We start from the raw sequence: 71,578 nt of genomic DNA on the forward strand, positions 1-71,578 counted from the left end.
GGTTTTAATTTGATTAGTGATTGGGCTAAAAGCAGCTAAATAAAAATTATAATGCCCAAGAGCCACTTAGACTTGTTCAGACACTTTAAATACCAAATCCCTTCAGCAATATAACATTATCTTTATAGACAAAACTGAGTTTAAAAGTACAAATCTAATTGATCTCAAGTGCATTGGAATTACTATATTTAGGCATTGGATTATGTACTACAGAAAGCCTCATGCTATGCAGGCAACAAAACTAATTGTGGGAAGACAAAGGTATGTGTCTAACGTGCTTATGGACTTCTAAAAATTCATATTTCCATTGAAGCTGGCAAAGTTACAGCTGCTCACACCAGCAGTGAATTTGGCACTGCGCCCTATATGTTGAGCAGACATAAGCCAGCTATTTCTGGTCTCCTTCAGAAGACCTGGACTTCAAGCTCTGCCTCAAAATTACTATTTAAGGCTCTCACTGTTGCAGGAAGAAAAAAAGTAAATTAAAAAGCAGAAAGTTGACTGTCAATAGCTAAGCAAGACTTTCTTTTCTTTAGTCTCGACTGGGGGCTCAGTTCATACAGACATTTATGGCAGATGCTCTGACACTGAAGAAAGACGTCTTTCCACAGTTAAAGAAGCTTTTCAAATGTAAGATGCTATTTCAGAATAAAGGAGTTGCCTAGACAAGAGGAAGGAGCACTCCATCCCCACAGCCACTTCTGAAATTAATATATATCAGCATATATACCAAAAAAACCCCATATATACAAAAAAAAGGGTACACAAATGGAGAGATTCTTTAGCCCAGTTGAACTTGTGTCTGGCTGGTCAGAAACATTCTTTTAAAGTCTTCAGATGGATGCAGGGATTCTGGCTGCTTTGAACTGCTGCTGCTCACAATTTAGTTGCCTCCCTGCAGACAGATTTCCCCAGGAGGAAAAAAGCAGCAAAATCCATTTTTTTTTCCCCAAATACAACCCCAGATCTGCATGTCAGAACAAAACAATTGTCAAGAAATACTGGCAGACAACATGATCCAACATTACAGAACTATTTTAGTCGGAAGGGACTTTAAAGCCTCTCTCATTCCACTCCCTGCCACGGGCAGGGACACTTTCCACTGTCCCAGGTTGCTCCAAGCCCTGTCCAACCTGGCCTCGGGCACTGCCAGGGATCCAGGGGCAGCCACAGCTTCTCTGGGCACCCTGTGCCAGGGCCTCCCCACCCTCACAGTGAAGAATTTCTTCCTAGTATTGAACCTAACTCTGCCCTCTGACAGTTTAAGATATTCCTCTAAAATTTAGTGGCTCATCCTGTGTAGCATTTCCTGCTTATCCCAGAATGTCTCCTCTTGATCCTTCTTTATAAAAGGAGATACATTCACTGGTTAAACAGACTGACTTTACCCACAGGGGCTTCAAAAATGCATTAAGAAGGGAAAACAACACAAACATAGCAGAAGACAAAATAGGTCTTAAAAATAGAAAAAACCCAAAACACCTGAACTCAGTATAATTCAGGAAAATCCACAGGAGGAATCCACCTATTACAAGAGACTGGGCTGGGTCTTGGAGATCTTATTTCAAGCTTTTCCCTAACAGGCTGGAGGGAGAAGGAAAGGACTTGGATAAGAAATTCCATGGAAGAGAAAGGACCTTCCTAGGTTGAAAGGTGTAATTTTTTTTTCTTAATGAGAAATTAAAAACACACATGCTGGGGAACAAAGTTAAGTTAAATCTAGCCCAGCTTTACACATTTTAACAATTCACTCTGCTGTCTGTAGAACACAGCAATATAAATATTGCTATCTCTGTTAAAATGAATTATTGACAATTTTAATACATGTTGCACAGTACATATTAATATAGAAAAATACATGTTATCAGCAGCGCAATGTTGACCATGTACTAATCCATTCCACCTGCTCAAATATTAGTGCAAATAATTATATATTTGTAATGCATCATTGCTGTCTAGTTTGAATCTCTGCCTCCAGAATAAATGTCTCTTCTCTGAAGTTGTTTGCTATTATGAGTAAAATGTTATATATTCATACTCAAATTGACTTTGGGTGGATAAGTAAAATGAGCAACCTTCAAAAATCCACTTGCCTAAGACTCAGCAAGTCATTTTAATGAATTGTTTACAGTAAAATGGATGTTATAAAAATGTTTCAAATGCAAGCTGGTGTTCACTGGCTTCTCCACAATGCTCAAACATCAGTGAAGGCAGTGGAGGGTTCACAACAACCATCTGCAACCCAGGTGAAGCTGAACCGTGCCTCCCAGCAGGAGCTGTTTATCCTGACACCTGGAGCTTGGAATTGGTTCTGGACACATCTTCTCCCCACAGTCTCTTTCTTTTGAAGCAAAGAGAGGCCCTTGATGAGGCTGAACTCCTGACAGCACAACAGCTCCTGTCCCCAAGAGATTGATGGCCACCATGGAAAAGCAGCTGTACATCCAAGACACTGCCAGGGCTCCTTTGTGCCAGGATATACCCTTGGGATGGGGCTGAGAAGGGCAAGGGCAGCCCTGAGAACAGATCAGGTGGGATTAAGGTGAAAACATTTCAAGGGAAGAGTGTGGTGCAAACAGCCTCCTTTGGGGAGGAGAAACAGCCCCAAAACTTACAGAGCACCACTGTGCACACAAAGGGGACAAACAAAAAGGGCCAACACCTCTTAATCTGGTCTCTCCTCTATCCTTGCTAAATCCAGGTCTGAGAACAACAAAACACAGCGTGAGGAGCTTTCACTGCTGCTGCAATGCTGGCATCCCAAACCAGCACTTCTTCCTTCACTCTCCAGGTTCTGCAGCCTTGCAGATGATTTTGGGTTTCAGAGAAAGGAGAGGAGGTTTAACAGTTCAAGAAGAAAAATTTTAAAATATCAACTTTCAATGAATGGTGCACATTGGAAGATCCGCTGAACAAGCCAGCACTGACAGCTGTGGCTCTCTTGAGATGGTCACACATGCTCTAAAATTATGTTACTGGGGTGGAACAACTCTGACCCCACTAGGAGACTGGATATTAGGAACAGGTTTTCCACTGAAAGGGTGGTTGGTCAGGGCACGCAGAGAGTATGGGTGCTGGTCCCTCACAGCAGGGATGAGTTGCTCAGCTGCGACCAGGACAGGCTTTAGCATGGCAAGGGTGGGAATTGCTGCAGCCTGTGGCTCAGCCCTGTTCCAGCCTCAGCTCCAAGGCCTTCTCACTTCACAGAGGAAGAACAGCAGTGCAGATGAGCAGGATTTGGGACTGCTACAAGCAAGCCTGAGATTTCGTTTCATCCCGTATCAGGATGAAGTGAAGTTACAAATAAATAAGTTACTAAGAAAACTTCAATCAAGTATCAAAACAAGTGATTTTGATTTAAGCTGATCTCAAAGATACCCTTTAAAAATGGCTCAACTTTGCATTACATGCTATTTTCCTGACACATTAACTAAAGGTGGAAGCTATCTGACACTTTTCCCCCCATGGCTGGCCCCTTATATGAAGTTTCAATATAATGTACAGGTCAGGAGAGAGGAGATGGAAACAGAGACCTGCAGAGAAGAGAGAATTTGGGGAAGGGAGAGAGATAAAGGGGAAGGGAGCTACACTTCTCCTGCCAGGCTTCACATGGATGAAGAACCACCAGATAATATGCAAAGGTCTCCCAGAAGCCACACTGCAGAGTTAAAGATTTTTCCCTCTCCGGCAGAGCGGTAACAGAGGGGAAGGGATAGTGCAGCCCTGAGATCTGAAAGGAAAATGGCACATAAAGATAATAGAATGAAAGTAGAAACCAAGGTTTCTACATACACTGAGGGCTGTATTGACACAGAGCAAGCAGTGCCCCACACAAGAGAAAAGACGACAGGCAAACACAGCTGCTTCCCCACTCCAAGATAAGCAGAAGATGTGGTATGGAAATCTCCTACCACCAAAAGAAATTAGAATGGAGGGGGAAAAAGACAAGCAAAGCAGTGAATGTAACTGGGAAGGAGATCTGCCTCCCTCCCCTCCTTAAAACAGGTGTAGAAACATCAGGAAAGAAAAAAAAAGTCTACAACGTGCCAGCCTTGATGCAGAAGCAAACCAGAAATCTGTCTCCATTTACAGCTACCACAGAGGAGGTGGTGGGGAGGAAATAATGCCCAGAAGCCAGTATCCAGCAGAACATGAGGACAGGAAGGGTGCTCCTATCTTTCTGTTGTCCTCTAGTAGAGAGCTGGTGGCTGGCTTGTCCTCCCTGCTGCTCCTGGGACAAGAAGGGCAAAGGATAAGGGCTGCTACCTGCATTTAAAGTTAGACAAGTAATTGTTTGGATATCTGCAAATCATTGCCTCAAACTGGTTTCCCTGCCCATGAGGGGTTCAACTCAAGTGCTAATCTGAATTAAGACAGTTATTGCCATGAAAACTAAATCCAAAGAGCCACCTCCTGCTCTGGAATTTGTCATGACATCCAGAACTGAGAATGGTACGGTTTACTGCCATTGGACTGAGAAACCTGGAAGTATGTGCTTTGAAGGACAGGACAAGGTGAACCCAACCCAGGAAGGGACTCAAGGGGCCTCACCCTCACCAAGACACTTTGCAAGACACAGAATCTCCTACAGCAATGGAGCACTGAATTCAGGCAATGCTCCATCACACCACCATGATTTAAAATGACTTTGTGAAGAGGAAAATAGAACCAAACCCCAAATCCAGGGCAAGCCTTACCAATCCCGAGACAGCCTGACTTGCTCTCTGCCAACACCACACCACCCTCAAATCCAGCAGTCACTTACCATCCTCCAGCTCACTGTGGTCTTCAAAGAGAACCATAAGCTCAGCTCTGGCAAATTCTCCTTCCCTCCACTGAGGCTGCATCTTGCTGATGCATTTCCACTCCTTGCAGACTCACACATCACTACCTGTCCTTCACAGCAGACACACGCTGGGGTTTGGAGCCTCCTCCTGTTGAATCCAAGTCTCAAGATGAATGAACAGCTCCACAGAGAAGTATTTTAGCCAGCCCCCCTCCTCTGGAGGCTGATTTCATTTCAGGGTGGGACGTAGCTGTGGAGATTTAATGCCAATCCTGCTTATTTCCCAAGTTGATGTGGATGTCAGATTTCAATCACTCCTATTTTAACCTCCTCCTTCATGTGCTTCTTCATTTAAAACCGCTTCTTCTCCATATCCTTTTAGTTCACGTCTTCTTCACTTCTTACCCTCAATTTCTATAAATTTCCAAGCACTTGTTTCCCAATTTTTCTGCATTACTTGTGAAGCATTCTTACAGAACTCCTTCCTGCCCCCTGTGCACACGCCAACAGAACAAAATAGCAAATGACCTTAATAAATTACAGGACTTGGAAAAAACACAGCTTCTTTTCCAGACTACAACAGGTTACTGCAAAGCCATTTTCACCAACTGTAGACAACATAATTACACACACACACACACACACTCTCCCCCTCCCAGGTTTGGCTGCCAGCCTGATAAATAAATGCCTGTGTTGTAGGAGGGAACATTAGACAGGCAATACTTTAACTCATTATATGAACGTTCAAAGGCATATTTGTATTTTAGATACTATTTTATTGCATTCAGAAGCCACTGGAAATATTTTTCTAAATTACATGCTGTAAGAGCTCTAAACTTAAAAATGTGTGAAAATTATAGTTCCCCCACCCTATCCCAATCCAACTTGTATTATAAAATAAACTTACTGACAATGCAGCCTTCTCCAGAAATAGAAACTTTCAGTGTGTGCATAGGGAGATTTTTTAAAGGAAGGGGAAAGCTCACACCAGTGATAAATTTGGTCAGTAAAATCACTTTTATTCTTTTACTTTTTTTTTTTCTTTCTTTTTTTTTTTTATAGAAGGGCTTATACAATTGAGTATAAATATCTTTGAGGAACATGGAAATGAAATGAAAAAAGTATCTGGAAGGAATTATTTTTATTGAGGAAGAGTTTACATATCTAAGTATTCACCTACTTTTTGCTGCCTCCTGTTAACAGGCATAATGGAAATATTGCACTGAGCATATGCATGGAAAACACAGCTAATAAAGCAAGAAATATGGTAAATACATTTCATACAACCTTAAAAAAATTCAAACAGTCATACAACAAATTCTGAAGCACTTCTGTGATCTGCAATCCCAAGATGATGTTCACTGTTCTGAAGTGTTAGCAAATTGACACTTTTTTTTTTGTAGAAAGATTTTGTATTGGTTCATAAAACCACAGCCTTAAAATTGTTGGCTTTCAGTTACAGAGGTAACAGAGAGGTATCATCTGAATTCACATCAGAGCTTTTGAGACAAAAATGGCAGCACTACAAGCAGGTGCCTCCTCCAGTGTCCAAGCCCCTTTGTGGCTTTGCCATGGCCAAGGAATAGAGCAGAGCAGCCCAGCAGAGCAGCCAGACTCCCTGGATACTGTGAGCCAGGCTGGCGTCCATTCCCTTGCTTACTGACAGAATGCTCCCCTAAATCCAAAATGAAGCAGGAGAACCCCAGCTAAGCAAGAGAAGTTCCAACAAGTCTTGTCAATATTGACTACACCTGGGAATTCATTAACAGAAGAGGAAAATAAAATTATTTGACCAACCCATAAAGTGAATGGATAGAAATGCTGCTCTGGAGGTGGGAGACAAAGAAGTTTCCGTAATGTGCTGAGCCCACAGTAAAAGGAACATGTTAGAAAGGATTTGTTCCACTGCAGCTCCAATCTGGTTTCCACAAGAACCCACTCTGAAAAAGGTCTATTTACAACAATTTCCAGCTGCTTGTGGAAAAGCCACCCCAGATGTTTCAAACACCAGTGTTGCTTCAGTTCACTGTATGCACCCTATGGGTCCATGTCAGGAACATCTGCATAAACCCTGGAGCACAACACACACAGAGTAGCCTCTGTCCAATATTAAAATTATGATCAGTGGAAGAGCAGCTTTCACACACTTCAACATTTTATATTGCTCAGGCACTGAGGATCAATTCTCTTCAGCACAAGGTTTTTGCTGGAGCCATTCCTGCCACATAGGAAAAACTGGGCTACATTTTATCCTTTCACTTCATTAGAATTTGAATTCATTTACACACAAAATGAGACAGGAGAAAAAGTTCTTTTACAGTAACCCAACAATGGGCACCTTCACTTGTAATAAGGATGCCTTAGGCAAGGCAGCTGCATTTACTTCAGGAGCATATATAAAATTCAGTGTGCTGGTATCAAACAGAAACAATAATGTCAGATCATACAATGCCAGTACATTCCAGTGGCCCCTCGACTATTAGGTTACAAAATAAACAAAGCCAAAGAACCAAAAATAAAATTAAAAAATCCAAAACTTTCCACCACTTTAGTTCTGTTTAGAATGCTACACAATGAATAAATTATGTCTTTCTGGGATGGTGTTTTACTCCTACATCTCAAAGAAATTCCAAGCTAATTAATTAGAGCAAGAAATTACATTGAGCAGGATAATGTTTTAAATGAAAGAAATGACTTAGAAACACCAATCAAAGATAATTTGATTATGATTAGCTGTGCTGAAGTCTAAGTCATTAAAATTGATGAAGAATGTTTTTACACTGGTCTATTCTATGTAATCCATTACCTATGCTATGCTCTGCAGTTCAAGTCTGACAAATGGTATCTGATAATTCAATATTGAAGACTAAGATACTTTCAATGCACCATTTGCTCTCCTACACTGACATGTTTCCAATTAAAAAAAAAAAATATCAGTAGCAAGTAGATTTGTGAAATTCTTCACTGGGAGAACTTAAGCTAACATGAAACATCATCCAGATTTTTACCTGCTCGCCTTCTACATGGTCAGGTTTAAATATGGCTGCTGCTTTACCCTGAACAGTCATTGTCCCACAAAAGTTACACCCATGGTTGGTAAGAAGTAATTCCCTGTGCTTTCTAACAACTGAGGCTGCCCAAAGGTGTGAGGTTTCCTGCCAGGCTCTCAGCTGAAGTGGCGAGCGAGACGAGCAGACCTGTAGTCGACACGCAGCTGGACAAAGGAGTGAAGGATGTTCTTGTCCAGGTTAGCAAGCTGTTCTCCTGAGCAAACCTGCTTCAGATTATCTGGGGCTACAACCAGAAGGTTGCAAAGTGCATGCAGGGTATCAAAGAGCTGTAAGACCAGCACAATCTGTGGGCAAGAGAAAACAAAGAAAAAAAAACCAGAAATAATTAGAGTTGCTTGAAGTCTTGTAACAGAATGTCCATCTACATCTTGAAAATGCTTCCTCCTGAGAGAGGATTTACAACCATAATTCTCTCCTCATGGACAGGCTCACCTTGAAGTCTTTGGCACACTTCCTGTACTCAGCCACGTCACAAATGGCCAGCATTCCTCCCATGCAGCTGTAGGAATATTGCTGTAGGTGTTCATAGATGAGGCGGTGGAAACGAACCCCAAGCTCCATCAAAACTGTGTCCACATTCTTACCATCCATGGAATTCCTGATCTTTTCCACTTGTTTTCTAACATAGCCACAGACTTTAACACAAGCCTAGATTCAAAAATACAAAGAAGTAAATAAGAATTTGGTAATCTACTTTCTAGAACTCTGCTCTTCTCAAAGTGGCTTCCACATCGTAAGCCGAACATCAGTCACTCACTTTAAACTTTCAAAACACATCACTGAACTTAGTCATTCTCCAATTAAGAACTTTCCAAATTTCTTTTTATTTGCCACACAAAGATGCAAAAATGTGAGTAGAAAGATGGCTGCAAGACAAGATTCTATTAAGTTATGGTTCGTATCAGTTCAGAATAGAACATTTTAACTTGGACTTTTAATTCAATGATCCAATGGGTGTGTGATCAAAAACCTCTTGTGAGTCACAATACAAATCCAAATTAATAGCTATACAGGGACTTTCACCCTTCCCACAGAGTACCAGACTCTACATCCTACTGCTGCACTTCTCCCATTCCCACCTGGCTGCAAGCACTCAGGGAATGCTCTCACTTCTTCCCATTGAGTTTGTTCCCTACTAATCCCTGCCTTGTTCCCAAAAAAGAGCCTGATGTGAGCCACCCCAGCACCCCTAGGCTGGAATTCAGACACACTCAATGGGAAGGACAACACTGTGCAGCAAAATGTTCGTGCCGTACCTGTGATGCTCTGCCATGTTCCTGCCATTCAGAGAGGAAAAAGAATCCAGCAACTAGAGAGTACCTGATAATTGATTTTCTGAAACTGATAGCTTAAAGCTAATTATCAGCTGAAAGCATTGTTCCAAATCTGGGCCTCTTGGGAGGGGAAAGAATGTGCCAGTTCCTCCAGCACCCACTGATTTGTGTCTGACACTAGATAAAAACTACTCATGTTCCTTTTCAGCTTGAGAAAATAGTCCACAACAGGGTTTAGAGGTGCTTGGTGCTAAATGGAAGTAAATTAAGCAAATGCACATGTTGTCTAATGGGAGTGTGGTAAGGAACATCTTGTACCTGACAACACGCATGAGCTGGGACTTTGTTACTTACATTTGTGTATTGAATCAAAACATTGTTTTCATCTTCTGGTTTGAAATCCGTCTTCTTTTGCTCTGCAGCCAAGATGTGCTTCATCTGTCCAATCATACAATTCAGTGTCCTTTAAAGTTACAAATACAGACCGGGTTTTCAAGGGAACTTTTTCATTTCCTTGATTTTCATATTTACATATACTGACATGATTCTGTATAAAACTAAGCAGCATAAGGCAATGAGGGAAAACCCCAGCACCCAGCATTTTTCTATAGAGAAGATATACTTGATTTTATGTAAGCAGTTAGGAAAAGGAACATCAGCCAAAAAAATCTCCCAAAAACTCTTTCCTCCAAGTTAGCGTCTTGGAGCACAGCACACAGCCTGCTGGCCTGCTACTTTTAAAGGGGACACACTAATTGTGAGGTAATCCATTCAAATCCAGCTCTTCAAAGAGACTGGATAGCATCCTTCAATGCAGAGAGAATCCGACAGAAGCATTCCAAGGAGGTCAGCAGAGTCAGATCACATTGCACATCAGTCAGAAGCAAGCATCAGAAAAAATACTTGGAAAATGAAGGAAGGGTGAGGGGGAAGAAAAAAGCTCTTCCTTTGCCAGAGCTTGGTACTTCTCTTGTTCCCAGAAATCTAATGGAGTTTTACAGCATCAATTATTTCTCCTTTATAGGATTTATCTGTTCAGCACATTATATAAGGTCAAGGCCCTGCTTTCTTTCGAGTCCAAAGCAAAGGTCAAACAGAAAAGCAGGCGACAGAGGCTGCAAACCTCTCCCAGTACCCACCTTGGCCAGGAACATCCCCCTGGCTCTCTTCTTTTCTACTCCCCTTCCTTCACCCCCCTCACCCCTCCATCCTTCCCAAAGAAAACTGTTAAGGACATTACAGGCGTTGAAGGATTCAAGCTGGAGTGGGGTGGAAAAAAATACAGGTATCCAGAGAGGGGAAAAACTTCTTTTTTCCTATGCCCAGAGCTCAGGCTTGCACTTCAGGTGTACTTCATTCCACAATACATATAATTTAAAGAAAGTATATTTTGCATTCTCCTCAATTTCCATTTGGAATAAATACTCCCAGAAGACTGTTTACACAAAATATATATTGAGAGACAGCCAGGTGAACTAATTCTGTTTGGCTAATAAATCACTTTTACTGAGGTAGATAATTGCTGGGAATGGTTTACAAGAAGCTGCATTTGGACTTTTCCAGATTGGATAAAGCTGAATCCATCAACATTTCAAAAATTTACTTTACGTTTTAAACTCATTCCTTTAAGCAAGACAATCAATTCTCAACAGCATCAGCAGCACCACAAAGCAGCATAGAACAGCCCCACAAACACATTTTATATGTGATGCTCATCTCAAAACAAATCTCTCTTTTTAATGTGCTGAAAACACAAATTTTTTTGAATTCTTCATCCACAAACCTCTGAATGTACTGTCTTCTGACAAGAACTTGTTCTCCTAAGTCTTTAAGAGATTAATTATTTAACTCAAACAGATACAAACCATTGTAATATGGACGCCTGACCTGTATGCATCTAGATCTAAGCTTATGGCCTCGGTGCTTCAAGTATTTCCAACTTTGTGTTTAAACTTCTAAGGTCACTTAGCAGGAGCAGCTAAAATCTCAATTGCCACTTACATCGCCTCTTTCCACCTTTCTCTTTGCACTTGCATAAAAATAATACACCAAATCAAAAGTAGGGCATCACACAACAGCTCCATTTCCTAATATTAAGCTCGTTAGTTTACTTTTTTCCTCTGCTGCAAAACAGCTGTGATTTTAATTTGCAATTTTTATAGCTATCCCCTCATTTTTATTCTGAGAAATAGAAAAAAGATTAAATGAGTCACAACCTCAAAGCAAGTCAATGTCAGAATCAAAATTATTCCAGGTCTCCAGACTTCCACGACTCGGTCTAATCCATAGCACTGCACAGATCCCAGCAAATCATTTAACCTATTTTTGTCAAACCTTGCTCCTAATGGAAATCCTGCAAGTGTTTAACCTATTTCAATCAATGATTTCTCCCTCTTTCAAAGTAGAAAAAAACCAGTTTGAGACAATAAGGTAATACTGAATTATTGCACTCTTTCAACATAACCAAAATCCTTTAACATCCTTCCAGAAGCATTTATGGGTCAGAAATCTGCCATGGAAAACATGACCCTCTACTCACACAGAATCTAAATTTCCTATGCACAGTAATGTATGTTTATCTGTTTAAAAAAAAATTTAAATATCCATTTTGAGTTCAGGAATAATTCATGTTTAAAAGGACAGTTAACATGTATCACAAAGGTGTGGTTTAAAAGATTAAGAGAAAGTACAAATTTCTACTTGCCTATCAATGCCCATATCCAGCTTCACTTCCATTTGTTCTATGATGTCCTTTTTCTTCTGAAGGCATTCAGATAATTTAGGAGAGGAACTGTAACAGTATAGAAGATGTGTGACAGTGTTAAAATATCAAAACAAATTTGTCTGCTGGGTTTGCTGCTTCCAACAGGATCTAGCAAAGATTTCCCACCCCATCAGGAAAAGGGCACAGCCACAAATCCCCTTTAGTCCCACCTGGAATACAGCAGCAAAGTCTCCAAGGAGCAACATGTCTCTCCTTCCTAGCAATACTCCTGGAGCTTGCCCTCTGCCATTTGTTTCCAAAGGAACCAATTTGTTTAAACTTCCCTTCTTCCCCCTCCCATGACAGTATTTTATCTTCCACAATATCAAGCTGAACAACTCCAAGCACAAACTCCTCTTAATAGAGATGAGAAATGAAAAAGAATTGCTTCCTTCACCAAAAAAAATGACTAGAAGAAATGTTAATCAAAACAAAGGTACCTGATCAATGGCATCAGATGATCATTGAACTGCTTGTCAAATAAATGGAAAATAGTATTGGCCTGGTGGACAACATCCAAGAAATAAAGATTTGCATTCTTTGAATCAGAACAGGGAATGCCTAAAGCAAAGAAAGTTTCATTAGAATTGCAACGATATGCAGTTCTTATAATTAGCATGATGACTTTTTAAATATGCAGAATTTTTCCATGAATGCTTCAATCACAGGCTTAGAGTTTCAAAAATTTACCACGGTGCCATATATAGAACTCTTCTCGTAGCTATATTAGTAACAAGCATAAGCACAGAAATACCTTACTGGTAACATTTCTGAAAGCAAAACAGAGCAGTCAATTTAAAAACTCCTTCAGAACATGAGTTTGATGCTGTCTTGTAAGAAAGACGGGTTCTAACTGTGAGATTTTAACTTCTTTAAACAAGAAGTTTTCTTATTTACTGTCACGCCAAACACATGAATATACAAACAAGCACAGAATTCCCATAAACAAACACTATTAATATTTTTATATTAATATATTTATATATTATATATATTATTTATATATAATATTATATATTAATATTATATTAATATTATATATTATATATTATATATTATATTAATATATTTATATTAATATAAAAATATTCTCCTATTACGACACAGAATACAGAGATAGGGAATGCTGATGTCCCAATTTCTGTGATAAAAAAGTTTTTGAAGACAGAAGCACGTTTCCATCCGTGCATCAATTCTCCAAATGAAAGTTACACTTTAGAAGCCATTAAATGTCGACCCCCAAACACACTAAACAAATTTCATTTAACCAACACATCCTGAATAAGGCCAATCAATAAGGCACAGCAAAGATCACCTGCACAGAAAGGCCAAGGAGATGAAATGCTCAGGAAATACTGTACTCACCAGCAAGGCCTGTTTCTAATGCATAATCGATGTGTTCAGTACATAAGAACTCTACAAGCATAGAAAAAATTCTGAAAGCATTCTTGGGTAAGTCAGAGGGATCAGAGAGCTTTAAAGAAAAAGAAAAAAAATATCCTAAAGGTCAGTTCTACATAGATTTGAAAGTTTACTGGATATTGCATAGGGGATAAGCTTAAAATGTAACAAGTATTCCAGATTAATTGGAATTTTATTCTAAATGAAAAATATCCATACAGAGAATTATTCACAACAGCCTATAATATCAATAAACCCTTCAGCATTTACAGGTAAACTGAAGCTGCTACAGGATGCTACAATAAGCAAAAGCATAAACAGTTTCTAATAATAAGAGTAATAATAAAAGAGGATATAAATTAATAGTCCTTACAGCAGTTTTCCAGATGCAGTCGCAGGAATTACCTAACCTGTATGCCACTAGATGCTGGGAAAATGCATACAGAAGAGATTACTCTATCCATACCTTGCATTTTTATTCTTTTAATACTCTCCTGGCACTGGCCACAGTGAGAAGCAGGACCCTGGGTTAGCTGGACCTCCAGTTTGTGTTCTTTTATCACTGGAGCAAAAATAATGCAGCTGAACCTCGGCTACGTTTAGCACAGTTCAGCTGGAGTCAATGGAGCATGAACACTTTTATTAAGTGCAGCAATGCCCACATTTACACTCAGCATCTGGACTTTGATGAGCTGTAAGCAACGTGGGATTTCGGACAGCAACCTATCAGTAAATCCTTTTTCTAAAGAAAAACGTGACAGGGCTTTTGTACCTAGGAAATACAGCTTTGGTTCTTAAGGAATTAGGTGAAGACTTTTATGAAGCTTCAAGGAAGAAAGATTACTACTGCAACTCGAGGTAATTTACACAACACTCACAAATATTTCTACTGTATTTCCCCCAAAAAAACTCAAAAACCCAACACCAGAGACTCCCAAATGGTGAAACATTTAAATATATGGCTACAGCAGAATTACTGACTTACTCTTCCTAAAGCAATCCCAGCTGGCAGAGCCAGGGTATCTGCACACATCTGCTATGTGACATAAATACCACGATTAGTTAGCCAGGGACTAACTCATCTTTTGCACAGTGAGTTGCCTTGACTACACACCCCTAAATTCTAAAACCTTAATTCTGGAAATCTCCTTATATGCCAAGATCCACTGGGGTTTCCACCCCATGACAATTATTTTAAAATAATTTATATTAAATCTGATCCCAACAGGAAGGCAGAAAAAAAAAAAGGGGGGCTATGCATATTTGGAAAAGGTTAGTTTATATCATGAATTTAACAATTGCTTCTAGCAACTATGATATTGAGAAAAATAATGATGTACCTGCTTGCCTTACAGTCACTGATTCTCACCCTGAGGAAGGTGGTGATCCCAAGGGTGTGCAGGTAACAGTCCCGTGCCTGTACTCTGTTCTATCTTTGGCCCCACTAAGTTTATAAAATATTAAAACATCTAAATATGTGATGCGAAGTTTTTCTGTGCTAAGCTCTTTGAGAATGTTAAAGGAATGAAAATTTCCTAGCAATCAGTGTGTTCAGCTAATAAACAAATCACTAACACTTAAGCCTGCAATTAAATTTCAAGGGTTTTCATTTACACCAAGTACCAGACAAATATGATTGACAGGCAGTAAAACCAGCAATTTAATCAGAAGTAAAATACCTTTTTCATGTTAGTCTAAAGCATTTAAGGAACTGCAGAGGGTTACCAATGTAAACAATGTTTAAGACTACTCCTCTCAGCATTTTATTGGTGATCATTCACTAGTGTAATAAGAAATTACACTTGAGACAGGAAAACAACTGTTGAACTATTCAGTGTATTTTTAAAGCAGGAAAAGAAAACCACACTAAAGGTTTCTCAGATGTGGGGTCTAATTTAGTAAGAAAAGCAATGTAGCCAGTAGGTTTAACCATCCCCACTTCTTCCAAAAATAGGCAGCATTAATACTCACAAAATACAACTAGATCCACATGGAAATGCAAACCCTCAGCCTCCACTGTGGCTCCATTTCCATAAAAAACACAAAGGAGAATTTGACAGTGTCCTTTCTTCTTCCTATCACACCTCAACCACAAATTTAAGCCCAAAGCTTGACTTCACACACAAAACTATACCACTAAGGGAGATCACAGGAAGCAAACTTACCCTGTGACATCTTTCAAAAGCTTGTTTGGTTTCTTGCAAAAGGTTAACCACCACTTCTTGTGACAGGAAAGTTTCCCCATGTGTGTCAATGCTTGGCCCCAGGGGTAAGTTTGTTCGTTGCCTTAGTCTCTCTTTGAGGTCTTGAATACTGGAACAAAGATTGACCCCAAGAACATTTCACTGGGTAGAAATTTTGGTCCTCAAACTCAACAACAATTTAGGCTCTTTTAGTTGTTAACTCAAAAAACAGGACCCAAGACACAGTTTAGGATGTGCAAGCATTAAGACAAATCTTGCAAGCTTTAAAAACAAAAATTGCCAGTAAATGCAAAACTACCACCTCTGATTCCATGGTCAACTGTGTTCTAGCATGGCATGTTCACACATGGGAGCAGCTACTCCCCTTTGTGGGATAAGAGTGATTTCACTGCAATCCTACAGCACTTACGCTCTGTGGACAAATTTAGCCTCCATCCACTCTGTCACACTGCACTTTCCAAACACTAATGAGAGCTTCCTATCTCATCCACACCCACAAATCCTCTCATCCTCATCCATTATCTCAGCAGTCCTTGATTTAGTCAAGCATGCTCCGACACATTTCCATGCATAAAACAACCCATACAGTTACACACTACAATAAATTTAATTTTCCCCAAGAAAATTAAATTGTCATCTTTGCTTTTTTTTTTTCATTACTTCACTGCTGCTTTTTCCATATCATTCCTCATTCCTGACACACTGAACCCAGCAGCTCTTTGAAAGGTGCAGTAGCCTTAGCACCTCTGCTTCATACAGGTTTTAATATGTCCTATCCCACTTCTCACTACTCCTTCATTAGTTTTTCTACCCTGAGGATAATGAAGTCTTGTTTTACCTTTCTCTAAGTCCATTGCATCTTCTGGGCTCACTAAGAGCTTTCTCACTGACATTGCTATGGTCTTTTCCCCTTCCTAGGTCTTGGGAGGGGACCACAAGACCTGGGCAGGTGAAAAAAAATGTATGCTTTTAGATAAACACATATACATGCTTTAGGTACCTTAGTTTTGCTTCAGTCCTTTTGTGGATCTGGATCCTAAGTTGAAACATAGGTTTAACTGGTATTTTTCATTTCCAGCATGTACAAATACCATACACTGAGTACATTTCACATGTACTGAGAGCAACACACTTTTGAGCAGAATATAAAGTAAAAGCAAATTATAAAAAGCTGTAGGTCTTTGGCAGGTCATCACTGTGCATCTGACATGGCAAATACAGCTTTTCACCCCTCACCACCTCCCTTCCACTTTAAAATTATGAAACTTCCCAGAAGGAACTTACCCTCCAGTGCCAATGGACCTCTTCTGGTGGTTTTTGGAATCATAATAGCGTTGCAGAATCATAGCACTCCTACTTTTCAAATAGCCAATTTCCACCTCAATGTAATTCTCCAAGTAGGAAATGAAAATGGCCTTGATAAGCTTAGACAAGAAAGTCTGCTTATCAGTACCCAAGTTAAATTCCATCAATTTGCTTGACAGATTAGTGGTTCTTTATGCAAAAGAAACAAAGAAGGGAAGGGGAGGAAAAGGTTGATTGTGGATGAATTACAGCATTACATGCTTGTAAAGTACACAGCACAGTGTACTTTACACAGTGATTAAGACTTGGAGCAGTTTTACATTTAAGTAAAGGATTTCACATAATTCATGTTTAATTACACACAGCACCACTGCAATCAAGTTGCCAGTGAGATGGGGAGGACTGGCTTTTGCACAGTTTTAAAATTACTCTTGAAGAATCACAATAATTCCCATTGAAAATAAGAATGGCCATTTTAAACTTTCCTTAGGAAACCCTTCACTGTAAAGGTCAATAGACATAACAATTTTTCAGCTTTTATGAGTAGTTTTTTGCTTCTTTTTCTTGACAATAAATCCACTTATTTTCCAGTAATTTCAATCCAATAATTTCATCATTGATATATAAATACCTTGTATATAGATCATAGAGATTCTTAAGATACTGTTCTGCATCTGATTTCCTGTGTTCTTCCAGCTGGTCCTTCACATAACTCTGTAAAATTTGGTACACCGGTTAGAAGATCAACTGGAAACCACAGGTCATGCTCACTACTTCCTAGATTACATGGAATTTCCTGCAAAGTATAGATCTTACTAAATGCAATTCACCTCTCCTTTGTTTTTTAAATCTCTAATTCACACTTCCTGCATTATCCACAGAGAGAGTTAAACACACCTGTAGAAGAAAATGATTTAATACTACAAAACAGTAATGTGTGAAGCAAAGACAAAAGAAAGATGGCTTTGAAAATATGTCTGACCAACTAACACAAAATCCCCTCCCTCATTTTAAGAATCAAAAGCACCAGAGGCCTCAGGGCATTTCTGCAGTTGAGAGTGGGGAAAGGAGATGGTTACATATTTGCTTATCATAATACATACATAAAGCAAATGAAAGCTTAGAGCCCTCTTATCGTCAAATATTTGGACAAAAATATTATTTATCATAAAATACTAGTTCAAAACTGATACACAAAATTGGGGTTGTAACACAAGCTCAATCTCTATACTGTAAGAGCAGCATCTCCAGGGAAATTGCTTTTTGCAAGGAAAGTCATGCTGCTAACTTTAAGCACTTAAGTGAGTGTATTTGCAGGATGAAAAATTTAGTATTTTCAATTATTCTAGATTTTCATATAAATATTACATTAGCTGCAAGACAGTATTCACAACATAAACTATTTTCATTTATTCAATGCTAACCTCACACATGACACCCAAATCCAAGAAGGAGCAAATTAAAGATGTGAAATGTGGAAGTTCTTTTCCTGACATATTCTTGGTAGGGGGCATAGAGAAGAAATCAAACTCGTGTATGACATCTCATGAATTACCCAATGAACACAGTAATTCCCTAATAATTTTACATATTGAGTTTGAGTATTTGCAGTCACCCTGTATGCAGAGCACAAGCAGATTTATTTGATATGGGCTTGATTATCTGTCTGAATTGTTACAGAGCAATGAGTTACGATTCTACACCCTTATACAAAGATTACAAATACTGTAAATTCTCATTAATTGCTATTACTGGATATATTTTTGTTATTAAGAGGTTCCTAAATGAACTTCAACATGTTAAAATTTGAAATACCTGAAGTTTAACTTCAAAGATATTTTGAATGAGTTTGGCTAGCACAGTCTCTGGATTGCTAAAGATTTCTCCAACTTGCTTGTTCACTCTCTGGCAGAGAACAGCTGCATCTTCAAAGACATCATTCCTCAGGAATGCACCCTAGGGGTTGAGAAGCACATCTTAGAATATATTTACAACAATCTATAGGACTAAATAAATCAACAATGTAATGTAAATAAAGGAATGATGTAAAACAAACTGCATTACCTCTTGACACTGTTTTATGTACACATCAACACAGTGGGAATATCCCTGTGGAAAGAGCAAAACAACTCAGTGTTAGAGCAGGTTGTTCATGCTTTCAGTAGAAAATGAAATCAAGGAAATACAACGCTTGTGAAAAAGTTACTGTAAAAAAATACAGACTCATTCAGTGTGTAGACTTTTCCAAACCCATTTTTGTTACAGATCTAACATAACTCCATTTGCCACCACTCTACATGGATCTACACCTCAAGTTTCAACATTCTTGCTCAAGCATAAAAGTCAGTAAAAAGAGATTATCTTAGAAAGTTCTCCACTGATGCTGCCCCCAACCCTCTTCATCTGCCTCCTTTATTCCCCTGCATTTGATTTCAGATTGAACAGCCCAGTCCTTCTGAAGTTACACATTATCTGACATGGAGGTTGTGCCCACGCAAATACATTCACTCAAAACAGGCACTTATTGTATCGTGGGTTGGTTTTATCCACATATTTAAATTAAACCCCTCAGTTTTTACCTTAAAGTGAAGTAGAACTGCTGCTACTTCTCTCATTCTGGAGATTTCTCCTCTCCGCTGAGCACTGGTAAACTCTTGAATTAACTGGCACTCTAAATCGTGGTACTTACCTGGGGAGGAAAGGGGATAACAACAAAAACCCATCAGGCTACGTAATACAGGCAAAAACTGTAATACTGACAGTATTGCTTACTTCTTTAATCATCTTTAACAATTCAAATACAGCATTATGGATTGAACTGGATAGATAACTTACTTGCTATCTTTGATTTTACTTCAGAAAACCTGTTAACAACAACAAAAAACCAGCATGATTAAATTCAAATCCACATCACATGAGAAATCACAGGCATCCCGGATCATGAATAGCAGGCACTCTGCTTAAAAATGAAAACATGTAGCACAAAGACGACAGAAAAGTTACCCGCTTTATATCCCTAAAAACCTACAAGCATCTAATTCAAATCTAGCATTAAGTCAGCAAAGCAAAATTATCCCATTAAAACTCTGTTAAGCAGTTTAGGATGTGTATGTAAAGATGATCCTACAACATGAGTGCGTGAACATAAATTTGAGAATAGAGAGAAATAAGCACACAATCCAGCTCAAAAGCTCCATGAATCATTAAGCACAGCACCAAAAAGGGAGACAAGAGAAGCATCAGAAAATCACAGCTATGCGAAGATTTACTTTCTTAAAAAGATGTTCAGATAGGTTTTTACCTGTCAAAAGGCAGTTCCTGTGCAATCAAATGCAGTTTCTGAATAATATCAGCTGCCTCTTTAATCTGGTGAGAGGAAAACATGACAGAATCATTACAAAAGGCCTGATTTTGGGCTGTTCCTTTCCTCCCCCTGCGCTGTCCAATTTTCATACACAAAGTTCCTATTTCTAAAGCTGCTTGACATACCCATGGAAGAGATCAACCCCTTCAAGTTCCCATATGTACTTCTAAGATGCTTAAGGTATTTTTATTTAACATAAAGTTATATAGGTCAAAATATGATGAAAAGTCTTGTTACATGTTCCCATCGGGGATGTTGGTGGAGGTGTGTGAGCTGCCTGGACAAACAGCTCAAAAAAAACCCATGACCATGCTTGACATGGAGAGGGGAGAAAGGGGCAAAAGGGGATCAAAGCAAAGAATTCTCCCAAAGAAGGAGAAATGGAAGATGTATTAGAAATTATAAACTCTGAGGTCCAAAGCAAAAATCAAGATGGAAGTCAGGTAATTACAAAGCTACAAAATAAGAATAGATGTATGAATACAAAAGTTAATAAATAGATAACACAGCATGCAAATCTGTGCTCTGTTCTGGGCAGCAAAACCTTTTATCAATTATTCTTCTTCCATCAATCAGCACAGGAAGGGGATCTAAGTGGTGCTTAGTGACTGCTTCGACGGAAAACACAAATTTCAAAGTGTGGGGAAGGCAGCTGGTTGCAACTGAACTTCAGTGGATTTAAGCAGTGCTGACTGGGCCAAACCTGACACAGCTGGAGCACACATCTGATGAGGAGCAGCTGAGGGAGCTGGGGGGCTCAGCCTGGAGAAAAGGAGGCTCAGGGGAACCCTCTCACTCTCCACAACTCCCTGACAGGAGCGTGCAGCCAGGTGGGGGTCAGGCTCTGCTCCCAGGGAACGAGGAACAGGACAAGAGGAAACAGCCTCAAGTTGTCCCTCCACGGGAGGTTTAGATTCATGTTAGGAAAAAATTCTTCACGGAAAGGGTTGTCACTGGCACAGGCTGCCCAGGGCAGTGGTGGAGTCCCCATCCCTGGAGGAATTTAAAAGCCATGTGGGTGTGGCACTTGGGGACATGGGTTAGTGGTGGCCTTGGCAGTGCTGAGGGAATGGCTGGACTTGAAGGTCTCAGAAACCTCTTGCAACCGAATTATTTGATGATTAAAAGCTTTATAAGCTGACACAATGGAAAACATGGAGAATATGCAGTTTATCTTGTTCTTCCAATTAGTGATGATCCAGGGAACTGAAGTGAGAGGGAATGAAGTAATGAAATCTTATTCTCCCACCACTTAGAGCAGGCTGGATTAAAACTTCTCAAAAATAGAAGCAGACACACAGGTAAGAATAGAGAGCACAGGCACCACACCAGGCTGGTTGTTCAGCAAAAATAGGGGCACTCAAAGTGCATCCATTCTGACTATTAAGAGCAGCTTATGTTTCGAACTGTCAAGTTACAATAGCCTCTTAAGGCAGAAGCTGCTACACTCCTCAAATAAATCCAATGAAAGAGCAGTTATTTCTATTAGCTTGTAGCATCTTTAATACCTAACAACTGTGATCAACAGAATTGTCTATATATTAGCAGTTATTCACCAATGCTACAAAATCAAAACAAACAAACAAAAAAAACCCCAACAAAAAATACCACAAACACAACATTTTCTTTGTTTCCTCTTCACACAATAGCTGTTAACTAACCTAGATTTTATTGAATTCAGGACCTTTTCTTATGCACAAGAGAAGCCATGACAAATCAATTCTCCACCGTTTCTGCTTAAACCTGGACATATTTAATTTTTAATTAAATGAGGCTTCTGTAAACCACTAAAATCAAAATAAATATTGATTTTGTAAAATACAACTTAAAGGCTATAATGTATCTGGGAAAAAACAACTGCAAAATCATGGGGGAATAATGGCAAGAGAGAATTTTAACAGACAACACGCACAAGTGAAAAGGCATAATGAAATGATATTAAGTACAGAACACAGAGAAAAGGACATAAGAATAATAGTAAACATATTAAGCAGGACAATGTTATTGCATGATAAACAAGTGAGCTGCTGGTCATTTTGATAGTTTAATTGTGTTAACTGGAGTGATTTGCTCACATCAAGAATCTTCAGTACAGGAGAAAGATTGGTTAGCTGGCAGCACAAGGGAAATTATAAGGATTCAGAGGATGAAGACACAATACACAGAAAGGGACAAGACAGCAAGAAAAACCTTCACAGAGATAAGTCAGAAATTGCTCAGTATGGCTGGGAGAAAGTAAAGTGAGAAGCAACAAATGGAGTGTAGGGAAAGAAAGGAATCCATCAGATTTTAAGAACAGACACTATTGAGAAAGTATCAATTGGAACATAACTGTATTATATTCTTTTTTGTGCCTCTCCTTTCACAGTATCCCCTCAATGTCTCAAAGAAAAGTCCACACTTGTGAGGGCTGGCAGAGCACAAAAAAAAAAAAAAAAAATCATAACATCGTCCATAACATTATCTAAAACCCCCATCAGTTTGAAGATCAGAAGACACTGACAAAGCACTAAGGTTTCACATTTAAGAATATTTGTTACTATCTCATACCTCAGAGGTATTTTTAGTTCAAAGATGCATTAAGATGTAACAGCTCCTGTCTGGGCAGGCTCTTTTACAAACACTTCTTCAAGTTAATGTTTAAACTAGGAGGAAAAACTTAAAGAATTCACCTGGCTGAAATTGGCCTCCGTAAGATAACTTGTATCCAGAAATTCTTGTTTGTGTTCTCACACCCTTCCCCTGGCACAAGACTTAAGGCCTTTACATTTGCCTTCCTCCAGATTTGATGAGGATCTTATTATTCTTTGGGGTGTACAGAAATTCATTTGTTTACTGATTTCCAGGTTTACCTTATTTATCTACCAAGTTTTTCTGGTCCTCCAACAGGATGTATCATGAAAGTTTAATTTACAAATAAAGTGAAAGTTGAATTCTATGAGCCTCTTGAGCAGACAACACATCATTCTCTAACTTATGTTTTGCTATTCACCATGCTGCCATTAAATATTTGTAAAATGCATGTTTTATTACTCCTTAGGAAAAAAGAAAAGAAAAAAATTATGCAGCTCTGGAAAAGGCTGTCCATAGAAGAACTTCCAGTATGCTGAAACCTTTGTTTCCCTTGGAAATCACGGAAGTTTTTCTCTGCTCCCTTTTGAATTAGGACAAACTATCAACTGCTAATTACCATATATGCACAGACCATGAGTCAAAAGTCACTGTGCACTGACTTCTTGGGAATACAACTATATAAAATGGTTAGCTTTTCATTTCCCTGAGAGATACCTCCAGCTCAGAGGGGAGGGGGTGACTATTAACCTGCTCTCAGGTCTTCTGTGAGCTGCATTTCAAGAACATCTTTTTTTGCCGAATGTGCAAATCAAGGTTTTGCTGTTTCCACATATTATAATTTTTTTCCTGACTACAACCATACCACTGCCGAGAATTTAAGGAGAGGGGGAAGATTCTTCAGAATATACCACACAAAAAAACCACCAACAAACCCAAATCAACAACTTTACTTAAAGTGCAGTGGGAAATCCAATGTGCCCTTTTGCTTAGAGCTGGACTCTTTTTCTTCAGTTTATTTCTGTTTGTCACACCACTCAGATTGTACTTGCTTCATGAACATACTATTGAAGCACAAGAAAAACAAAATGCTTGAACATTTCTTTGAAGTTTTCCTGCCTGGTTCCTCTAAATTCCAAGGGTGGAGACATAACCACAGGACTATACAAAGCCCAAAGGCATGCTGTGACAAAAAGGTATCCAAGGCCAGTGGACTGACCCAACAGAGCAAAGTTTCACAAAGAAGTTGCATTCAGAAACAGTCTGCTTTACAGGATGGATCTGAGGCAAGCGGTTCAAAGGAAAGAGGCAGATATTGTATTGCACTCCAAAGTTGCCCTCCCAGCGCTTCCCAAATCTCTGATAATTTCATAAAATGAAAAATGCCAACATTGCCACATTAAGCATCACTGAATACAAATGCTTTATCAGCAATCTGCAGCCCAGTGTTGTTAATTTACATTTCAGAACAATGAAACTTTAACAAGTCAGTCACTCAGTGGTTTGAAGTCTGACCATGGTAAGTCATGGTAGCAGCTTGTAATTAGGGCAGTCCCGCTTATTGCTTTGAACTGCTTTCATCCCGCTGACAGCTCTTACCTTTTCAGAGTTTGTAAAAACATCAGACTTCAGCTCTCCATCCAGAAACTCATTAAAGTATTTCATCAGCTTCTGAGCCTCCACAGCCCGTTGCCGTGGCGTGTTTACCCCCTCCAGCTGGTCACCAAGGTGACAGACCTTAGTTGCTACATAGCTGATGTGCTCATCCAGTTCTTGGAAATGTTGGAAGGCAACCTGGGAGAACACGGAGAGGGACACTAAACTCACGATTTCCATTTCATGTACTTCAGGAAACACAAGATTTCCTTCAGGAAGAAGCACCGTGAATGCAGATGCTGCATCTCAGAACCACAGAGCTACTCAGAACTGCTAATTAATTACAAACAACCCATTAAAGTTTAGTGTCTTCCTTTAAATTATTATGAAGACTCCCCACTTCCAGCATTGCTAACACTCATTAATGAAACATGCAGATAATCCCCCTTTGACAGGAGAAACTGTCACCAAACCCTCTTTATTCTTATCTGAAACAGCAACACCCTGTATCAAGAAATGTTAGAGGAGCACAGGATGCTTTGAAAACTTGCACAGCTTCCCACTGACTCTACCCTTTGGATTTACCTGGTTGCTTTTCTGCAGCTCTTGTACTTTCTTGGCAAATTCCTTTGCTTCCTTCTGGCACTGTTGTTCAAGTTTCTCCACCTTCCTCTGAATCCTTTCATCCATTACCTGTAATTCTTGGATATGATTTACAAATTCTTCCAATAATCTGATTTAGAATAAAATACGGGAAAACAGGCTTTAGTTTGAAAGACACTGTCTTCTGCAGAGCTTAAAACCCCTCAGAAAAAGCAATTTGCCTACAAGGCTGATCTAACCATGTCCAACTTAGAAATGTTTCTAAATTGTAAATTTAAATAAATAAATTTTTTAAAAATAAATTTTGAATTTATTTAAAGTTTAGAAATTTTCTGTTTCTAAAATCTTGTTTTAAACTACATCTCCCTGGTTGTGTAGCTCTCTATGCCAACATAAAAACTCTGTGTATGGTGGGCCAAAGGAGAGAGGAACACCAAAATATCAATCACTCAACAATGCAGCTCTGCCACAGATAAAAAACCCCTACATCCCCATCTTCCCTAAGTAAGTCTCATATGGAAAAAGAAAGCTTAGACCACTACATGCCTTCAGTGTAAGGGATACAACAGAAAAATATTTTCTACTGTACTTGTTACCGTAAAGTTATTAATAATTACTTACTGTAATGCTGATTTACAAGTAACTAATACAGTCATAATTTCACGTTGTTCTGACTGACTTCACTTCTTCCTATATCCATTTTAGAGGGCTTTTCTGCCCTTTCCCATCATTGACTTTTCTTTCAGACTCACATTTTACTCCTCCCAATCAAAGTACATCTGAATGCATTCTTGAATTTCCTCTGCTGTCTTCATTCTAGTCTCAACATCTCTCTCTTTCTCGCTCCTGTTTTTGTCCATTCTGTCCCATTTCAGTCATATTTTCAGCTCTCACTTTTCTAAATATCCCAGTCACTGGACAAGAAATGGATTATTCCCAGATCCTCCACAACCATAAAACTCATGCTAATAACTGAAAACATCTGAAACATTTCAGAACTCCGCTGTCCAGGTTTAATGTCAGAAGAGGCTTTTAGCCCAGTCAGTTGCATGAAGACACAACTTCTTAGAGAAAACTGGATTGAGGCAGATGTTGGTGACTCCTCTCCTTCACTCCCTGCTTGCCAGAAGCCCAAGAGCAAGCACATTGCAGTAGATTCCACAGAAAACCACAAGGAACACATCTAAGTTTACAGAAGTATATTGAAAATCAAATTTAATCAACAGTGACACAAAGCATTCTTTCAAACAAAAGCCTAGAGAAATGCAGGCAGTCTCTATTAATTTTAACAAACTGATTCAGGCTGGGGTTTGTTTTTTAAACAGGTCTTGTGTCAACTCAGCACTTATTCAACAACAGTGCTGAATATGTTGAGAAAGGAAAAAAAGCAGAAGAGGCAGCTGCTGGTCAGGTTTTCAGAAAAGAAATAAAAGACTCCAATACTCTTTCTAGCAAACAAAAGCAGCATCTTCTAAAAATGAAAAAAAGAGACACCAAAAGATCTGTTTGTTTTTTAATATTAATTTTGGCTCCCAGCTCAATACTAGAAGATGCCACAAGAAAAATATTTACTGTTGCAGGTTTCTCCTGATTGTCCTGAAAAATATGAAAGTGCCTCACAGAAGTTCACACAAGCAAACCAGCAGAAATGCAGAAGATCTGTTAAACTGAATTGGTACTGGTGCAAATCATGAACTACCCTAAAGTATATACTGGGCACAAGCACAGAGAAAGAGCTCCAGGGAACAATGTTGTGTATTTCCAGGCTTCTTCCCACTTAAACCACATGCAAAGCTCTGCATAGGATACAGGCCCCAGACTGAATGTCAAGGGTCCAGCATCTTGCTAGAAATTCAACAATATCCTTTCTCTTCTCACACGCCTCCAAAGAGCCAGAGTGCTTCAAAAGAAATGTCCTTTGACTGTGTCAGGTTAATTTTCTGATATTTTAGTAAATCAGATTAGCTTATCATGAGATCTCATCCCCAGAGCTGCCTCTCTTGCCATTCCACTTTTCTGTGCCTTTTATTTGCAAACTATTGTGTCTTAAAACAAGGCAGCTCAGGAAACTAAAGTAAGAAACTCATTAAATTGGCTTAACTCTCATAGCAGTGAAGCCTCGTATTATGCTTGAATCCAACAACTCCAGTACTTAGGAACATTCATGTCTGACAAGCACAAACAACATCAATTCTCCTTCATTCAAAAGGTCTCAATCAGAAAGTGACTTTCCCAGCTCTTGTTACTGAGTAATTAGTTCTGAATAATTGGCTCATGGTCACAAATTTTAGCAATTCTCCCAAATGAAAACCTCCTTGGACACACAGCACCACTGCACACAGGCTTGTTGTTATATGTGGAATAAAACAGTACAATTAGAGATACATTCCCTGTGACTATTGTGCAATTTGATTTTTACCTTTTCGGATCGAAAGCTTCTCCACCTCTGGAACCTCCCCCAGGTGTTCTCCATGCCAGGCGTTCAATGTATTCATCTGCCACAAAAGGCTCCTGGCCACAGAAGAAAAACTCTTTACAATGTGTCACAGCAGGTTGTTGATTCAGCAGGTGCTCACACATCATTTTGGAAGTGTTTAGAAGCTTTACTATAATCAAAAGTACAGTGTTGACAATTATTCCATCACCTCTTGGGTTTACGTATTTATTGTTGAGAACAATGCTTTTAATATGGTGAGTTGGAACATCAAGTCTAGATATTATCAGACTACTTGCAAAGAATTTGCTGCAGGTCTGTGAAGAGCTGGCTCTAAATGACCTTATTTGCAGCTGAGCTTGTGACTTGTCATTACAAAGTGCCTAAACCCTGCAGATGATTTGAGAGGTTACATCACCAGAGCCAACCATCAGCTGCACAGCAAAACACATCAGAGAATTCATCTGCCTACAAAAATTACGTGGCAAAATAAGGGGTTTTTACAGTTGTTCAACTCTCTGTCACACCATGGCATCACAGACAGAACTGATCAAGGCACTGCCCAAACAACCCAGCACAAGATGATGCTGGACGGAACCCAACATCAAACTGCAGCTGCAGAAACAGAACAGATAAAAAGGAGGAAAAAAGGCATAAAAATAGGGGATGAATTTGATTTCCACAAGTAGAAAAAACAAGGCATGAGTGATACTAAAACTCAAGGTTACACAAGCTTCTTCCATAATGTTTGCTGGTTCTTCCATAAAAACACCGCTCAAGGGTAAAGAGGTACAATTACTTTTCCACCCAACAAGGTTTTCTGAAGGCAGAGGCCTCACTTACAAACCCAAGACCTCCTAATACTTACACCAGCTCAAATGCTTCATCATGTAGTTAATACAAAATTGCTCTAAACACAATCCAAGTTCTATCATTAAAAATAATGGTATTTATCACTTCAGCAGCATTGATTAGGTGCCAACATCAGCACATCTAAGGCCAGTAAGAAAAGTGTTCTCATAACCAGCAGGACTTTATAGAAAGCTTTTAAATTACAAGCAGCAACAGTTCTAAAAGTGTGAAACAACCCAAAATAGAGCTGGGAGTGGCTCTGGCTAACAAGGGTATTTAATGAAACAAGTGAACATGCCACCACTGCCTTTGATAAAATTTAGTTGAAAAAAAAATGAAAGTAGTAAAAAAAACCCAAACTAGACCTACACAGGCGTTACACTGATTACTGTATCAATGTGTCTGAAACTTTGTCACGAGTAAGAAGGAGTGGAAAAACAGCATTACAGAGTTAGTTTCGTAACTAAAACCAAGGGTTGAAAAGCAAATATTGCCCGTTCAAGGTCTCTTTCCTCAGAAACAAATGATGCCCTATCCAGTCAGGCCCAGCCACTAACCAGGAAGATAAAAGGTTTTTAAACATACTTTGTTACATGCTGAATCCTGATAGACAGGGCAGAAATTTTATCACTCAATAACTCCTCATCCACAGGCTGACTCAAGTAACTGTGTTGTGCTCAGCCTCCTTGGCTAAACTTCAAAAATAACTGGTTGATACCATATAAAAACAATTTCCCTACAAGTCACTCATCTCTTTAACCAAATCCTTCCTGATACACAATGTGAAGTTTCCTTCATATGAATCCTTTTCATCAAAAGTCACAATGTCACGTTTTCATGCCAAGTGTAAATTCTCTCTTTATGCCATCTTGATATCTAAAAGTTTGGGAACACTCTTTCAATTTTAATTATAGATTAAACGAGTCACTCAGTGCAGTAACATTCCCTTCAGGGGAGGCCTCCAGCTTCCCAATTACCTTAGGGCTCTTTGCAGGACTCCTCCTTTGTATGAAAATCCCCAGTCTTTCCTCTGAAGATCCTGTAATTCAGCTGGAGCACTGCTGTGGTTACAAGGATACTAATGCCAAGTATGGAAGAACCCTGTATAAAGAGTTTACTGATACTCTGTGTGTGCAGATAATGTTTTCTACCTTTCTCCCTTCCCCAGACGTTCACACTAAAAGATAATTCACCTATACACACATAATGACTTTGAATATTTTTTCCTTTTTGTAAAACAATATTTACAGAGTTTTTCTGCAAGCCTCTTCTCCTAAGGAAATCTGATGTAGATGCCCCAGAACCCCAAAAAAATATTACAGTGCCAACCTTTCTCCACCCATCATGCCTCTTTACCCCTCTAAATATTCCTTGAGTGCATGTGTACACAAACAACCTGCAGCTCTCTTCCTGGAAAATACCTGTTTTTTCAAGAATACTTACACAGGAGACCTGTCCTTCAGGTTTTTTTAACCATATAAATCCTGTTCTGTATTATTTAAGAAATATTAACTGCAGTGGATATTATGTGCAGAATATTGATCAACAGAGAAATAAAATGAGCTTTTTCTTCCAAATTTCCACAGAGGATACCTAAAAATAATCTACCTGATTTATAAGGAATAAATGAAGTTCAACGGTGTCTTTTTAAGACATGATTTCCCAGGTTCCACTGCAGATCCAAAAGTTTTTACTTTAGCCTGTATCTTCCATACACATTTGCTTTTTTAAATGCTATCTTGATAACAGGGTTACTCATAGCTGACAGCCTAATTCCTATTTTAAGTCTCCTATCCTGCTCTGCAGAAATTGCTGAAAATCAGCTATTACAAATGTCATTTGCAAGTCCTTTGCCTGTTATCAGATGAGCCCCAACAGTCAATTTCTTGAGCTTTGAACTTCCCTCTGGCTCCAGATGAATTAACGTGATCCCATCCATTCAGCCAATACTCCTGATTTAATAAGAGATATGCCTGAAGTGCATGATAACCTGGTTTGATCTGGTGTTTACAAATGAAACTAGGCTGGACCCAGCCAAATTAAAAACCAGTTTAGAAGTATCCATTGTTAAATTATGCTTTAAGTTATGTGAGGGAGAACTGAGTTCATGTTGTGTCAATTTTCGGCACAGATCCTACTATACAATTTCACGTATCTCTACTGAAATTTACTTTAGAACACATGCTCATGAAAACATGGTAACCAAATTCCACCCTCAGAAGACAGCTAAGGGTTACTCCCATAACAAACTCATCTTTATGCTCTTATGTAAGGCAGCAATTTCAAACTAACTGACTAGGCAACATTAAATCAGTGGACATCAACAAAAACTCTCTTGCCTTCAGAATGAAAGAGAAGTGAAAGCAGGAGAAACAAGCTGGATTCCACAGTGGAAAACACAAATTCCAGCCCCAATCTCCAGGCAAAAATCTCACCTAATTTGCAATTTCATCTTTATTGCTATTGCAAAATGGAAAAAAGTTGTTGCATGACCCAAAGCAGCCAAAACATACAGTTTTCTTTCCATATTCAAGTTACCTGACACTCAGCATCCCACAAAGAACAGAACTGCACTGTCATCGTGTTGAGAAATCAAGGGGGTCCTAGAGGGTGGAGGGAGGGTACCATACCTGGCATCCAGCTACGGGAACACAGTATTTTAGTCCTGCTATTTTTTAAAGCTGTGCAAACCAAAAGATGTGAGTCATAACACTCGTGTGCCATCACAGTGATTCATAATTTCAAGTGCACACAATGCATTTACACAAATCCCAGATATAGGATCTTCCAGAGAAACAGGAAGACCCTTTCCTGAAGGCTGGGCAGGCAAAGTGAGTCCCAGTGATAATCCACGAGATGAACAACCAGCTTTTGAGAGACTTGGAGAGCAAATACAGGACACCTGGTGATGACACCATGTCCCTGTGAAGAGGAAGTAGAGACAAACTGTCCATTTATCACGGGTTTATCAGGAGAGCTCATGGTCCACGCCAGGAACTGGAGTCACAGAATGGTTTGGGTTGGAAAGGACCTCAAAGATCATCCCGTTCCAACCCCCTGCCATGGGCAGGGACACCTTCCACTATCCCACGTTGCTCCAAGCCTTGTCCAACCTGGCCTGGGACACTTCCAGAGATGGGGCAGCCACAGCTTCTCTGGGCACCCTGTGCCAGGGCCTCAGCACCCTCACAGTCGAGCGGGTGATATTATTCTTCCTAATATATAACCTAAACCTACTCTCTTTCAGTTTGAAGCCATTCCCCCTGTCCTGTCACTACACACTCTCGTAAAAAGTCCCCCCTCCATCTTTCCTGCAGGCTCCCTTCAGAAGGGAGATGATCCTCATGCGTCTCTTCCAACTACGGGCATTCTGTGATTCCACGGGAAGAATTTGACAGATTCCTGCTATTCCTGCCCTGCTCCTGCGTGGCCTTGCCTGAGCTATTCTCCTTCCGTGCCTCGCTTCCACCGCGGGTAAAGGGAGGGCAAAGTCATTTATTTCCTTATTTCACGCCAGCCCCACTGACACCTCAGCGCCGGGGTCAGGCGAAGGGGTGCCTTCGGCAGAAGGAGCGCGGGGCCGGGCCTGGCGTGGCCTGTCCCCCGTCCGCTGCCAGCACCCAGGAGCCGGCCAGGAGGGAGGCCCTGCAGCGGGGCAAGGTGGGCACCGCACCGCACCCCCCGGGGCGGCACCGGGGCTCCCCCGCTTCCCCAGCCCCACACACCGCCCGCCCTTCCCCAGGGAGAGGCCGCCGCATCCCCTCAGCGAGCCGGCCCGGCCAGCGCCGCCCGGCCCCCGGCCCGCGGGGCCCGCACCCACCTCGAAGAGCTCGGCCGTGGTGGCCATGGCCGCAGGGAGGGAGGGAAGGAGGGCGGCGGCTCCTCAGCGCCCCTTCTCCGCCGCCGCCGCCCCGCCGCTGCCGCCCATTGTGTCCTCCGCCCCGGCAGCAGCAGCGGCGGCCGCGGCGCCGCCTCCGCCCGCCGGAAATGGGGCTGCGCCGGGCGGTCGCGGCGCGGCCGCGGCTCCTCCCCGGCCGCCATCGGCACCGGCGGCATCCCCGCCACCATCGCCGGCAGCGGGCACATCGACATGGCCCTGCGGGCGCTGTGGCTCCTCAGGCACGACCCCGCGGCCGGCGGCGCCGTGCTCTTCTCCAGGTAGGGGCAGCACCGGGGAGGGGGCGCAGGCACGGCGGGCTGGGCAGGTCCGAGGGTCGGGCTGGGTGCACTGGGGGGTCCGGGTGATCTGGAAGGGATCCGGGTGCTCTGTGGGATCCGGGTGCCCTCGGGGGGACCGGGTGTTCCTGTGGGGAGCGGATGCTCTTCGGGGTCTGGGTGCTCTGGAAGGAACTGGGGAGAGCGGATGCCCTCAGGAAGCGCGGGTATTCCTGAGGGGGCCTGGGTGCCCTGGAGGAAATCCTGGTGCCCTGGAGGGATCGGGTGCTCTGGGGGGCCTGGGTGTTCTGGGGGGCCCTGATGCTCTGTGGGGCCGGGGTTCGGCCCCCAAAACAGATGCAAAACCATCAAAACCATCTGATAGTGAATAAATCCCTCGGCTCGTCCCAGCGCCGCTGGATGCTGTGCGTTTCTGACCCCGATTTCAAAAAGTTCAGAGTCAGGTTCACATAGTGTTCTTTTAACTAAATATGGGGTTTTTTCACAACTTCTGCATCTTGCACATGAGTTTCCTTGCTCTGTTCCTCTTTCTTGTTTGTCACTGTAAAGATTTTGCCCAGCTCTTCTCCATCCTAACATGGAAAAGGACAAGGCAGTGATTTTGAAATACTGTCAGAATAACAAAATGGACAAAGGAGGAAGTATATATTTTTGTTTATACTTTACTTATATTATCTTCGTGTTGTTCTGTAGCTGTACAAAAATTAAACTATTTTCAGGCAGAAAATCAGCTTTCCATCTGTTGTTAATTTTTGCTTTCAAATACATTTTTTTGAAGTTATCGGAGGAGTCTTAAGTTATTGGACACTAAAGAGTCCTCCAAAGGAAGAGTTTTTATTCAGAATTCTTGCAGAGTTTTAAGTAAGACTTTGGGCTAGGCAGGCTACTTTTGTTGGGCTGGCAAGATTCGTTACCATTCTTTTTTCCTCTGTGACTTCAGAGAAATCCAAACAATGAGAGGAAAAATAACTGGAGCTGGGGAAAGTTTGTGGGGAAAAAAAAAAAAGACCTGGGTAAAGTGACCTACAGTCATAGTCTGAATTCAGTAAAACCAGAGAGAACCTAGGAGTAAAAAAACAACCAAAAAAAAGAGTAAGTAGACTATCTTCCATCTTCAGGTGCAGACAGATCTCTCCATTGGACACTCCTCTGATTGTTTTAGGATTAGTATTATGGTCCTTGTATTACCTACAGGACTAGAGATGAGGCCTCCCCTCTACAAACACAAATAAAGAGAAAGCCTTGTCCCCAAAACCTCGGAGAGTGTAATCACCACGGGGCAAGGGGGGCTGGTGACAGGGATGTCTGAAGTGACTTGTCACACAGTGAGTGGCAGAGACAAGGAGTAGCACTCCTTTGAAAAGGGCAAACTATCCTTGATGCTTCAAGTGATTTCCAGACTTAGATCTTTCAAGTTCCCAGAGGAAATAATAGGGCTGTGGAAGCCCCAAGTTTATCCCCCTAACTGACCTTAAATTCAGCAAAGCGTGCAGACAATATAAAGAATGCCCGGATCACATGGAAGCTGTTGGTTTCGGGACTTAGGCACTCAGCTGGAGATACGTGAGCTCTGATCTTTAACCTCAGGGAAGACATTGGGGACATCAAAGCATTCCCTATTTTTTTTTTTAGCTGATCATAACTTAATTCAGGCAGCAAGGATGGTCTCTCTCTTGAGTCACCGAAGTTCATTCATCCCTGGAAACTTTCATCTTTTTTTTTTAAGTTTGCATCACTTTCTAGAAGGGAATACTGAAAAACTGGGATCTGAAGGGCTAGCTAATGATCTAATGACTTGGCTGGTAAAATTCAGTGGGAGGAGAAGGCTGCTGTGGTGTGGGGACAGCTTCTGCTTCTGGGGAGCAAAGAGACTGGGACTTGACTAAGACAAAACTAGACTGAAATATCTCCTCTTCCCTTGTTTTGGAAACGTTGGCCAAAAATAAGAGCTGCTCACCAAGGTTACACATAGCCTCTTATCAACACCCTGGCTCTGCAAAGCCTCATAAATTTTAGAGCTGTAAACCCACTTTGTTTCTTTGCCCTTCAGAATAGATGTGAGACCACAGGGAGGTGTTTTGCTGTCATCTGTATCCTGTTTATGGATTTTGTAGCTCTGGCTTTGCTCTGTTTATGTTTGCTTTTCCCTTACGGGGAAAAGAAACAAAACAAAAGCCCTGGATGCCTGATTTAAGAATCAAAGAGAAAAAAGCACAGTCACTGAAAATAAGCCTGAGGAAGTGTAGCTGCCTCCAGCTACTCCGTTAAGAAAAGATGGTGTAGGTGGGACTTAGAGGCAACAGGATAAGATCCATGGAAGTGTTCCGAAGCAGGAGGGAAGTCCTACAGATGGAGGTCATAGGTATAACAAAGTCCCACATTGCTGGGATTGCAAGTTCCATGGCACTTTAAGTAGCAGAGTGTCAATGTGTCCTTAAAAAGATGGTGTAAACAGGAGAACAAATGAAGGCATTTATATATCTGGGCAGTTTTATTCTCCCATGTTGGTGTGCAAGCATGGCCTTGAGTGCAAACAAACATCTGAGAACATCCACCACAAGATGATCCATAAAGTGATTTGACTTTGTGTGTGTGACCTGTGATGGGCACTTTGAGAATCTGTGGAGCCTCAAAACTAACAGCATCCACAAAACAGAATGTAGGAAATCCAGGCTGTCAGCAAACTTCATGTAAGAGAACCTCAGGGGAGTCTGCACTTCCAAAACGGGCAAAACCAGTACATTAGGAAGTAATAATTTTTCTTTTCTCAGCTATTTATTAAAAGACAACTTTTCAGTTCCTCTTGATGGATTTAGGTTAGCTTGAGAAGAAATTCATCTCACTCCCCTTTAAAAATCAATACTCCTGCAGGACAAAAAAATTCCAGATGTAGTTTTAAACAGTTCATATGATATTTCTCAAATATTATCTCTAGAAAATTTGAAATGAAATATATGTATTGGTACAACATAGCACTTCTCAATTGTACAAACCCTCTGTCCACAACATTATCATTGCGTCTTAAATACTTGATAAAATGAAATTAAGAAAATTCATAAAAGCTTTAAGTCATATATTGCATGTGCAGTGTGGAATTGTTATTATTGTTATTATTATTATTATTATTGTTATTATAGCAGCAAAGCTGTAGCACTAGTATACTCTGTCTAGGTAAAAAGCTGCTATAGTTGCATTTTATTGCATGGAACATCTGTTTTCTTAAATATCTGAGAAATTGTCTTCAGTGTGATCTCACCTCTTAGAAATATTTTGAAGTTCTGCACTGGTGGCAGTCATTCCTCAGCGTCGTGCAAGCATCCTGTACCTTTGTGTGACAGCCAGCATAGATGGAGAGATTCACATTTTGTTTAAAAAAATAGGTAATTACTCATGAGAATGTATTTACTCAAAATTTAGACTTTCTAGGAAGAATCCTAACTACTCATGGAATGGTTTTTCTTGACAGTGATTTAGGTTCTGATCCCACCACTCTTTTTATCATTTTGCTGCTGGCTTCCACATACACAAGGTTATTTTTAGGACCAGTGGGTTTGGGGGATTTATTTGAATAATGAAGAGAAACCCAATATCAATAATCCAAAGATTTTCATAATGCTTTTGCAGCCAGAAGAGGGCTGGGATGGCTCTGCCCCTGGAAGCTCTGTTAGGATGATATTTTTGGTGGCACTGAGCTGCTCTGATTCCCTACCCACAGACGTTACCCCACGGTTGAGCTGCGCGCCGAGACCTTCAACGGCTCCACGCACATCCCTGTCCCCTCGGACAGCGCCTTCCTCAAAGCCCTGCTCTTTGAGCTGAGGCTGGTGGACGACCACGTTTTCGTGGAGCAGCGGGACACCTGCGCCCGGATCAGTCACTCCTCCGTGTATTCCGTGTCCACCGCCGCGGGGGAGCTCTGGCCCGTGCTGGCCTTCCACAAGAGCGGCCTCATCTACGCCTGTGTCCCGCTGGTGGAGGGGACCTTGGAGCCAAGGCCACCGCTCCTCACCATCAGTGGGCTCTCCCAGGGACTGGCTCTGTTGTTAGGAATTATGGACTACATCTCTCCCAGCCGGAAAAACGAGGCTGAGATGAACGCAAAGATAGGGCAGCTCCGAAATCTGCTGATCCAGGCCTGTCCCCTGGGCACCCCCCTGAACACCAACATCCGCAGCCTGAACAGCTCCTTCGAGGACATCCAGGAGATGCCTGCGGATAAGGATCAGCCAGCTTGGAGATCCAGTACCTACAAGGGCAAACCTCAGGTTAATGTCTGCATCACTGAGAAGGTCAAGTGTATGCAGTATGACCAGAGGGATGTGGTGGACACATGGCAAGTTTATGGAGCTGTGAACTGCAAGGTGAGAACCTTTGATGTGCAAAGTAGTTTTCGTGCAAAATAAATACTCATTTGATGTAAAATGACATCTTGAGTTGGAAATTTTCCCCATTTTGTTGTCTGAGTAACATTGGGGAGTTACTGGCACATTTGACTGCTTGGCCACACTGCTCTTGTTTGAAATGAACCACTGAAATGCCTGAATTAGACAAAATATATCCAGGCTGAGATGTCTAAATGTCTTCTACAAGTGTCTTTACATGAGCATTTTAAATTCTTTTTCCTGCCAAATTAAAGTTTAATCTTCTATCCTTCCTTGTTCTACTACAACAACATTTTGATCCCACACATGTTGGTGTTTCATGACATAAGAACAGTTGATAAAGAATCTGGTGAAAGAAACTGGTTGTGTAATTATTTTGGATGGTTTCTATGTGACAATGGTTTTCATTGTAGAATCACAGAATGGTTTGGGTTGGAAGGGACCTTAAAGATCATCTCATTCCAACCCCCTGCCCTGGGCAGGGACACTTTCCACTAGACCAGGTTGCTCCCAGCCCTGTCCAACAAGGCCTTGAACACTTCCAGGGATGAGGCATCCACAGCTTCTCTGAGCATTGTTTAATATTAAAATCTCATTGTTTAATCTTAAAAATTGGGGACTATTGACTAAATACATCCATAAAAATTATGAAATATATTAAAATTTGTAACTCTAATTTGTACTATAATTTATTCTTTTTTCTGAATTATGCTTGGGAAGCACACAATATTTTCTTGGTACACTGTATTTGTAACTGCCAGTGTTTCAAGAGAGGCCTGCTAATATAGTGGTAATTTAATTATTTGCATGAAGTGGGATACTCATCTCTGAAGGAGGCCGACCTAAATGCTGCACTTCCAAAGCCTGGGTTATTTCCCACCTGCCATGCTGGTAGGGATTGTGTGGGTGAGCAGCTTCCTGCTCGCAGAGGGACAATTCCCAGGTCATCTTGCAGGGTGGGTGGACAGCCTTATGCAAGAAGAAACCCCTCAAGTGATTGTGGCCTGCTAAGCTGGCACAGGGAGGGACGAGACAAGGGACACACTGCCCAAGGCTGCTGTGACAGAGCTGGCATGGGACCACAGAGGCCATCCAGAGCATGCTGGAATCCATTAAGTGGATGTTGTAAAAGCAACCTAATTAATTAAACTGTCAGCAAGTGTGTGAGACTGATGTCTTAGTACTGGTGGTTAGTACTAATGATTGAAGCCAGCTGAAAATTTTTATTTTTAATGCTAAAAATGTGTTTTATTTTTGAAAATCTCATTCTGCCTTGATTCAGATATTTTAGAATAATGTCTTGACTTCCTTTTCCCAAGTGTGACATAGAGGGATCTGCACCAAATGTCACCCTCAGCCTGAACCTCCCAACAAACGCACCCCCGCTCCAAGACATCGTGGTCCATCACTGCGTGACTTCCGTGGACCCTGCCATGCTGATGTCCACCAGTGCCGAGCCTCTGCATGATGCTGTGTACAACGGACCTTACAAATTCCCTTTCATTCCTCCTTCAGATTCCTTCAACCTGTGTTACTACACTTCCCAGGTAACAACACCCCTGACCCTCGCTGGTTTTGAGTGTTCAAATGGGAATAAAACCACCTGTGTTGTTGGGCATGCTGGAATGACTTTGAGTCCAATTGAAGTAATAAAACATTATATAAAGTGGTTTTTATGTAATAAACTGCTTGGAAGGCACTTAAGGACTTGAGTTGTCTGAGTCATGTTCAGGAGTTAACTGGTACCTTTGCTTGGCAATGCTGCTCTTACTTTAAGTGAGCCACTTCAATGCCTGAATTAGACAAAATATATCCAGGCTGAGATGTACCCCCAAATCTCTGTATCACAAGCAGCCTGAAGAGTTTGGCACAGTCAGTAATTAATATGTGTTTGGGCTTTTTTTAAAGTACTTTAGCAATGAAAACGGTATATAACTGATCTTGTGATGATGGTGTTAATATATCTTGAGAATGAATATAGTTTTTTCCAGGTTCCTGTTCCACCAATTTTGGGATGTTACCAACTTGTTGAAGAGGGATCACAGATAAAAATAACGGTTAATTTAAAGCTCCATGAAAGCATAAAGAATTCTTTTGAGTACTGTGAAGCTCGTATACCTTTCTTCAACAGGTAAGAATAAAGAAAGCCTAAATGAATTTCTTCCATTTCTCTGTTATCTTCCCAAAAATGAACCTGTCAGGACTCAATATAACAGATTATGCTCCATCAGGGTGCTACCAGTGGACACCAACTTTGCCAGTGTTGGGATGGTCCCTTGGAATTCCTTTAATTTCCAGAATACAGAATTATACCAGAATATTTGGTAATATTCCAAACACTTCTGTTGCTCACCCTGTTTCCCTGTGGTATTTTCTCACGTGAAACACTGCCACAATCCCCCAGGTGGATTAAGCTGGAGATCACTTCCAGCACAGGGTTACCTGTTCCTTAAGACTGCTAATCCTAGCTACAGATCAGCTTATCAAAAATACAGTGATTTCAAGTAAAAACGATAGTTTTCATCTAAGCCTCTCTGACAGCTGCCACGACCGCGCTGCCACACAATTATCATGAAAATTCAAAGATGCAATGATACAAAGTTGCTGATCATAGTGTTAGTAAAACACTATCAGTGAACTAAAACATCAACAGCTCCTTTGTGATTACTGGGTTGAGAGCACGGTGATTTCCTCCTGCTCTGTAATTTCTTCTCATAAATTAGCAGTGTGCTCAGATGGGTGTGATTTATCTGTATGCGCATGAATAACGTCTGTCAGCATTTCCTCGCTCTCTGTAACAAAACAGGCATTAACAAATGCTGAATGATAGTAATTCCCGGGGTTGTATTTCTCCTCTCTCACATGCAGGGGCCCAATTGCTCAGTTAGAGTACAAAGTTAGTTATGGCCAACTGGATTTGTCCCGGGAGAAGAGCCTCCTGGTTTGGGTCATTGGTAAGGAACTCACCCCTGTGACTGCCCTTCCTCCCCAGCCCCTTCTCTGCAGCATGGGCACAGCTGTGTGACTTCTAATAGGTGCTGTCTCTGCCTTTAGGACAGAAGTTCCCCAAATCTTTGGAAGTTTCCCTGACTGGAACTGTGTCTTTCGGCACCGCAGGCAAAGAGCACCCGACTGATTATGTGTGCACTGGGAACACTGCTTATGTAAAAGTAAGTCACAGCCTCTGGGAAAAGAGGCTTTAGTAGTCAATTTTTTATTGTCTTCATTTGAAGATACGTTGATTTAAAATCTCTTATTCTCAGCATGGATTTTTGTTTTCCTACCTAGATGGTTTGACATTCTGTCACTTTGGAGTACCCTTGCACACCCAGAGTATGTGACACAGATTGCCAGGATTTGCACAGCCAGGGTGACAATGTGCATCTAATCATGTTTTCCCTCCCTTTCTGTAGCTGTATTTTAGGATCCCAGACTTTACACTTACTGGATGTTATGTAGACCAGCATTCTGTTCAGATCTTTGTCCCAGGGAAGCCCAAAATTACTGCATGTGAGTTGCTAAAAATGTCATTTATTTTATGAAAACTGCATCTTGAAGTTACAACTGGGTGTCCATGACTAAAATTACATAACTAAAGTTGGACTTTTGTTCTCTGCTTTTTAGTTGGGTTTTTTTTGTGATGCTTAAAGCATCCCTGGAGTAGGGTCTGGCCTCTCCCTTCGAGACAAGAGCTCTCACACTCAGTTACAAAGTCAGCTTCTCTCTGGGGCTCCCTGCCCTGTGTTGGTTCCTATGCTCTCCATAATGGCAGAACCTCCATAACATGATCCCTTGTTTAGGACACCTTTGTCAGAGACATTTCGGGTGGGTTGGCAGTACCCAGGTACAGAACTCGGCTCCTGCATGCAGGGTGACACTGCTGCTGTCAGCGTCACCACACCAGCACCCCTTGGTGGATGTGGCTCTACACTGAACGTGTGAAGCAGAACCCAAATCTGCTTTTTGTTAACACATGAGCACTGCCAAGGCTGCACCAAAAACACCCCAAATGGCACACAGAGAGCACTCATTAAACCTGAGCAGCTCTGCCTAACGGAAGCATTTTTATTTGTAGCTGTCTCTCTGTTGCATCTTCTGCCAGTCATGGTAGCAGAACTCTGTAAATGCCTTTTGAAAAGCATGGTCTACACTGTTAATTTTGTGACAGGTCACACTCAGCCCTAAATTGTAACACAGAAAAAGCAGCATTTTCACGTTTTATATCGAGCATGCAATTTATATTCATTGAACAAAATCCAAGCCATCCACCTGCTTTTGACTTAACCTCTGTTTGAATTTTAAGCTCATGACTGATACATTAGTAAAGGTAATTGAAGCTGAGACTTTAAGTGTCTCATTATCAGAAACGATTTTCAAATAATAGTAAGAGTCTTACAGTTTAAAGAGGCCATTATACCTTTTCTGTAAACTGGTAAGGATGGATTAGTAGTCACTTAACTTGGATGAAGGAATGTCTGATTGTAAGGCACCCTGTAATGCTTATTTTTCTTGCATGTTTTTTTCCTTTAGCCCGGGAACTGATTTCTTCTGATTACTACATCTGGAATTCCAAAGCACCAGCACCTATGGTGTACAAACCCTTACTTGACTAATGTACTTGGGAATGGTTTCTATATTTAAACAAAGCACAGTGTTAATGAGATTTATGTCATGATACAGTAAAATAAATATTCTTCAGCACTTTTGCTTTCTATGTGTTCTTAAAAATTTCTGTTGCTGGAAAACAAGAGGTCACTTGTCTTAATAACATGAGTTGGTTTAAATTGTTGAGTCCTGGCTGACAGCCTAGGGAAGACAATTTACAATGTACTTGCTGTGGCTGGTTTTACTTTCCCTTCTAACATTAACTGGTACAAAATATGTCCCTGGTGTTAGAGGTACAGACATTGAGATTCCCAGTTACTCCCAGTTACTTCACTGGTTTCCCATTGTAGGATGGGAAAGGTTTCAGCATTTTATTCCTGTCCTGAAGTCACAAGAATCAAACTCCAGATTCAGAGAACAGTTCAAAGCAGGAGTTCTGTTATTTTCACAAGATGTGTACAGAATATGCACCAGTCAATAATTTACACTAATTTTCAAGAGAAGTATGGCATGAGCAGCACTTCTGAAAGTTGAGGCAATTTTTATTATGGAATCTTTATTGCCTCTGCCAGCAGAAGTGGTGAGTTCCCTTTCACACATGCTTGTGAACTGCTTGCTCTTAAAGCAGAGGTGTGAACTGGGTTTTTCAGCTCACAAGACTGGTTCTGAGGAGGCAAAATCAGCTAAGTTTGCTGGAGGTTCCAGAAACCATCACTGAGCTGTTTCTCCTGGAAAAGTAGGTAGAAAAAGACTCCGTTTACAGAGGCAAACCTCTGATTCTGAGATCTGCAGGAACACAGGAAATGGACTTTAAGAGAGTTACCAGGAAACGTGCAGATTCTGAAGGGCTGGTGAGGAGCTGCCAGAACCTGGAGAGCAGCACAAAAGGAGAGAATGCTGAGTCCTAGCGGAGCTGCTCCTGCCCTGCCTCGTGTTTTACTGTGCTCTGTGGGGCAATTGAAATCAGGGATTGTGCAAGGAGGGAAATTTCAGTATATCATTTGAAAAACACACTGAGAGAGTAATCTATTGGGTTGCTTAAATGTTCTAGAGGGTGGATTCATTCTTGTGAAACGCTGTTGAGCTGAAACTGCTGTGTAAACTTAGAAAACAGAGCTATGCTCTGTGATCTGTTTCACACAGGTGATGTGTCTGTTTTGTTTAGCAGCAAGAGGTGAATTAGTGATTTTGCCCAGGACCCAGCCCCTCCCTGATGGAGTTGTCCCTGTGCCTGGACACCGTGGTGGGAGTGGGGAGAGGAGCTCTCTCTGCTGGAAGGGTTTAGAGCCTGTTCTGGACAGCAGGTCACAGTATTTGGCTTCCACCTACCCATGAGAAAAGTGGGAGCTCGGCTCTGCACAGCAGCACTGTGCAGGAATGGTTTTTCTTACTCAAATACTGCCCAGTTAATGCTGGGAAGCAGAGGCACTGCCCAAATTCATGGTATGTTAGAAAAGGAGATCCTTTGCTCTTACTAGAAGGGGATTCTTCTAAATCCTATTCCTTTATGTTTCCCTCTTGCCTGTGTCTTTGATTCTCTCATGGTTAAAGGAGTTGTGGTGCTCAGAAATGGAGGGCTCTGGCTTTGGGTTGCTTTGCACACACCCAGTAGGGCAGGTTTGGAGGGAGGGGGCAGGTAATGTTTCCCTTGTAGCCCTGAGCAGTTTTTCACAACCTCACGTCAGCCATCACCTGTTTGGATTTGTTATCAGGGTTTGCTCCATAAACCTCTGGATTGTAACTCCGGCACAATTGCTGCAGTGCTCTGCCTCTGCTCAGGAGCAGCTCTGTAGTGAGAGAAGTGGGGAAAGGACCCCTGTCTGCCTTTTTTAAGAGTGGCTGAGGTCTCTCTGTGAATGTGCAGCACACCCTGTTCTTTGGAAAGCACCAGGAACGGGGCAGGCAGCAAAACTCACTGGGTTAAAGGCACACAGCTTCACCCAGCATTGTGCAACCCCTGTGGGACACCCACGCTGGGGGAGAAGCCAGAGGGAGAGCTTCTCCTGGTCTTTGGGAAGGGCCCATTCTCATGGATACTTCATAAATATTAATAAGGTAGGAAAGTAGTAAACTTAAGCTTAGTAGTAAACTCACTAAATTAAATGGCTCACAACTTTGTGTCACAACTCAGGTACAGGTGGGGACACTGGGTACGTAACACTGGAAGTGTTCAAGGAGTTATAAATTACTAAACCTTCCAGTGTATCTCTCTCCATTCCCTCTGTAGTTGTCCCGACAATTTCACTGTTTATGTGCTCTTACCACTTATCCTGTTTTAAGAAAGGAAAAAAACCCTTCAAAACTTCAATCAGGAAGATCTGATGGAGACTTCACATGAGCCTGAGGACTCCCGGGGCTGAGCTGGTACCTAACAGATGTTCTGGTGGGCTCTAAAGGTGATCAAGTTCAGTGGCATTCATTTAGGTCTTTAATAAAATAAGTTTTTAATGCAACAGTTTCTTTAAAAACGTGTTAAAGGAAAAAAATTAAAATTTTCTTTTGGTAGGGAGTGCTGTTTCTTCTACCAGAGTGTTTGCTGCTTGAAGTGCTTGTGTTTATAATTTTGGCATAGGTATAGAATGTATCAGATCTTTGTGCAGGTAACTTTGCACAAAGACTTTCCAAAAGAAGTGGCCAAAGAGTTCTTCAGACTTTGTCTTGTATTTCAGAGGGCTAGAAGAAAACTAAGATGCAAAGAATTGAAAACAATTAATGACTTAAATAGTGGGTTGAAAACCTGATATTTCCCCCCCCGAAAATACTGGGTATAAATATTAAGGAGTTAATATGGAACTCATTTCATTAGTGAAATTAATCTGTTTCATTTCATTAAAATTTGGGAGTAATGTAAGAAACAGCAATTAAAATTAATTTAAAGCAAACACACACTAAAAAAGCTTTTCAGGTGAGACTGAACATTTAGTTGGCAATGAGAATTGATGTAACAGACCTCTAAGAAAGTAAAATAATGCAAAATCTATGTATAACCCATTAAGTACAGTAAAAATGTCTGAGATTTCCAAATCCAACGGTGTTGGGGAGCCCTCATCAAACATGTTTTAGAGCCCAACTGTTTTGCTTAAGACTTGTGGAAGGTGTGGAGGGAAATGGGGAATTTGCACAGAGGTTCCCAGAGGCTGAGAAGCTGCAATTCCTGTTCCTCTCACCACAGAAAGGAATGAGTCCCCCTAACACGGATCCACGTTGTCAAATCTGTCACTGATCACTACTCAGTAATTTGATGGTTGTCCAATTTTCTGGAAGCCCTTTCCTCCCACCAGAGTCCCAAGGTATTTGGTGACAGTTCCTCAAGAACTTTGGGGTAAATCTTGTTCTTTCAGATGATTTGGAAGTAGTCACTTTTTTCACATAATTCAGCCCTTGCCACCTCGGCTATTTTTCGCCGTTTTTACCAGCATTAACTGCTGTGGCCATTTGTTACCAGTAAACACTGAAACAACGAGGCATTCAACATTCCATGGCAGTTGTCCCCTGTTTATTCACACTGTCCTAGGAATTGGCCACACTTTGTCCTATTTGCACAAGCCCTGCTGAGATTTAAGCCCAAAGAGTTTGTGAGTCCCATGTTTGTCCCTCGCTACTTTTGCTGACTCCCTCACCACCACCTCCTTGTTCTCTCATCCTTAGGGGGACAGGCAAAACAAAAGGTGCTACCAACATCTTTTACAGTGGGGAAAACCAAGCCCCCCCAAAGCTGAGTCCATCCTGAGAGTGCCATGGCAGGAAATCCCTGCAGCCCTCGATCCTGAAAGAGACATTAGGTGAGAGTTTTGTGGATCCGAATTTGGGAAGTTCAAGTTTCCCTGGAAGAGCTGCTATAGCTCTCTGTGGCTGTCAGTAGGAATCCCACAGGGGCACTTTGGGATTGTTTCTAAATTTCATTCCCATGCCTATATTCCCCACTTGCTACCAAACTCTTACCACACAAACCCAATGCACCAATTCAGGTGCAGGGAACAGAGTTTTAATTCTGAGTGTGACTCCCACTGGCACAAGTAGGGCACTGTATGGGCCCACCATGGAAACAGGTGCCACTCGCTGACCATCTGAAATTCCTCTTCCTTATTTCTACAAATCTCATGTTGCCCTAAAATGCACCAATCTGCTGATTTTTTTAGGAATGAGGTGGTAATTCAGTAAGGTGGTAATTCCCCCTCCAGGGGAGCAGGATCTGAGAGAAAAAAGGCTCTTTTCCCCTAAAAATGGGAATTCTCTCTCTTGTGAGCAGGCTGGCATTAGAGCACTGCTCTCTCCACCCACACCCAGATCCAAAGGACCACGGGGCTGTTGCTTACTGAACCCTGCAGGAAACAGGACACCCAGCAAGTATTCCCAAGTGGCTTTCCAAGGAAACCAGCATCCTTGGAGCTGGAGTGCTGCATGTGAGGGAGGACAGCAGTGCCACCAGCCTATCCTAAGCCAAGGGGGCCAGGGACAAGCTGGAAAACAAAGGAGCTGTGCTTCTCCCAGGGACTGGGATGGCCTATTGTCCCCCCAGCCAAACCTCACTGTCCTCAAAGGGGCCAGAGGGCTCTCCCAAAGGCTTCCCATGAAAGATGCACCTGTCCCCCAGGATGCCACACCCTCACCAAATCAAGCCTGATACTACAGGGAGCTCTCAACCCTCAGGGATGCTTTATTCCAAGGACTCCTGACCTACAGTGCAACAGAAAATCAGCTATTTTAAGCCACAGGCCTGCCCCCTCTTCTCCTCCTTGCTTTCACGAGGCCTCCAAGAAACCTGGTCGAGCTCTAGATAATTTTTTGGAAGCCTGATGCCATGTGTAGAGACACATAACAGCAAAGAACTCAACCCAACCCATTTTCTCCCCAATGAGATCAGCTGGTCGCTTTTGATTTTCTCTAGAAACCTATCTCTTCAGGACCTTTCTTTTTCCTTTTTCTTTATTTTTTTGAAGTCAAAGTCTGTTTCCCATTTGGTAGGTGACCTGTTTAATGTTTTCCCTGTGTCTGGGAACTCCTTAGTGTAATTAGCGACCTTTGAACTCCTCAACTAATCCTGAGCTATTTTGTATTCCTTACTCATCTTTAAGGCTGGACCTTTCTTTTCTTTTGAGTCCGCTGCCACAATTAAAGAAGAAACAGCTGCATTTCAAAGGGATTCCAATTCCAGAAGCTTAATCGTGATTGACATGTTCTTATTCTAAGCTATAAGAAACTCTAAGAGTCCTTTCTTGGGTTAAAACTTCAATCATTTTCTAAAAAATTATCTCAATATGGATTTTATTCATTTTCTTTGATAACCATTCTTTGTGATTTTTTTAACTTGAAAGATGCTTTGAGTTTGTGATGAATATGAACTGCGCCCACCGAAAGAATGAATGGTGTTGGGCTCAGGCTGGGTGCAGAAGTGCCTAAATTCCATTTATTGTCAAAATCTGATTATGAAACCTGACGTCCTCCATGTAGCTTGACATCATTTCACATGCCCCAAAGGTAGGAGAGGTGGAAGTATTTGCAAATGAACCCCAGGAAGGCTGGGGAGGGAGATGGCATAAAGCATTCTCCAGAAATATATGTATTTTTTGACAGTTTCTCCCAATTTTTATAGCACAGATTATAAAGCTGTTGCCTTCCAGCCCTGGAAGGGGCCCTCTTCACTCTTGGAGAAATGCATTCCCCATGAAGAGTCACAGCCAAAAGCAACTGCCATAAAACAGGGATAATTTGTGAGGTTTAAAATTATTGCCACAACCCCACAACAAACCCTGAGCGAGGTTGCGGTGCTTAAATCCCCTCCAAGGGCTGATCCTAGAAAATGATGGGAGCCTATTGGGTCCTGTTATTTAATTATCTCCCTCTCACTCACACTCGAATTCAGCGTGACCTCTGAAAGATGGGCTCAAAAAGGAAAAGAAAAAAAAAAGCAAGAAGCCTGAAAATCTGTTTGTGTTTGCCCCCATCCACCTGATCTTTGGCACACGGATCCGTGGGCATCACTGATGGTCTAAACCTGCCCAAAACGATCCCAAAGAGCCCTGGGAATGGCAGCAGGCGAGACCTGGTGTTCCTAAGACAAAGGTCAAATAAAAAAAGGATGGTAATAAACAGCCCTCCAGTTTAAAGGGACTTTTTTTTCTTTTTTTTTCTTTTTTCTTTTTTTTTTTTTTAAGGATTACATCTTAAATTCCAACAAATCAGATTTAGGAGTTACTGAAAGTGAAATTGATCCATCCCTCAGCCAAACTTTGCAATACTTTCCTGTTCTGACATCATTTAGATAGTTAGCTGCATTATCAGATTAAAAACCATTGTACAGGGCCGCTGAAAGGAAAAGGAGCCAAAAAGCTAAACACTGCCTGAATTCTGAACCTTTTAACCTGGCTGAAGTACGGTGGGGTCCCTGTTATGCAAATACCTTCAATCCTCTGCTAAGTTCAGTGGAAATAATTTTCTTGAATGACAGGTTTATTCAGCAAGGATTCAGTTGGCGATTAATCCCCCTTTGATCTAAGGTATTTCACTTAACTACCAGTTACCTCGCCCTGACAAAGTGCAACCGAGATTAGGGAGATCACTCGAACATGGCCAGGGTGTGCGTTTATTCTCCCCAGCCGTTCAAAGGGAAGGGCCAGGAATGCAATCTATTCCCAGTATTTGAAGATGGAAAGTCCTGTCTCCCGAGTTAGAAAGTCAATTGAATACCAAGTGGAGCTTGGTCCTGACCGAACCACAGCTCCCGACCTGAGATGTTCCCACTCTTTGGGATATTTTTGTTCTGACCCTGCTTTCAGCCAGGTTTTCACCTTTCAGCCAGGTTTTCACCTTTCAGCCGGGTTTTCACTCTTCCAAAGCTGCCTCTTTATTTCAGATCAGCCCGTGGCACTGTGTAAAAGACCTTTGCTTTTGGGAAAACCGGACAAGGGAAGGTATTTCCCAGTTTTGAGCTGTTATTTCTTGCTTTTTGCTAAAAATCCCTTTTGCACTTCTCCAGCAAGTAAATATATTTATTCATTACAATATATATAATATATAAATATTACATATATTATAAATGCATATATTTTAAAATCTAGTAATACAGCTAACCACCCAAAGGATGTCACAACAAGAAAGTATCCCAAAGCTGGGCTGAGGGATGGATCAATCTCACTTTCAGTAACTCTTAAATCTGATTTGTTGGAATTTAAGATGTAATCCTTAAAAAAACCCAAAAAACCTCCAATTTAACTGGAGGGCTGTTTATTAGCATCCCTTTTTTTATTTGATCTTTGTCTTAGGAACACCAGGTCTCGCCTGCTGCCATTCCCGGGGTTCTTTGGGATCATTTTGGGGCAGGTTTATATGGCTGGATACATATTTATACCTCCAGCAGGCACGGTGTAAAATTTTTGTGCCAAAACCTATTCATGAAGGAAAATACATCACTATAAATGACACAATCATCCCCTAAAATAAAAAAAATTCAGGCAGCTGCTCCGTGGCTGACATTTGAATTAAAGCATTTTTTACTCTGCTTATTCATCCGCCGATATGTTTTCCTTTTTTGCTGAATTATGACATCATTTTGTAGCAGCACCAACTCCAAAAATGCTGCAGCAACCACAGGAGCACGGCCCTGATCTGGGGCTTAGCTGGGTCAGCCCGTGAGAAGCTGATTAGGGGATTGGGCACAAAGCTGCATTTCCCTATAGCGAGGGGAAAGGCGGAACAATATCATTTGCGGGATTCTCCCCGTGGTGAAAGTGGCTGCCGGGATTTCCACTCAGAACACGCTGATTTTAGGGGGTTGTTTGTATGTAAATAGGGCTGAGAGAGGGGAGGAAAATGATCTCATTCCACTTTCAGGACTTTACCCATCCTGAGAGATCAGGCAGTTGTTTGAACAAATTCCTTGTCTGTAGAATCTGTTGAAATCAACCTCCCGAAGCGTAACTGCGCTCGTAAGTCCTTGCAGAATCGGGGATGTATTTGGGTATTTCTACATTCCACAGGCAAACTGTAAGCCATCCTTCATCTCTGTTGTTATTTTTTTTACTCCCTTATGTTAAATAATCAGAATTTTTAAAATGCTGCTCTGCAGGGTGAGCATTTTTACGTGAAGGGGGCTGGAGCCTGCCCTGGGGTCCCCCCATCCCGGCAGCATCCCCTCCTCATTTGCTCACATTTTATAGAATCATAAAATCTTTGAATGGTTTGGGTTGGAAGATCACCCAGTTCCAACCCCCACCGGCCACGGGCAGGGAAATTTTAATTTCCAATGAAAATTTCCTTGTGGGATTCCACAGCTACAAAATGCCCCCGAAGGCTCATCGAAGGCCCCCATCACACTTGATCAGGTCAATAATACACAAACTAAGAAGGATTTGCACTCGAGATAGTAACAGCTTCTCAAGAGCCATTACAGTGTAGTGGCTTTAAGAAAGAAATCCTTTCTAAGAAATGCCAGACTGGAGTAACGTGATAGTCCGTAAGGCTTCAGGGTCTTTCTAGCAAATATAATGTTACATGTGCTTTCCAAGGGAAGTTTACCCACTTACAAGTCAGGCAAAAATAAGATGGGAGGGTTTTACAATATTTTCTGTATTTGCTTTATTGACTATATGAACTCTGCAACGAGCCAGTGAGGGAGAGAAATTTCTATTTGAAAGTGAGCCCAAGTTGTTGTCTGCACAATAAATACAGGGGGACTGAGAGCAGTCAAAGCAAAGACCCACAAACCCCACGCTGGTCTCTTTAGTGCCTCATCAGTGATAGATAATTGATGACTTGGTTTAGTTAAATTAAATTACTTTAAAAATAATTTTGGAAAATTTAATTTACATTTAATTATTTCGAAAATTGGGTTGTATCTGTGAGAGATACAGAAAATGCCTCGACTGCATCACTCCTGTTTTGGGCAAAAAGGAAAGTGAGGAGGGGGTGTTGCTGCTTTGTGATATTTGTGGGAGTCTGTTTTCGTGTATATATAATAAATACATATGTAAGTACATAAATAAGGTGGGAAATATCTCAAGGCAAAACAGCTGAATGGCATTTATCAGTTTTGTTGACTGTTTTTCCCCAATTTGAGCAATAACAAAATTTTCATGAATAGGATGATATTCTATGCTGGTTACATTATAAACTATATACTAATTAATTATAGTAATCTGATGCTGAATTGCTTAATAAATAGGGGTTTGTTCAAAACCAGGAGGCATCTCCAATATCTCTAAAATGTGGATAATTTCTATTTTTCAGCCCTAGCAGTATTTCTAGAGGACAAATACCCCAAACCACCGCACAGAGCTCTGCTTTAAATGCAGTGTGCAGTAGGTCAGCCTCCCAATTTCAGTGAAGAGCAGGGATATATTAATAACGGAAGAAGTTTCCGCACTCAGTTTTCCTGGGAAGGGCTGGTGTTCTCCAAAGGCCGCTTCTGCCGCCCTGTGGTGGCACCAAACCAGCGCTGCAGCCCCAAACCAGCCCGGCTGGAAGGGATGGAGCGGGATCTGACATTTATTTCTGTGGTGTCTGCGCTGTCTGAGGGTCACAGGGTCACTTATTTTGAAAGAGGGGGAATTTTCACAAAGGGCCTGGAGCGAAAGGATAAGAGGGAATGGATTCAAACTGCCAGAGGGCAGGGTTAGATGGGATATTGGGAAGGAATTCTTCCTTGTGAGGGTGGGGAGGCCCTGGCACAGGGTGCCCAGAGAAGCTGTGGCTGCCCCTGGATCCCTGGCAGTGTTCCAGGCCAGGTTGGACGGGGCTTGGAGCAACCTGGGATAGTGGAAGGTGTCCCTGCCCCTGGCAGGGAATTGGAATGAGATGAGCTTTAAGGTCCCTCCCAAACCAAACCATTCTGTGATTCACTGGTCTGACTGGTTTGCTGCAGCCTTCCGTGGTGTGAGCACTGCAAACATCTTCACTCTGCTCCTTCAACTCGGCCACCCTCGTCCTCACCCATTTTTATTTTATTCTGTCATGTATTTCTCATCCAGGCAGACACTTCCTCAGAATCTGGCTTAGTTTTGGGGATGGGAGAGGGTTGAGAATGACTTTGCTAACACAGCTTGCCCTTTGCAAACATTTAGGCTCATTCTCAGTTTTGTGCCACACCAGCTCCTGTCCCCTCCGAGCATGGAGCAGATCCAGCCTCATCCCAAGCCACGGCAGCTCCCTGGGATGCTCCAGGTGGACAGAGGTGCCTCACTCTGGGAAAACCTCTGGTGGCTACAACAGTCTGAACAAGGCTTAGAAATAAACTCAGGATTACATTCACAAACTTCTGTGGAATCACTTTGCCACTGGCAGGACTTCTCCAGGGTTTCTTCCAGTTTTCAGAAGAATTTTCCCAATTTCAAGACTCAGGAGTGCAATATTATGCACCTTTCACTCCTAAACCTCACTAAAAGTGCAACATCAATCATGAACTGATTTTTGCTTCCATTTTTCTACTTCCTGGTAGAAAAAGTGTGTCCACACTTATCCCTGAGTTTCACTGAGTGCCAGTAGAATCGTTGTCAGGCTGGTTGTATTTATTGATACCAGAGGGTGAGCTGGGCCTGCAGACTAGGCAATTAGGAAAAATAACACTTTGCATTGCTAAAACAGACACATTTGGCTTCGAGCCACAGAGAGAACAAGCAGAACGAAGCGACATCAACCCCTTCCTACAAAATCACCGCGCTCCCAATCCTCGCTCTAACGCATCGATCCTGCTCCGCAGCCTCCTCTGTGCTTGTCCAGGGATCTGGCTGGAGAATGAGTGATGCCAGATGAAGGGTGTTGTATTGTCTGACCAGCCCGAGAGGAGAACTGGGGTTATTGCCATGGGAATAAGTCATCTCCAGACATTTCTTCACCTCCTCAACAGGTGCCCGTATCTGTTTCTGCGGCCGGCGGGAGCCGCTTTTCCTACATGAAACCGTAGATCCACCGGCCAGCGGCTGGTGGCACTTCCAATTCAATTAACTTACTCACTGGAACTCCCAGAGAAACTGAATATGACGAGAACAAGAGGGGAAGCTGGGCCAAATTAATAGGACGAGATCCTTTTACAGCCCCAGCCAGCAATCCTGAGCAGCAGCCCTGAAAAGCAAATTGGAACAAGCAAATTGCTGTTGAAAAATTCTTTCAGCACTCGGCTGTTGCTACTCAGCCGGTCACTGCCGGGAGTCAGAGGTTGAAAAATCCCGGGATGGTGCTGACAATGGAGGCATTCTTAGGACAAACATTTACATTTTATTTATTGGAGTGTTGGAGGTAGATTAGTCTCATCTTCGGCCGCTCGGGATGGGCTGCACCGTTTGGAGAGGAGAGTAGTGGGAACAAGTATTTTATTGTGGAGGGAAAAAACCAGTAAAATCATATTTCCCACTCCAGCCTAATGAAAGGAAAGCCAGATTTTGAAGATTACCCTCAGGAGAAAGCTTTTGTCCCCAAGGACTCCTTTAAGGAAAAAGAACATTATGAGGGATTTTTTCTGATTCCAAGAAGTTCTCTTCAAAAATAATGTCATTTTATGTATTTGCCTGACTTGCTATGTGCTTTATGCAAAAGTCCTGCTGCTTTCCATCATGGAGACCACGGCACACAAAATAATTCATTCAAGGTGTCTAATCAATGCTTTGTACAGATGCAGATTTGTGTGTGGGTATCGTTTAATCGTGTGTGGCTGTGTAACCCCATATTGATGGGAAAGTCATTAGTTTGTAAAAAGAATAATTCCATGTTCCCAGCTGCAATTTCCATGGAACCTTTTTGGCTTTCTGTGGAGCTGTGGAGAAGGAGAGGGAGAGGAATCTGTGCTGGGGGAATGGACACAAGTAGGCAATCATAAGCACATCATGAGACATCCTTCTTCTGACTTATGCCCCAGACTTTATTTTATAGATAATAAAGCACCCAGGTACCTGTAGGATAAAATGCTGGGGAAAAGAAAAGGGAAAATGCCCAGTTGCCACTCAAGTGAATGGTTTGAACATCACAGTGATGAAGTTCCTCTCTCTCATGGCAATGCTGGTCCCCTGGAGGCTCCTGTGTCTAGGGAGACCTCAGATGTCCCAGTGGGGTGCACCATCTCCAGGACTCTGCCCTAAAAATCATGGGACAGCTGCTACAAAGGGACAATCCCCTCTGCCACCCTCCTCCCTGGCTCTCGTGTGACAGGCACACAGCAGAGAGCAGGGCTGGTGTTGATGCTTTTCGCAGTAACGACCTCAAATCCAGCTCTGTCCTTGTCAATTATTTGGGAAAGCTAAGCCCACAATCCCTTTACTCTCTCCTGCTGCTTGTGCCTGCTGGCCCACAGACAAGAGCTGAGGGAGGGCTTGTTCACAGAAAGAATTTTTCTATTTTTCTGTGATTTCCTTCTCTTTTCCTTGATATCTCGGGGCAGAGTGGAAGGAAAGACAAGGGACCATCAGCGAGGAGAGTGTTGGTCCCAGGGGTGGATTTGGGTGCTGGTGGCTCTTGGCCACCTCTCTCTAGAAAGGCAAGAGGTTTTTGGGGGTGATGTTTTGCTTGTAGGTCCCAAACTGGAGCACTCCATGGGCCACAAACTCTCTCCTGTCCCACACTCCCGAAGCAGCAAGAGAGCAATCCCAAGGCAATGCAGCAAGGTGAGCCCTGCAGCAAACACTGGGCGTTCACTCTGGCTCTTCCCAGGAAACAAAGAATGAGCCGTAACAACTCCAGCCCGTGCTGGGGCGTTGATGCCACACTCAGCCAGCCCTTGGACAATGACCAAGGTCCATCTGATCTCCAAAGCTGCACCAGATCGAGTTGCAATGAGGCCACTCTGGCCAGCAAAGCTTCTGCTGCAAGACTCGCGTGCCTACGAGGAGATGTTGCTGTTGCTTTGTTTTCCTTCTGAAAGCCCAAAACTTCCATAAAATATCCTTTCTGTCATTTCCCTCCCATGTTCCCTCTTCCCCTCCTGTTCTGGGAGATGATGCAGCTCCAAAGCAAGAACTGTCTTTGCTTTGTGTCTGGCACAATGCTGCCATCAAATTCCACAAAACCACCACCTAAACAGCTTGCTCAAGCAAAAATTTATTCCACAAAAATGTCCCTGCCCAGCTACATTGGATTTAGCAGGAGAACTTGGAGCATCATCATGCACTAAGAAAGGATGGAGAGAAAAGGTGTGCCCCCGGTTTTCTTTCATTCACCACCATGTATGGAGCAGAATGAGCTTGCTGGAGAGAGACTCTTTCCAGGAACTGTAGTGATAGGACAAGGAGAAATGGGTTAAAACTGAAAGAGGGGAAATTTAGGTCAGATATACAGAAGAAATTCTTCCCTGTGAGGGTGCTGAGGCCCTGGCCCATGCTGCCCACAGAAGCTGTGGCTGCCCCATCCCTGGCAGTATCCAAGGCCAGGTTGGACAGGGCTTGGAGCAACCTGGGATAGGGGAACGTGTCCCTGCCCATGGCAGGGGGTGGAACTGGAAGGGTTTTAAGGTGCCTTGCAACCCAAACCATTCTGGGATTCTACAGCTGTTCAATTCTAGGTGGGATTAGCAATAAATCTTCCTTTATCCCCAGAGAAGAGCTGCAGGATCCTTTTGCACACCCTTGTAAACCTAAAGCAACCCAGCACTGAGTATTTGGACTGCTGACACCTGATCCAAAGAGCAAGGCCACTGTATTAAATACTTTGCACCTTTTCAATTCCAGTGGCCTTATTTCAAGCATTCAATATTTTCTCTCATTTTTGTTTCAACTTATTTTTAGCTTTTTTTTTTTCCACTGTCAAATGTATTGAAGCTGACATAATTATCGCTCTGCCTCCCCCAAAGGCATGTATTTACCTACTTGTTAAAAGGCTTTTTCCATGCTGCCATGCTGTTGCTGTGACAAGATGACTTTGAAGGCACAGTAGGTAAAATAATATTGTATATTGCACAGCAACCCCAACAACGAAATGTTAATTTAACCAATAAAGTAACCACATTGTAATTATAATAATCACTGTTCCTTATCTCTTAACAGGGCTAAAAGTGGAATTCAGATTTGCCATGTAGTGCGTGTCAGCTCTGAAATTACTACACAAATCACTCAGAGCACTGAAGTTTTTATCCCCACCACCTCTAACTCACGGAAAGGATTTTCTGGAGAGTCCAATGTGGTCTCAGAGCCATCATCTTCCTCTTCCAGCTCCCTCCTGCCCCAGCATCACTCTGGGAACAAATCATCCAGGGGCTGTGCTGGGACACCCTCTCTGAGCAGGTAATTAAGATTTAGCCATCATTCTTTTGTGCTTCTAAACCTCTCTGCTGGCTTTGAGACTCCCACCCTGCTTCTCATTCCCAATGTCACACAAATAAATGGATGCCAAGTTCTCTTTGAGACTCAGAAACGAGTTACCAAAAATAAAGTAAATCTGTGGCAGTGATGGACATCTCAGAAGACAGAGAGCTTACAGTAGGAAAGAAAGGGAAGGAGAGGGATGGAGAGCCTTTTTGTGTTTGTAGGCATGGCAAAAGCTGCTTTTTGCCCTTCTGTTGAGCAGCAAGTCAGGAAAAGTGTGGTCCAGTGCAGCTCGAGGGAGGATGATCTAAAGTTGTACAAGGGAATTAGCACAGCTTAATCCATGGCTGCTCCCCAAAATGGCAAGGCAGGAGCCATCTCAGGGTGGGTACCTCAGCCCCAGAGGGGAAGAGGCTGGAGCTGCAGATCCCACTGCCAGGATGGCAGTGAAGGGGCCCCAGCCAGTGCCCAGGGTCCCACAGGGACACTCCAGGGATCCATGACTGCTTGGGAACCATGCCCAGCTCAAGTGCAAAGGGCTCCTTTTCCTGCCTTACAGCCCTTCCCATGGCAGAAATGGGATGGTCCAGCTGACCCTCCCAGCTCAAAAATCTGTGCCGGAAAGGTGCCACAAACCTTCCTGGGATGGTGGCCAAGACCTTTAGTGCACATAGTCCCGCACAGATGGAACAGGGGCAGCTGCAGGCAGAATACCCCACAGGTCTGTCAACACCGTGGGCTAATTCCTGCTCCTGCTCCTGCTCCTGCTCCTGCTCCAGGATGTGGCCTCCAGACCAAAGCTGCCTGGCCAGGAGCTCCTTGGTAAAAGAGTGGGTGTTGTTTCCCTGAGGGAATGGATCTGTAACTGATCCCAAGGAGGTCCTGACATCCTCTGCAGAGGGGCTTTTTTGAGGATAATTCTGTTACAGGCCGAGCAGCGTTGAGATACTCCAACACCACGAGTCTGTGTGAGGTCCGAAAACAGATTTTTCCCTTCTCACATTTTATGGGGTGTGGAAATAAAGCCAATTCCCATCCCAGGCCAAATCCCCCAGCCAGATGCCAATCTGGCTCCCGACTGTGATCCTCAAGCTAATACTAACTTGACACAGAGGCAACAGCAGAAATGAGGAATTTGAAGAGCAGGCCTGGGTCCACGGTAGCGTAGGTTTGGAATTTTTTATGTGAAAATTGATCTGTGGCTTTGCAACACACCTCAGGAATCACCTTTAAACATCAGAATACTTAATGCTTGCTCTGGGCAGGTCTTCAAGATAGCAGAGTCTTTCTCTTCCCTTTAAAAGTCCCGGAAACAGCAACATTTCAGGAAACCTTGGTAAATACTGGGCTGCACTGACCAAATCACCCCACAAGAAATGAAACAGCTCTCAGTGTGGCCAGTGGATGTTGCCAGCCAGAGCTCAGGTTGTCCTTTTGCCAATATCAATCCAGCAAGATATTTCCTGTATTTTCCATTGCTACTCCCAAAGTTGATCTTTCTTCTTTTTTCTCCTCTGGGGATACTGCAGGGGCTGGACACCAGAGAATTCCCCACAGTGAGTCCATCCTTTCCTCAGGCTAATGAGGAAATGCAGCAGCAACTCTTTCCTCTGTGTTAAATAGAGGGGGTTTAAGCCATCTCCACACGGCTTCTCCTCATTCCGGTGCTCCCAAGAGCATTTTAACATCAAATCTGCAGCACCCGTGGCACTTCCCAGGCCTCAGAGGTGACAAACCTTCATTGTCACCTGCAAATGCCACTTTGTGCATTCTGGGGACTAACGGTGAGAAAATGTAACCGTGCCTCTTTTTAATTTTCTCATCAGATTACAGGCATGCACGTGGCAGGGGTTAATTGCCAGCAACTTTAATTGTTACCCTATGACTCCTGCTTCCCTCGTGTGTTAGTGGCACACAGTCAGGGCTAATAGTGAGAAAATTTGACTGTAGCTCCACCACTCTCTCTTCATTAGGCTAATGGAACATTTTCCTCTCATTTTCTCCCCGGGGTAGCTGTAGGAGTGCTACCTTATAATTGTTGCTCTTACTGTAATTGGCAGTAGTAGGAGGATGTATAATCTCATTGTCTTTCCTGTGCAGTGGTAGATTTATTTATGACCTATTGACAATCCCCAGCCAGCAGCTGTAGCACAGTGAGGGCTGCATTAGCCTTTCCCCCCAGCAAAGGGGAGACTGCACAAAGGCTGTGATTAACCAGAAAGAATAGGAACCCAAGATGTCCCACAGGACCAAATGTTAACATCAGGAACGGCAAACAAAGGCACTGCTGACCCTGAAGGGATGTTGGTATCCGATTCCCAGGAGTCAGACCAGCCTTTGTGGGTTCTCATGGCACGTTCTCATCTCACTGGTAAAACACAAAGGGTTAAATTCATCTTCAGAGCTGCTTCAGCACACTGACACCAAAAATGGACCAGGCTGGCTTCCACACTACCGTCCACTATAGCTGGGTGAGAAAAGGAAGTCATCAAAGCCTGTAGGTGAGGGGGGATATCCCAGCCCCACTCAGCAAAGCACTTAAAGTTGTGCCTAATTTCCTGCCTTGGGGTTTTGCTGCACAGGGCCCTAAACTAGTTTGGCATGAGCAAACCTGATCCTTCCTCCCAAACACGACTGTTGGATCCAGAAGCAGCTTGTAGGTCACGGCTGCTGTTGCCAGGGGGCTGAAGAACACAGTTTTTCCATGGATGACACCCTGCAAGCAGCTATTCCAATCAGAGGCTGCCTGAGACCTTATTAATGTCTCCATGTGTTTTCTACCTAGAAGCTGCTGCTCCTCTTGTCCCCTGCTCCAGAGGAAAGCTTTTTGCTTTTACTCACAGACCAGTATTTTCATAGCAGCAGCCTCAGAAAGTTGGGGTCAGGGCAAGCCATGAAGCTCTCCAGGCTGGAGGAACAGTCTTGTGAACAGGCACTTATCCAGTGGTCTCAACAGAGCCAGGATCAGGCCCTGAGACCCTGACAACACTGAGTTATCTTACTGCTCCTCAGGTGGAGAAAATAGATAGAGGTAAGTCAGGATCAGAGCTGCAATGAAGCTCATGCAGAACCCTCCCATCATGTTTTTCCAGTGGCTGAAATGATGCTCTTTTTTCCACTTCTCATCCTCAAGGCTGAATCAGTCAAAGAAAGGCTTAGAAAATCCCTGTGTCTCCAAAACAGGGAGCACCTGGAAAGCAAATCTCCATCCTCCATGCTGTTATCTTTATTTATTTATTTATTTATTTTCCCGTCTTCTCACTGCTTTATTAAAAAAAAAGGAAAAAAAAAGAAAAAAGAAAAGAACAAATAAACAAACAAATAAATAAATAAAGAGGGAAGCAAAGATAAAAATACTGACCCAAATCCACTGGCAAAGAGAAAAAAAAAAAAGAAAGCGGGAGGGCACCACAAGATACATCCTGGTTGTGTGCTCGTGCTCACGACAAGGGTCCTGCTCACCTCCCTGCTACTCAGCCAGGTCCACTTGTGCTCCCATCTCCTCCCAGCCCAGGAAAAGCAGGTTTAGGGCTGGTCAAGGGCATTCCATAGCAGGCAGGATTTTCTCTCACAAAGGAATTTGCCAGCTATGCCCCAGAACGTGACCCAGGTAATGAGCTTTGTCATTTGCCATGTCACGTGTGGGAGCTTTTTTGGGAGCCAAACCAGCTTTTCTGCGCTGCTGAAAAGCTTTGAACTTGGAGGGCTTGTCTCAGGGATCTCTGACAATGAGAGCCATAACACCCACCCTGACATATCTAGCACAGTTTGTGCGGGAAGCTTTCCCAGGAAAGGCTGGGATTTTCCAAGGGAACATCATATCTTTGGGTAGGATGGGAGATCCAGGCTCTCCACAGAAGTGGTCCAGGCACCAAGTCAGCCAGAGTTCAAGGAGGATTTGGACAACACTCTCAGGCACAGGGTGGGGTTCTAAGGGCTGTGCAGGGTCAAGAGTTGGATGTGATGATCCTTATGGGGCCCTTCCAAGCTGGAATATTCTGTGATTCTCTGATCTTGCCCATCCAGATGCAGACATGCTGGAGATGGGGCTGCCCGTGCTCAGCGGCAGCCTGGTGGGAAACACAAACATAAAGATGCTGTGCAGGAGCAAGAGCCTGGGTTATCCCATGGGAGCAGAAACTCTGGGAGCCCCCATGGTGGCCCTGGGGACTTGTACCATGAAAACAAAGTTTTCAAAGAGAAGCATTCATGGCTCATCCAGGAGGAGATGGACACAAACCCCCTCTTGAGCCCTGCGTATCCCAACATGGGGAAAAACCTTGGAAATTTTTCAATCCCACCCTTGATTCCACTCCTTGGTCTTTGTCCATGCCCAGGCCCTGAAGTTGACTGCTTGTCCTTCCCACCCCTGTAACGGGGTCAAGACACAGAATCCCAGAATGGTTTGGGTTGGAAAGGGACCTTCAAGACCATCCAGTTCCAACCCCCTGCCATGGGCAGGGACACCTTCCACTATTCCAGGTTGCTCCAAGCCCTGTCCAACCTGGCCTTGGACACTTCCAGGCATGGGGCAGCCACAGCTTCTCTGGGCACCCTGTGCCAGGGCCTCCCAGTCTGAGCCTCACTGGATGCCAGTGGAAGTTTTGCTTCCATGAGAGGGAAAACCAGCCCTTATCAGCCCAGGATCAGCCCCTGACAACAGTAGCACACACGTGTTGATAGACAGGATGGATTTTTGTGTCAGAAGAGTGGTTTTGCTTATCTTCCACTGCACATAGATGAGCTTACTAAAGCAAAGTAGGTCAGGCACATGATCTAACAGTGTGATCTATGTGAAAGCCACTGGGAGGTGTTCATTGTGCTGAGACACTCCATTCCTGATGGATTTATTTCACTTCATACAAAAAGACTCGGCCAGAGCCAAATCCCACCAACAAAGCCAGGAGCAAGCTCCCCACTAACTTCAGTGAGACCAAGATTTCAGCATCAATCACTGGTTTCTGCAGAGAATATTTAAAGGAGTCCACAAAAGGAATTCCTACCTCTGGATGCTATGGGGGGAAAAAAGAAGACTAATAAAATTAAAAATAAATAAAAGAGTACAGTGCTGACTTCAGGAGGATGACTACTCCTCCAGGCTGTAACAGTTTGTGTCATCATTGAACATAATCACAGTAACAGGATGGTTTGGGTTGGAAGGGACCTTAAAGCTCATCCAGTTCCACCCCCTGCCATGGGCAGGGACACCTTCCACTATCCCAGGTTGCTCCAAGCCCCATCCAACCTGGCCTGGAACACTTCCACAACACTTGTAGCTCTGCAGGGATGTCAGCAGCCACATCTGTGCCTTCATCCAGCTGAAAACTAACCAGGTTTTGCCCTCCTTCATTCCCAGCTTCCTCCTCTCTCTGACCTGGCTGGCCACGGCACAGACGCTGATACAGGCCTGAAGGCTGGACTCAGCCCAGGACTTCATTTCACCTCCTAGACAGAAGATTATTCTCATTTAGGCATTAGCAAGCCCTGACTCCTCTCTGGTGGGCAGCTGGAAGTGGCACCCCCTTCAAGAGGTGTCAGATCCAGCAGAAGATGCCTGCCCTGGGCCGGGAGAGATAATCTCTCCCTCCCTGGTGACAGGCACCATCCAACGTTATCAAATCCAGCTCGTGGCTCGTGCTCAATCAGCAGCTTATTTAGAAAAGTCGGTTTGCTAACTGAGAAAAGTTTAATGAATTTTTGGTGTACGGGGGAAAAAAAAGATTATTTTATATTACCGATGTGTTCATTTGAAAAATTCATTACATTTATGTATTGTGTTTTCATGTAAATACCTCAGCCAAAATGTATTAGCAAAGAATACAATATTATGGTTCATGGTTCATGTGGTATCTGAAAGGAATAATTGTATAACTAATCAGTGAAAACAAAGTAAATGTTCCTCTTGAGCTTGTACAATAAAAAACTGAATTAAAACTATTCAGGCTCAAAAATGCAAATATGCCATGTTTCCCATCAACAAGAAAATAAAAAAAATTAATATTTAGAAACCCACCTGGAGTACTGGGTTCAGGTCTGAGGCCCCCAGCTTGAAAAGGATGTGGAGATGCTGGAGTGAGTCCAGAGGAGGCCACAAACATTCTCCAAGGGCTGGAGCCCCTGTGCTCTGGAGCCAGGCTGGGAGAGCTGGGGGTGCTCACCTGGAGAAGAGAAGGCTCCAGGGAGAGCTCAGAGCCCCTGCCAGGGCCTAAAGGGGCTCCAGGAGAGCTGGAGAGGGACTCAGGACAAGGGCATGGAATGACAGAACAACAGGGAGTGGCTTCAAATTGACAAAGGACAGGGCTGGATGGGATATTGGGAAGAAATTCTTTGCTAGGAGGCTGCTGAGGCCCTGGCACAAGTTCCCCACAGAAGCTGTGGCTGCCCCATCCCTTGAAGTGTTCCAGGCCAGGTTGGATGGGGCTTGGAGCAACCTGGGATAGTGGAAGGTGTCCCTGCTCATGGCAGGGGGTTGAAACTTGATGGACTTCAAGGTCCCTTTCCAACCCAAACCATTCTGGGGTTCTGTAGTCCAGAGTCTCAGGGATTTTCTGACAGTCTCATCACAAGGCACTGGCACGGTGTTCAAACCACTTCCCTGTCCCACAGCCCCAGCAAACAGTTCAGAGCTGGATTTGGGCAGTTTATTTTTTGGGGCTGGTTTTTAAATGCAACTTTCTCAAATGATCCCTCTGGTGTTAGGGCAGAATGGGAACAAGGTGATACAAGGGAACAACCCTTGGGAAGGATTTGAATTCCCTAGAGCACAGCAGAGCCATACCCAGCCCTCAGCAGCCAGTGGCAATGGCCATTCCCTGGGGAAGAGTCAGCACAGCTCCCATCCAAACCCTCAGGGGTTAGCTGGGGTTACTTGCAAAACACAGATAGGAAGCAACCAGCAATTTCAATTAATTAAAGACTCGAAAATCCCACTTATTTCCCATTCATATATCTCTTTTCATGTACATATGTAGCTCAGACTCGCAGCAAGAGACAGCTTTTCCCAGGGATCTCTCAGGGATCCCTGTCTTTACACAGGCTGCTCTGTGAAACCCCACAGATCAGAGCTACACTAAGATGATTTTTGGGAAGAAAAGGGTCTGGATGAGCAGCACAGCCCATGGAGTTGGTACAGCAGGGCCACGGCCTCAGTCACTTCCAGAGGGCAGGGAGATGCTGCAAGCAGGTGAGAAGGAGGGAAAAAACCAAGCGAAATCCTCCTGAGTCTGGGCACTCCCAAAAACAGGGGAAAAGGAGGTTTTGCTCAGACTACAAAGAACTCAGTGGGGCCACTGATGCTGTGTCTCTGATTGACACCAGGACCTCAGACAATGCACAGTGTGGAGCCTCCTGGATGGGATCTGCATGTCCTGACAGCAAAGGAAAAAAAAAAAGGAAAAGGAAACAGAAAAAAATCCACTTTCAGCACCACTTTGTGACTTTCTGATTTTCACAGCCAAGTGCCAACAGCTTTTTCCTCACTCAGGTATGAGCAGGGCTGATGGGCTTCACTCAGGCTGCCAGCAAGGAAGGTTTTGCTGCTCCTTCAGCAAAACCCCAAAGAGCAGAGGAGATCCAGCTCCCCAACCAACTTCCTGCAGGGTGTGAGATGGAGAGCATCCAAAGCTGCTCACCTGGGCGGGATGAGGAGGCAGCTCCCAGGACCAATAAAAGCCTGTTTCCAGAATAAATAAAGTCATACAAGATGCCCTGTGTGGGGTGACATGAATCCCATGACTCTTAATGGATTGGGTACCCCAAACCCCCACCCCCAGCCCAGCAGCTGGGGTGTCCCTTTTCCCAGAACCATGCTCATTCCCGCAGCAGAGTGTTAATATCCGCAGTGTTGAATTATTCACTGCCTCAGGGCACACACTCTGCTCTGAGCTGGATAAAAGCACTCAGGCAGGCTCTTACAGCATCCTGGGGGCTGCCACAATATCCTGGATCATTGTGGATGCAGTGGCTGGAATGTAGGAGCTGGTGCCTTCCCGGAGGGGGCAGGAGGAGCCGCAAAGCCCCTGGGCTGCTGCGGGCGGCTGGGTGCAGAGCTGGCCTCGGGCAGTGTGCACTGGCTCTGCGCAACCACAAGAGTGTGCCTGCACCACAGCTTTGGGAAATGGGAGCGTTTTGCTGCGACGATGTTAAAATCTCTCCTCCTCTGCAAGAGAAAGGTCCCGGCTCTGCCCTCCTACCCACACGGGATCCCCCTCTCTTTAAGGATTAGCCATAACTCTTGGGGAGAGAAGGATTAGGATTTTGGAGCAGGCACTCTGTTGCATGTCTGGGTAGGGGTTTTCTGCCTCAAGCATGTTTTTATTTTCAGGTCCTTAAAGCCGTAAACTCTGGAGATGGGTCCCTGCATGTGCAGGGTGAGGTTCTTCTCCCAAATCTTTAAGAGGTGTCCTAACTTCATCCTTGGCAGTGCTGGGTTGATTGCTGGACTTGATGACCTTAGAGGTCTTTTTAACCTTAATGATTCATATTTCCATGATCTGAGCTGGTTATTCCAGTTCTTTGTTATGGATATGCATTTCTAGGGCAAGTCCATCTGAACTGCTTCACTCAGTGACTGTAGGATGAACACAGACTGCAGGATTAAAAAGTGTCTTTCAGCACATGGAAAGGGAACCAAAGGTGTTGAGTCCAACTCTAGGGGTTGGTGCTTGCAGACATTGTGTTTGGTCAGCCAAACTGATTCGAAAATTCACTACTGCTGATTGAGACCTGCTTTCACAAAATCACAAAATCACAGAAACATTCAGGCTGGAAAAGACCTACAAGATTATTGAGTCCAGCCTTTGACTGATCACCCCTATGTCAACCAGACCAGAGCACTGAGCTCCTGTCGTTTCTTGAACACCTCCAGGGATGGGGATTCCATCACTTCCCTGGGAAGCCCACTCCAATGCTTGACAACCCTTCTGTGAAGAAATTCCTCCTGATGTCCAACCTGAAGCTCCTCTGATGCAGCTTGAGGCCATTTCCCCTTGTCCTGTCTCTTGTTCCCTGGGAGCAGAGCCCAATACCCACCCCTGGCCACACCCCAGGAGTTGTGGAGAGCCAGAAGATCCCTCCTGAGCCTCCTTTTACCCAGGCTGGCCCCTTTCCCAGCTCCCTCAGCTGCTCCTGGTGCTCCAGACCCTTCCCCAGTTCCATTCCTTTCTCTGGACATGCTCCAGCCCCATGCCTTTCTTGTCTTGACGGGCCCAGAACTGACCCCAGGATTGGTGGTGTGGCCTCAGCAGTGCTCAGCACAGGAGGACGGTCACTGCTCCAGTCCTGCTGGCCACACTATTGCTGGTACAGGCCAGGTACCATCGACCTCTTGCCCACCTGGGCACACCTGGGCTCATGTCCACCCACTGTCACCCCCAGGTCCTTTCCTGCTGGGCAGCTTTCCAGCCACTCTGCCCCAGCCTGGAGTGCTCCATAGGGTAGTCGTGACCCAAGGGCAGGACCCAGCCCTTGGCCTTGTTGAATCTCACACTGTTGGTCTTGGCCCATGGATCCAGCCCCTGCAGATCCCTCTCAGAGCCTTCCTGCCTTCCAGCAGATCAGCTCCCTGAGGGTACAGTGAGTCCATGCAGTGAGTCCCTGAGTCCACGCAGTGATTCCATGAGTCCATGTGGGACCACGTACACCACTCACTTACCTGGGAGTGACTGCTCTGAGCATGGTTTGATGTCACATCCCTTCAGCATCAACCCCGACCCCTCACTGCAAGTGCTGTGTTCTGCCAGGGTCCTCTGAGTCTGCTTGTGCTGGTTTCTGCCAAAAGTAGGAGGTGGTGGAGCAGTGAGTCAGTGCTGATGGCTTCTCCCTCTGCACAGATGGGCAGCCTTCTGCAGCCAGCAGCAGCTGCAAGGCCCAGCATCGAGGGGTTTGTCTGCAGGGGCTTGGGTGCAAAGCTCTGAGCCTTTAAATTCATGCACAGACCAATATCATTGACTGCTGACCTCCACAGGGCTGGGAATTTCCACAGCACCCAGCTCCATGTGGAGGGCTCCCAGCGAGGAGCCGAAGTCTGGTTTGGGGCTGAGCACTCCCACGTCCGTGGGAATTTGGATGGAGCTGTTTGGGAGCCACTGAAGGAATCAAGCCGAGCTGCCAAGCCTTGGGCTTGGTGTGAAGCTGATCTCCCTCTCAGCAAAGGTGATGGGGAAGATGGATCCAGGCTGGCAGCAGCTCCCTGTCATCTTCCATTTGTGAATGAAGACCTAACTCTGCCGGCAGCTGCCATCTGCACCAGCCTGCTTGGACACGGCCATGGCTCTGCACAGCATCCAGGAAAAACAAGACAGCCAAGACAAACACTTCCAAAAGTGCTCACAGCTGACACATTGCTCATCTGAAGGCCAAGGCACCTCCTGGTCACTGCCGGCCGCTCCAAAATGGGACCACTGACCTGCCCTATCTCTCCATTGTTCTCGACATCACATTTTCTTGCACAAATACATAGGGGTGTTGGAACAGGTGAATATTCATGCTATGAGAATATGAGAGCAGAGAACGTTTTGGAAGCTACCTGGGTACTTAAAGCCTATTGGTAATTCTAATGGTCTTTTTAAAAAAAAAAGAAAGGATTGTGAGGACACATTCTGCCTAGTGGTTTATTTATCTTCATGTGTTTTGCAGGGAATTGAATTCTTGTCTCCACAGAGTTATCAATACTGCCACCCAGATTTCTTTCCTGAGCAGAGTCTATGATTACACATATAGAGTTAATTACTCTTTCCCATGTTTATTATTTGGGACTTATCAACACACAATTTCCCTGGAGTTTACCCTTCAGTCACCAGGACTTGATCCATTCTCTTCCCTTGACACAAATCTTTAGGTTAAACCATCCCATGTAATTGTGTGATACCAGCAAGCTGTGGCACCTCAGAAATCCCCTTCTTTTCTGGTCAGTTCCTGGAGAATTTATCTAGACCTTCAGGGGATCCTGCTTGATAACCTCTCTGTAGTGAAAAATTACCATTATTTTGTATTTTCTTTCCCTTCTTTAAACAATTAGAAATCCCTGACAGGGCTTTTATCTTGCACCATAATAAAGTAATTTCTTTAAAAAATTATTGCAACAAAACTGCTAAAAATCTTTCTGCAGTGACTGATCTTCCACAGTCTCCAACATACCCAAGTATCCCAGATGCCAATTTGCCTTCTACAGGCACCTCCTGCCTCTCCCAGCTCCACACTGATCCAGACTCATCCAACCCACACTCGCTTTTTGCCTTGTCTCCAGCACTGGCCAAAGTGAACATCTAGGAAAAGTACAGGAGCAGGATGAGCATAAAGTGATGTTTCCTCTGATACTCTCTCAGCCTCTAATAGTTTTCCTCTTGGGAACTGCCTGAGCCAAATACTTGCAGATAGTTGGAAACCCTCAGTGGATGCTTCCCTCTGGTTCTCTTGAACACACATAAACTGTTGTCATTCCCAATTCCACTTTATCTACAGCCTTTTGCCACCCCCCCGTACGTATATATGTATATATACCCCTTCTACATCCATAAAGGAACCAAAACTGGGGTACCCAAGGAGGATTTATGAGTTATGGGCTTCCATCATGACACAACAGTGTTAAAATCTGGTGCCACATTTACCACTTTCCATTCCTCTGCTAAGTATCACCACATCCAGGAGATTTCTTGGTTACACTTCTGATGCTTATTTTTCCTCTTTAAAAGATTCAAATTCAAGCAGTTTGACATTTTCTACCCTGAATGTTTCAGAGGATGCTGGAAAGCATCCAGTACTCATTTTATCACTTTACTTTTTGGCCAGATTTCAGTGTAGTCTTTTTTCTTTTGCACAGAATTAAAAGATCACACAACAGGTTAGTTTTCCATATGTTTCATTGTTTTAAATAATTAGCTTAATTTAGGCTCCTTTTGTGTTCTCCTTTTGCAGACTTTGCAATCAACGTGTTTACTAGCAAGTGAAGACATCATGAATGTATGTGTGCATTAGAGGGTAAATGCAGAAATTACATTCTGAATTCACTGACACGAGCAGTCACCCCTACAACACGGTTTTGAGAGTTTAATCAAGAAACAAAAACTTGTGAGCCCAAACAAAACATCTTGAATTTCTCATTTCAATTGCTAAACACTCACCCAGGCTGCATGTGAATGAATTACCGACCCAAAATTATGTGCATAAATTATTTGGCAAACAAGTCTGAGTAATGAACAAATGTGGGTGAATTGCTGTGTTGGGGAAGAGAAAGCGAGGCATGATTCATTCAATCACCCACTCGTTATGGCTGAGTCCCCAGGCTCAAATTAGGCAATAATCAAGGATCCTTCAGTGCAGGGGCTGGAGTGAGCTCAGCTAGGCTGTGAGCCTGCAGACACAGGATTTGGGAGCTGGGGCTGGTGTCTGCATCATCCAGCACTCATCCATAGTGCTGAAGTCCCCAGCCAGTGCTGGTGCAGGCACTTGGACAGCCCCCCATGCACCAGGAAATTGCAATTCCAGATCTCACTGCAAAATCACACATCTCTGGGCCAAACAATAGTCAATATATGGCCTAAGCCACACTGACTGTTGTCATGTAGTGTAAGCAGGTCTTCAGGCTGGCAGAGAGGGGGTTTAGATGGGAGATCAGGAAAAAATTCTTCCCTGTGAGGGTGGTGAGGCCCTGGCACAGGGTGCACAGAGGAGCTGTAGCTACCCCATCCCTGGAAGTGTTCCTGGATGGGAATTGAAGCAACCTGGCATAATGGAAGGTGTCCCTGCCCTTGACAGGGGGGTGGAACTGGGTGGGCTTTAAGGTGCCTTCCAACCCAGGCCACTCTATGGCTCTCTGATCACACAGGCACAAGAAAAGCTCACCTTGTGCCATCCCCAATTTTCCAAACTTACACTGGATACCACTACCTGAAAATGTGGAAATTATGCACAGACAAAATTGGATCCAAACCTCTATTCCCAGCTGTAATGACAGAACAGGGTTGAGCTCTCTACCTCTTGAATTAGGCTGTCTTCTAACCATTTATTCTTTTCCACACACAATTATTGCTCACTTGGGTTTCAAGGTTTGCATGGGATACCTGGAAACCTCATTCTTGAAGGACTTGACAAATTTGTGCCCAGCTCAAACATTAAGTGTGACCAATATCCAACACCTGTTGCCAGTTCAACCATGCTCTTAGCCCCACCTCCTGCCCTCTGAGCCAACAAAAACCACAAAGTTCAGCTTCTCAGCTTCCCAGCTGCTCTTTGTCCTCACCAGGCTCGTGTTCCAGACCTCTGATGTTTTGGGGAGAAGCACTGCACTGCCTGTGCTAGATGGTCACTCTTTGCATGCAGGGAGCAGAACCAACATCCAGAGATTATCCAGGAACCAAGGATCAACAAAACATCCTCTGTCCCGAAGCTTTGTGGTTAAAACCTCCCCAGTCAGACTTTTGAAAGAAAGAACAGAGTAAAAGCATTCAGAGCAAAAACGGTCTTGTTATTTTTCTTTGGCTTTGCTGAGCATCAAAACAAGTGCAAAGGTGACGTTCTCAGGGAACTTTTATTCCAACCATCCTCCTTCAGCCACTCTTGATTTCCAGAGTATCAGTAGCAGGTGGTGCAGAAGACACTGCCAAGGCTCACTTGGAGGATATTTTTGAAAGCATTAAAAAAATTCCCTTGAACTATTCCGAGCACTGCAGGCAGCTCTTTTCTGCCTCAGATGGGAATGTGGAAACTTGGGTTTCCTCCCCAAAAGCAAAATACCTCTGCCTATCCCTGGCCCTCCATGAGCCAACTGAGCCTCAGTGTAGAATAGGAAGCAGGAGCTGAATTCCTCCCCTGGGGAAACCAGAGCTGAGTTATTGTTCAGTGGCATCAGGAACTGATTTAATGTGAATGGGAGAATAAAAAATCCAGGCAAAACTATGAGATCCCAGCCAGCAATACACTTAAACCCACATCTAAGCTTAAGGTCATGAATAGTCCCAAGTAAAATACCAGGACTGGATGTACTGGCCTTAAGTGCATAGAAACGGGTTTATGCATGCAGAGTAATAAATTTTAGCAAGGATGGTGTTTTAAGTTGCCCAATTCCCTGCAACACTCTGGAGTTGCTGTTTCTAGTTATTGCAAACATCTATGCCACGGTGAAGGGAGAGTGACAGGCCCAGCACTGCTGCAGTGTGGTGTGGAGCAAGCAGGAGTTTCACTTCCCAGTCCAGCTATTTTCCCTCTGCTCCCTGAGGGAATTCCGTTGAAGGGGAAATTTGCCCCTGTAGTGTCATATAAGAGAAGAAAGCAACAGTTTCCTACATCACTTTACACTGGAACACTGATTAATACTCAGGTAATGTAACTTTTACTAAAATTAGATCAGCAGTCACAAAATGCTTTGCTAATTCTGTTTGCAGTGCTCTGCCTGTGACATTAATATGAGTGGTATGGCCTGAGCTTCCTGTTGGACACACGAGTCTGTGGTGTAAAATTCACTTTTGACAATCAAAGATTATTATATGGCTGGAATTTTAATAAAAGCAGAGTACAAAAAGACCTCAAGAACCTTCTCTATTCTGCTCCTGTGTAACAAGGCAGGATCAGCTGAGTGATTTTTGTTCTTGAGAGCTTTCCATGACAACCCTCTCTAGGAGCTTATTACAAGACTTCACTGTCCACACAGGTCACATTTTTCAGAATTCTCCTGGTCAGTACACATCTCTTACACCTTTCTGGTGAATCTCTGAAACACTTTGCACTCAGTTCTTTATAACTCCATAGATACACTATTTCCTTGTCTTGCTTATGTCTTCCCAACAAAGTCTAACTAATGTCAAGATTCACAACTTCAATGTTTTCCCCTCTGTCCCAAAGCCTGTTACTCTGCCATGGAAACAAATGAGGTTGATTTGACATTACGTGTTCTTGACAAATCCATGTTGACTGTCTCTTATCTCCTTGTCTTCTCTTACATGCTTACAAATTGATTGATTATTTGTTCCAGGATTTCTCAGGAAACTGAAGGTAAGCTGATGTGTCGGTAATTCCCTAACTCCTTTCAACCTTCATCTTTTTTACTAAGTTTCCATCCTCACCTTCAATTTTTTAAGGTACTTACTCATCAAATATTTCATACCCTTGGGAATCTATCAGCAAATCAGCAACTAGCAGAAGACATTCTAAAAAGATGATCATATTTTAATGACCTAAATTACTCCAAGATATTTTAAACGATTTTAGGCAGATTATTACTGGGTTTTGGGTTTGGTTTGGTTTTTTTTTCAAAACACTACAGTTCTGGTCTGTCTCTACTGTACAGCTTTCAGCAAGCTCGTTTATAGCATCACATGATTTTTTAATATGCTCTAACTATTCTTCTTGACAGCTATAAACCAAACCCAGCCAAAGTGGTCAAACTGAGCCTGACACTGTTGATGGATGTTACTGCAAGAAAGAAGGCCTGAATTTCCTGCCAGTGTGCTCCTTTCACACAATGAAGTGGGATGGGTCAAAGTGTGTGGGTGAGCAGTTCATGCAAGGAGATCAACATATCGACTTGCCCAAGTGCAAATCCCTCCTTGTGCAACACTGGGAGCAGGGAACAATGATGGATGAGAAAGCCAGACATGCCTGATTCTCACAGCACCCTCCCTGCTGTGCCAGAGCCTGCTCCCAGTGGAGCTGGGTCCATGCACACCAGCTGAGATCAATTGCCAATATCAGCTTTGCAGCCATGCATTGAGCTTTTCTGGATGTCACACTTGCACCTTCCCCCAAACTCTTCCTTCTTTCCCTGTTCTCAACAAAGGTTTGGGGAGGAGAGCTGTCTCCTGCTAGTCATGGAGCAGTGCATCATTTTAAATTAATCATTCCCCATTAGCTTCCCAGGCCAGATGCCAGGCACAGTGGAGTCAATCCTCTTCCATGAAATCATCTCTGAAGCAGCATCTCTGCTCTTAAGTGCATTTTCACTGGGTTTCTAAGCACACATCAAACCCGGGTTCAACAGA

General features: G+C 43.2%; 2 protein-coding genes across 4 annotated transcripts; one reads left to right on the top strand and one right to left on the bottom strand.

Moving 5' to 3' along the window:
- Window positions 1-5,780: 5,780 nt before the first annotated feature.
- EXOC5 (exocyst complex component 5) lies at window positions 5,781-32,164 on the bottom strand. 2 transcript variants are annotated; one of them, XM_032111660.1, is made up of 19 exons: window positions 32,046-32,164; window positions 27,359-27,450; window positions 24,922-25,069; window positions 24,340-24,534; window positions 20,107-20,171; window positions 19,641-19,669; window positions 19,385-19,494; window positions 18,870-18,914; window positions 18,621-18,761; window positions 17,437-17,519; window positions 16,785-16,994; window positions 16,501-16,536; window positions 15,462-15,609; window positions 13,261-13,369; window positions 12,336-12,456; window positions 11,836-11,922; window positions 9,486-9,594; window positions 8,290-8,505; window positions 5,781-8,141 (listed from the first exon to the last, which is right to left on the bottom strand). In XM_032111660.1, exons 1-19 carry the CDS (start codon window positions 32,070-32,072, stop codon window positions 7,953-7,955), a joined length of 2,160 nt encoding a protein of 719 aa, XP_031967551.1. In that variant the 5' UTR covers window positions 32,073-32,164; the 3' UTR covers window positions 5,781-7,952. The 2 variants fall into 2 exon arrangements, with proteins under 2 accessions (XP_031967551.1, XP_031967552.1); XM_032111661.1 differs by lacking the exon at window positions 16,501-16,536 and having other exon boundaries at window positions 7,702-8,141.
- A 77-nt stretch (window positions 32,165-32,241) lies between these two features.
- On the top strand, window positions 32,242-41,484 carry AP5M1 (adaptor related protein complex 5 subunit mu 1). Of its 2 annotated transcripts, XM_032112962.1 has the most exons (8): window positions 32,243-32,383; window positions 36,117-36,762; window positions 38,103-38,330; window positions 38,775-38,914; window positions 39,652-39,737; window positions 39,838-39,953; window positions 40,197-40,293; window positions 41,314-41,484. In XM_032112962.1, exons 1-8 carry the CDS (start codon window positions 32,316-32,318, stop codon window positions 41,394-41,396), a joined length of 1,464 nt encoding a protein of 487 aa, XP_031968853.1. In that variant the 5' UTR covers window positions 32,243-32,315; the 3' UTR covers window positions 41,397-41,484. The 2 variants fall into 2 exon arrangements, with proteins under 2 accessions (XP_031968854.1, XP_031968853.1); XM_032112963.1 differs by lacking the exon at window positions 41,314-41,484 and having other exon boundaries at window positions 32,242-32,383; window positions 39,819-39,953; window positions 40,197-40,278.
- The last annotated feature ends 30,094 nt before the right edge of the window (window positions 41,485-71,578 follow it).

Source organism: Corvus moneduloides, chromosome 6, assembly GCF_009650955.1.
Source record: "Corvus moneduloides isolate bCorMon1 chromosome 6, bCorMon1.pri, whole genome shotgun sequence".
Taxonomy (NCBI): domain Eukaryota; kingdom Metazoa; phylum Chordata; class Aves; order Passeriformes; family Corvidae; genus Corvus; species Corvus moneduloides.

Excerpts from the sequence above, each read along its gene's own strand:
- EXOC5 (XM_032111660.1), bottom strand. The coding sequence starts at position 32,072 with ATGGCCACCACGGCCGAGCTCTTCGAG. Across the intron at positions 18,762-18,869 it reads ACATAAAACAGTGTCAAGAG|GGTGCATTCCTGAGGAATGA; the intron begins GTAATGCAGTTT and ends CTCAACCCCTAG. Across the intron at positions 8,506-9,485 it reads TTTTGATTCAATACACAAAT|GCTTGTGTTAAAGTCTGTGG; the intron begins GTAAGTAACAAA and ends TTTTGAATCTAG.
- AP5M1 (XM_032112962.1), top strand. The coding sequence starts at position 32,316 with ATGGCCCTGCGGGCGCTGTGGCTCCTCAGGCACGACCCCGCGGCCGGC. Across the intron at positions 39,738-39,837 it reads CCTCCTGGTTTGGGTCATTG|GACAGAAGTTCCCCAAATCT; the intron begins GTAAGGAACTCA and ends CTCTGCCTTTAG. Across the intron at positions 40,294-41,313 it reads GAAGCCCAAAATTACTGCAT|CCCGGGAACTGATTTCTTCT; the intron begins GTGAGTTGCTAA and ends TTTTTCCTTTAG.